At 43.0% G+C, this 54,398-nt stretch overlaps 2 protein-coding genes across 2 annotated transcripts; one reads left to right on the forward strand and one right to left on the reverse strand.

Moving 5' to 3' along the window:
* Positions 1–18,553: 18,553 nt before the first annotated feature.
* On the reverse strand, positions 18,554–32,650 carry UTP25 (UTP25 small subunit processome component). The gene is made up of 12 exons (XM_073553430.1): positions 32,392–32,650; positions 31,948–31,987; positions 29,327–29,576; positions 28,932–29,129; positions 28,229–28,317; positions 26,275–26,676; positions 25,336–25,552; positions 24,878–25,080; positions 21,410–21,592; positions 21,149–21,261; positions 19,796–20,041; positions 18,554–18,893 (listed from the first exon to the last, which is right to left on the reverse strand). Exons 1-12 carry the CDS (start codon positions 32,496–32,498, stop codon positions 18,647–18,649), a joined length of 2,295 nt encoding a protein of 764 aa, XP_073409531.1. The 5' UTR covers positions 32,499–32,650; the 3' UTR covers positions 18,554–18,646.
* A 27-nt stretch (positions 32,651–32,677) lies between these two features.
* Positions 32,678–35,874, forward strand: TBCC (tubulin folding cofactor C). The gene has a single exon (XM_073553431.1). It carries the CDS (start codon positions 32,678–32,680, stop codon positions 33,641–33,643), a length of 966 nt encoding a protein of 321 aa, XP_073409532.1. The 3' UTR covers positions 33,644–35,874.
* The last annotated feature ends 18,524 nt before the right edge of the window (positions 35,875–54,398 follow it).

Raw genomic sequence — 54,398 nt, forward strand, 5'->3', positions numbered from 1 at the left:
ATTGGCTAAACAGACTTAGAAAGCTGCTCATGGGAGGGTTGTTTGGTGTTTGTAGACACACCCACTGGGTCTTTACTCTCACAATACAGTGAGAGTGATATCAGCTGAGCATCGATACTTTATGTTGGGGAAGAGGCTAAAATTATATTGTGACTGATTATACAGCATCTCACAATCTCATACTTGATGGGGGAGTATTCTCATTGTGGCTGTGAATGTAACATATTCAAGACCATTAAATTAAAACTATTCAATGCACGATTTTATTTCTTTATGTGTTAGTTATTCTCCTTTTGAAATCACATACTTGAGAAATAAAGAATTGGATCAAGTATTTGACATTCAGATGCAACATAATTGCCTACACTGGATAACAAAGTGTAAGTCCCGCAGCGATCAGCGACTGTTTTAACAATTGTATGTTGTGTTCCAGGACAAGGATTGTTGTTCTGTTGTATTCACACAATGAAGACTGACAGCGAAAAAAAAAAGAACAATCATTCCATTTTGTTTTCCATGTTTGTTTGACTTTTATATTGTTTTATGCTAACAGTTTTTGCTTTACTTTTTTTTTTTGCAACATTAAGTTCATGTTTTAGTTTATATTTTATAAATCTTACTAGCTCCTCATTAGACTTCAGGACCTGGCAACTACAAAAAATCCACAGTCAGACCAGTGTAAATCAGGGCTGTATTTGCCATTAAGCACAGGAGGTCCAGAGCCTAGGGCGGCAGGTAGTGGGGGGGAGGAAGCACCAGCCAGAGAAAAATGATTCCTATTTTCTTCTTTTAATCTACGTACCCTGCTTCCGTCAGCGGATGTTGATAGGCTGCAGCAATCATGTGACATTAACAATGTCACAAGATCTCTGGGGGATGCAGTGCTCGGAGCTCAGAAATGGTGCCAGTCCAGAAGGTAAGTATTGTTCTGTTATTTTATTCAGCACACTTGTCCACTGACGTGCCTAAGGCAGGATGTACTTCAAAGACCACATTCACATACAGCACCTCCCCCTGATGCATCTTTGCTTAATATCTTGGTGCTAGTGTGTTGGTCACTGTATTTCAGCAAGTGTTACATAGGGTACACAAAGGAGTGGCTGACACAGACAAAAGAATGTCATTATGCAAGTGTAAGGGGGTGGTGCTCTTATGGACAGTAAAGGTACTGTCACACTTAGCGATGCACCAGTGATCCCGACCAGCGATATGACACGGTCAGGTTTGCTGGTGCATCGCTAAGTGGTCGCTAGTGAGCTGCCACACAGGCAGATCTCACCAGCGACATAGCAGCGGTCGGGGGTCGTTACTTACCTGTCAGACGAGGCGATGAAGACGTCCTCCCGCCCGCATCCACGCGTCGCTTGTCGGTGCCACAGGAAGCCAGGCAGGAAGCTGACGACGAGAAATGGTCCAGGACGTTCTCGCGCAATCAGCGATAATCAGTGGGGGAGCCGGTCGGAGGTAAGTATCAGACATAGCGATATCGCTAGCAATATCGCTGCTACGTCACAAAAACCAGTGACGTTATAGCGATATTGCTAGCAATATCGCTTAGTGTGACAAGCCCTTAAGAAACACACTACAACCCCCTTGTCTGGTGTGATGGAATGATCTGCTCCCCCTGTAAAGGACTGTGTTAATAAACTGCCTGAGGCAGAGGAGGGGAGGAGTTGAGCCTGTGAGGGGGTGTGAGCTGGAAGCTACTGCAGAGAGCTGATGTGCATAGAACTGTGTAAAAAGGTCGCACAGTATGAGACTTAGTGGACTTGTAAAATTGAACAGACTCTTCGAGTGTAGCAAAGGTGGCTGTCCTGCGCTATTTTGAGAAGCTATGAAGAGACCGAGAAAGGGATTTCACAGTTTCCAGAAGCACCTCCAGGACCCTGAAGCAAGGAGAAGACTACGTTTCACGGATCTGCCAGACAGACGTGCGTACCACCATTCAAGACTGTTGCGGGCCCCCGGGACTGGACCTAAGTTCCCAACGTTACTGTGAGTTTGTTCCCATTTGTGCACATGTCAGGGCCTGGTGTAGGCTTCAATAGACAGAACACGGCAGCTGTGTGGCCTGTTCAGTAGTTTAGTAGAGGCCAGGGAGGCTATACATAGAGTAGCATCATTCTGTGCTCATTGTTTGGATTTGCCCGTTTGAAATATATTGATCCTGTAATAGTTGCAGCACCGTGCTATTTGACGGCCCATCTTCTGGATGAATAGGAAAAAAAATCTCATGGACACCTCAATAATCTTGGAGAAATTCTTCCAAGAAGAGTGAAAACAGTTAAAGCTGCAAAGAGACCAACTCCATATTAAAGTGAATCTGTCACCCTTTGGGACATATGTGACCCATTAATTTGGGCATACAGGTAATAGAAATGTTCCACTAGTCTTACCTGTATGCTTCATATTAGTGTTCTTATTTTTGAGAAATGTTATATTCTTCATTTATGCTAATGATTTCTTCCAGGCTCCGGGGCATACAATGCCTGGAAGAGATCCCTGCCTCCTGTTTTCAATGCAATACTACTCCCCTCCCATGCATGTCAGTTCTGTCGCCGGAACCCCGCGCCTGCGCCTATGTACACATGGTTCCTAGCAATGACTATGCAGGGATGAAGTGGGGAGAGCACTTTATCATTGCTCACGTTGGAGGTCACTGGTGCAGAAGTCACCGAAGCCTGCGCAGAAGGTCCCTGAATGCAGTGCGTATAGAAGGTAGGAAAAAGTACTGATTGTGGAGGGAGTGCAGGGCGCAGGTGCGTGGACTTATGTGCATGGGAGGGAGGTAGTATTACAATGAAGGCTGGAGGCAGGGATTTATTCCAGCCACCGCACCCCAATAGGTTATATACAACCCGGGGGGGGGGTGACAGATTTCTTTTAATTCCTAAAGAATTAAAATGGGACATCATAAAAGCTCCTGTAGGTGTAATGTGAAGTTGACCCAATATTTTCATCCATATATCATATGTATTGTGCTACAGCAGTTCTCAGTCAAATCATGGGAAAAAATACAATTGCTGGTGTGTGATTATTTTAGAGCTGCCATTTTGCTGTAAAATCAACAGCTCTCGTAGACTTTAATGTAAGTCTTGTGAAAATTGAGACCTAAGAGCCAGTGGGCACAGTGTAATGCTTTCTTTCTCCTGTTGGAGTGCTGCAGTGATATTGAACGCTTACTACTAAGGGTACCGTTACACCTAGCGACTCACCAGCGATCCCGACCAGCGATATGACGCGGTCAGGATCGCTGGTGAATCGCTAGGTGGTCGGTAGTGAGCTGCCACTCAGGCAGATCTCACCAGCGACATCGCTGGGGACGGGGATCGCTACTTACCTGTCAGACGCGGCGATCCTGCGTCCTCCCGCCCGGCTCCACGCGTCGCTCGTCGTCACAGCAGGAAGCGCCGCAGGAAGTGGCCGACGAGGAATGGTCCAGCAGCTTCTCGCGCGATCAGCGATAACCAGCGGGGGAGCCGGTCGGAGGTAAGTATCACATGCAGTGATATCGCTAGTAATATCGCTGTAACGTCACAAAATCGGTGACTTTACAGCGATATTGCTAGCGATATTGCAGTGTGTAACGGGGGCTTAAGTTTCCCTACAGATTAGAGCTGATCATTGGGATCTCAGCATGGGAAGCAAATTGTGATCGACTTATCGTTAAGGGATGCTTGTAATAAGTTACTATGTATTATATCTATTTTATTTATACAAGACAAGAGATAAATCCTTAGTAAGTCGTTTTGGTGCCAGTTTTCAAAGGCGGTAAGTATTTAACCTCTGAACAACAGCATTTTGTTAATATTTGTCATTCCCTGAAGAAGAAGTGTTTTCCACTTCGAAACGCGTTGGGATTAAATGTGAATAAATGATTGATCTCCTAATATAACTGGATTGTGTATTGTGTCAAGCAGCGCACAAAAGTCCAAAAAAATAAAGTTCCATAAGAAGCGATATACTTAGTAAGTCGTATGCACAGCTACCAAACCACACCACTTACTTCTAATCAAATGGCTGAGCCCACAGGCTTTTCTATCTGACACAGACAATTAGGTCATTTTTCATGAGCCGCAGGTAATCTTGCTTAGTCCATGGTCTTAGGTAAGGTGACCTGTTACATACAGTACTTTAAGCTAAGCGGCGGTCGATTCCTCAAAGCTGAAATGTGATCATAGGTAAGCCACCGAGCCGGCCTGGGTGGGAAGACAGAGGCCGTTTGATGAAATTACTCGTCAACAAAAGATACAGAGCAATTGTTCACCTGCCCTCGGATTAACCCAGGGACATTATGAAATGCAATATACCTGTCTGTGCAGGCTATCTCTGGGGAATTTGCTGCAGGCGCACATCAAGGGAAATGAGAACAGCAATGATTATATAAGAAGAGTTCTCTAAAACTCAGCACTTCACCTCTGATAAAGTTAATAAAAATTGAACTTGGACATTACTTTTTGCTATATGGTGATTTTTACTAGAGCTCATAGTTGTGCAGGGAATAAGGGTGAGCCTTGCAGGGGTGGGTTAGAACATGTAGCATGGTGCAGACATTTTTGGGGGGATTGTCCACCTTAGGGGATAATTTTTTGGGGGGGTTAAAAATTATCTTTGTAATAGGTTTAAATTTTGCAGAACTTTCCGTCTTCATTTTCTGTGTTGCACTTTCTAATGCTGGCTGTAAAAAAAAAGAGTTACGTAAGATTGCGCCAGTCAGCTAATTCGAACATTTCTAACTCTCATCTGTCTTTTTTTCTTTTTTTTTTAGCTGCACCCAGCTGATTTATGACCACAGATCACATCAGAGATGAATGTGCCAGGAAGCGAAAGGCCTATAAAAACCCAATAGTTCAAAATGTTTTATAACCAAAGTGCAAAAATGCGCTTTGGGAGCATATGTTAAAGGAGTAGTCTACCCCCAAATATTCATAACCAAACCGCTGAATAGGTGATAAATAGTAAAGGGTTATTCCCATCTTATTAAGTTATCTACTAACTTGCAGCATAGGTGAAAACTTGCCGATTGCTGGGGTTCCACCACTGGGAACAGGGCTCTGACATGCTCCATCAGAATGTAGTGGTAGTCGCGCATGCTTGCACACTGCTCTGTTCCAGTTTGGCACTTCAGAGCCCCATTCTTGCGATCATTGAGTTTTCCAATACAGGATCCCCAGCAATCAGCAGGTTATTCCCTATCCTGAGGATAGCAGATAGCTTGCTAGGATGTGAATAAGGCCGGCGTCACACTAGAGAGGAATACGGACGAGTGAAAGGTGTTAAAAAAATGCATTGCACACGGACCAATGATTCTCTATGGGGCAGCTCCCATCAGCCGTATTTTTCTGGCGTATTTTTTACGGGCCGAGCCAATCGCAGCATACTGCGATTGTCAGCGTACTACGACCGTAGTACGCCAATGCAATTCTATGCGTGTGTAAAAAAAAAACGCATGACACCCGGACCACACGTGTGACTTGCGAGAAATACGCACCGAAATACGCACCCGTTGTCCTTTAGAAAAGCTGGCAATTCTGTGCGAGATACAGTAAATGACAGGTTTAATAAAGAAACAAAAGAATAGATATAGACACATAGAATAGATATATATATATACATAGACTATATATATATATATATATGTGTCTATATCTATTCTTTCGTTTGGGTTTTAACCTGTCATTGGGCTCCATTATATGTCCATTTTGCAAGCCTGCGAGAAATTCTCGGCATACGGATTACATACGGATTACATACGGATGCTTACATGGGAAAAATACGCGGCCACACCGTGACAACGGATGACACGCGGAGCACTATTTAGGGACCATTTATGCGTATTACGGCCGTACAATACGGTCCGTATTTTTCTACGTTGTGTGTGACTCCAGCCTAACCCTTTCAATATGTGGGAGTCCACATCAGTGTCATGAACAAGGCATGGAAAGGTTTGATTGGAGTGGCAGTGGTGCTGTGCTGCTAAGCCATTGAAGCCATGTTCCCGTGTATGGAAATGCTGCAATTAATCCACACATGTCCACATCAAATGTTAGGGCTCATTCCCACTTGCGATGAAATTGGACAAATGCAATCCGAATGAAAATCGCATTGCATTCGGACCAAGGTTATTCTATCATTGTGTGTTTATCTGCATTTTTTTACCAGCTCGGATCGTATCACGATCGAACTGGAAAACAATTGCAGCATGCTGCAATTGTAATCAGAAATCGGATCATATCTGGCAATAGAAGTCAATGGGTGCGAGAAAAAAATCCCACAACACTCGGATCATGCGAGTGCTGTCCGATTTTTACTCACTGATGATGTCCTTCAAAAAGGCGGCAATTCATCTGCCACGTACAGTAAAACCACAGCGTAACAGGTTGGAATAGAATAAATAGAATAGATATATACACATAGAATACATAAATATGTAGATGTTAGTCACATATACAATTAGTACAGTGTGTGTGCAACTTACTGTACATGTACAGTATTTATTAAAAGATTATTTTTCTGAAAAAAATGGCGTGGGCTCCTGCATAACTTTCTTAAACAGCAGAGGGAAAGCTGACGGCAGATGTTTATAGCCTGGGAAGGGGGTAATACCCATGGAGCTTCCCAGGCTATTAATATCAGCTCACAGCTGTATAATTAACCTTTACTGGCTATTAAAGTGGGGGACCCCCCAAAAGAATGACGTAGGGTTCCCCTATAATTAATAACCAGCAAAGGCTAGGCAGACAGCTGCAGGCTGATATTAATAACCTAGGAAGGGGCCATGGATTTTGCCCCCCGGCTAAAAACATCAGCTTTCTGACGCCCAAGAAAAGGCGCATCTCAAGATATGCCAATTCTGGCACTTAGCCTCGCTCTTCCCACTTGCCCTGTAGCGGTGGCAAGTGGGGTAATAGTTGGGGGTGTTGATGTCACCTTTGTATTTCAGGTAACATCAAGCCCAGAGGTTAGTAATGAAGAGGCATCAATAAGACGCCCCCATTACTAACCCCATAGTCATATTGTATAAAAACACACACACCCAGAATAAAGTCCTTCAATTGAAAGAATGACGCAGGCTCCTTTAATTAATCTTAATTAAAACATACGCACATCATCGCCCATTCCATAGATGCTATTGTCTCCTGAAAAAGAATAAAAATAATAAACAACAATATCCCTCACCTGTCCATCGTTCTGTCCCATGCCGCAATCCATGTCTCAGGGATAAATAGTTTCCAACTTGGATGGTACCAACATGCTACCGTCCAGGTTGAGTACCACTGGTGAATGAGCTGCTGCGAGTGCAGCATCAGTGACTAGTGGTGACGTCATTGAGGTTACTGCTGAGGTTACAGCAAATTAACTGCAGTGACCTCAGAAAAAGTATCATGGTGCAGAGGCAAGTTTATTAAAAAAAATCATTTTTACATTTTGCCTTATGTAAAAGTCATTATACAGGAAAGAATAATTCTTAACATTTTTTCATGTAAACTCCAATTTCTTGTTGATTTGGAATTTTATTGTCAGTCCTTACAGTGGAGTAAAAGTGTGACACCATTACTGTATTCTCAGAAGTGATCTGGGAGTCAGAGATGCTTCCAGAGGGCTTCCCCATGCTGTTCTCCTTCCATTCAGCACTTTTCCCATCCATTTTAACATTTTCACTGCCCCCAGACCTCTTTGTAGAGTCTGCCTGAAAAATGCTTGGATTTCCCATTGATTTCCATTTTACTCGTTACTCAAAACGAGCATTTGAACATTAGGAATTGCTCAGTTCGAGTAACAAGCATCCGAGCATTTTAGTGCTCGCTAATGTCTAGAGGGAATTTTCCCTGCATGAGTCATCACTGCAAAAGTCTCTAGCAGGGGGAGGCGGAAGCAGCTGGATCAAAAGTTGAAGAGGGGAATGATAAATGCAGGGACAAGAGACTTCCTGTTTCTACATAAGCACCGAAAAGAGAAGAATTAAATGAGTAGAAGGGCAAAATGAGCAATTGTAAGAACACAGTACAATGTAATATGATGACTGCAATATATTAAGAGGATGAAAACTTTGATGGGAGGAGGAGGTGAAGTGCTTCTTTAGGTGCTTTTCAATGTAGGACAGGAAGAGGTAAAAAAAACACATTATAAAAACATATTGAAACAATAGGTAACTTTCCAAAAAACAGATTTGTTTTACATTGTGCTTAGTGTATCCATGAAGTAATCACCCCTATTTTTTCTAGCATGTCATCAAGCCTTTCTGTCTACGGTACCTGCTTTCCTGCAGATCCCCAACACTATAATCCGGTCTTATGCATTCTTTGCAGCATTTGTATAGACGGAATCAATCAAAAACTTGACAGATGGGACAGATGGAAAATCAATGCCATCAGTGCCTGAGATAGATATTCCCCTTTTATCACTGCAGCATAGGGCAGGTGCAAACGACCTTTTTCACATCTGAGAAAATCGATCCAATTATGCTAATCTCACTTTGACCAGAGTGGGATGCATTTTTTTCAGAAAAAAGAAACAAGTTTCTCCGCTTTCTCTATAGTATCAGTCTGTAAAAATCAGTGCGGCCAATTTTTTCCGTGGACCCATAGAGTTGAATGGGTGAGCGCCATCAGATTCTCGGAGGCAAATCATGCATGCTGCGAGTCGATCCGAGGAAAAAAAACGGACATGTGCACAGCTCCTTAGAATGACATACGGTCGACTGAACGAGCCCATAAAGGCACGTTTTGTTGCAAATGGAAGCCTTACCCTCATAACACCTCCTTATAAAGTCAAATTTCCCCCACAACACATCTTATATCCTTTATTGTCTGCTCTCCACTTTGCTAGCGGGAATTTACAAGCAGCCGCTGTCCCTACATTTCGGCTACTTGCTTGACGTGGAGTTGTTTCTTCCCATATATGGCTCATAAGTTTTGTACAGTTTATGGATAGTTTGCCCCTGGTTTCAGACCGGAGGTGCTCAGTCACCCGCAGAGTAGCTGTGTTCATTCTTGGGCTTGGCGATCTTTACTTGCTGCTTATGAGTCAGGAACTGGTGCAGCCATCGTATCCATCAGGCTGCGACTTACTAATAACTGGACTTGAGGTGTTTCTTTCCCATTTTCTTAAAGGGGTTGCCCGGCCTTAGGCTACAAGTCTGCAGTCACTTGCGTTCACAGCGTGCTGAGGATTCTCCAGCGCCAGGAGCGGCGGGCATCTGACTGCAAGTATTTGATTTGCATACATGCCAACTAGAATGCAACTGTACCACGACTAGTTGGACTGTGGCCTTAAATATGCAGATCACATACATGTGGTCAAAGAGCCGGCATCGAAGGATCCTCACAGCACAAAGTGCATGCGATGTGAGGATTCACAAGTCTGCAGTCATATATAGTGACTGGTAGACCTGTAGAGTAAAGCTGGACAACCCCTTTAATGTCTGTTAGATGAAGCAACTTTGCAATTGGTGCTAAAGGAAATCTTTAAAAGGGTTTTAACCCACAAATCGCCACCAGTATACTAATCTGCTAAAAAAATTAACTATAAAGATGTTGACGGTCTCCGGTGGTGCCATAAAGAATGAATAGAGTGTTAGTGTGCATAACCCTATAATGCCTTTGGTGCCTTACGCCAGTAAAGTCTCTACAGTCAAATAGTTGGAGACCATTGCGACATGCGTCCTGGTGATGTCTGCACCCTAATCCTACACAATCTGGCTTAATTTCTTCGGTCTTCTAGTGACTAACCTAACAAACGTACGTTACCACAGATATATAGAATAAGAATGCGGGATTTCACTAGACGGAATGTTGTGCTGTCTGTTGCTATGGAGACATACAGTTTACATTGGCGCTGTATAAAGAAAATGATAGGACATTTTTAACGGAAACTTTTTGTTATGACGCCTACTTTTTTATTTATTGGATCGAAAAAGAAATGATGACTACAAAGGTGGACACTGCCTAAAGGAGTTGTCCGGTCCTAATTGATAAGTCTGCACTCTGTGTGACTGCAGATTTATGAACCCCCACCAGCGCACAAATTCACCAATTTCTGACCTGGCATTGGAGGTTACATATGTTTTATAAAGTGGGCGTGGCCTCGCTGTCCATACACTTGTATGGCGCAACGCTGCGCCCTATGTTTGGCCACGCCCACTACACAGCCACGTCTCTAGTTGGGGCGCAGCTCAATACAAGTGTATGGAGAGCGAGGCTGCACACTCTGGCCAGGAGTATGTATATCGCATATATACCCTCCAGTTCCGGGTCAGAAACAGGCTAATTCCTGCAGCGCACACTGCGTGCACTGTGGGGATTCATAAGTCTGCAGTCACACAGGCAACCCCTTTAAACTAAGGATATTAAATATACGGCCTCAAGCAATTTCTTATGGCCCACAGCAAGGGACAGGGTTATCACTAAGGCAATGGAGCTAAGGCCCGTAGGGGAAGTGGATGAATTGCAATGAATTAGTGGGGATGGGGTGGAAAAGAGGACATGGAATTGTAATGTATTGGTGGTGTAATAGAGTAATGAATTGGGGGATGGGAAAGAGAAATTAATGTAATAAATTGGAAGGGGATGAGGAACATGTAATTGTATCAAATTAGAGTTGAAGGTTGGAGTGAGGAGATTTAATTACAATGACTTAGGGGGGAGCGGACATGGAATTGCAATGAATCAGGGGGGAGTGGACATGGAATTGCAATGAATGAGGGGGGAGTGGACATGGAATTGCAATGAATGAGGGGGAATGGACATGGGATGCTGGATAAGGACTTGTAATGAACTGGTGGTACAGTGGCCAATTTATATTTTTATTGACCAGTGAAAGTGGCTATTTATAGGTAATCGGGGGCACGGTGCTTGATTATAAGGCTATGTGCACACGGTGCGGATTGTCCTGCAGATTTTTCAGTGCGGATTTTGCTAAATCCGCAGGTAAAATGACCTGCGTTTTACCTGTGGATTTTCTGCAGAATTTCTGTGGATTTCCCTGTGTTTTGACACCTGCAGATTTCTATAATGGAGCAGGTGTCAAACCGCTGCGGATTCCGCGCAAAGAATTGACATGCTGCAGATTTGAATCCGCAGCTAATCCAAGTGGAAAAATCAGCAGCATGTGCGTTTTTCATTTTTCATTGACTATAACGGTACTGTACACCGCAGCAGAATCCGCAATGTGTGCACACACCCCCAATGTGTATTTTGAAAGGTGGGTTGCACATGGTGGCTAATTATATATTAATGGTGTAGTGTACATCTTTATTCAGGGGCGCAATGTGGGAGAATTTGTCTCTTTCATGGACAAAATTACTGTGTAGTCCCAGTCTAAATTTAACAATGAAGAAAAGGAGAAAAAATCCAGCTCCAAGCGAAATTCAAATTTCCAAAATTTATTCCAACATGGACAATAGAAAGATCAGCTCCAGGACTGCATCAGCTCACACAGGAGCGATAAAGCGACGCGTTTCGATCGCTACATGCGATCTTTATCAAAGCTTTGGAAATTTGAATTTCGCTTGGAGCTGGATTTTTTCTCCTTTTCTTCATGGAAATTGACCACTACAGGATGGTGTTCCACGCTCCTATTGAGTCGGTGAGCTGGCTTTATAACTTTATTTAAATTTAACAATGCAGCCTCCACCTAACAGTATTTTCCTAAGTGGCCCCCTTTTCCGATGCCACCGAGGCGAAGTAGTCCCTGCTCGCAGCATAATGGGGCTTTCACATGCCGCTTTCCTCCAAGGCCCTACAGGGCTTGCGTCCAAACCTCCAGCAAAGTGGGATTCGGACGTATGCGCTGGCGGGGCCACAGACTATTAGGCTATGTGCACACGTACCGGAACTCTCGCGGAAATTACCGCGAGAATTCCGGAATTCCATTCCGCGGGAAAATCGCATTTTAAATTCCCGCGATTTTCCCGCGGAAAAACTAGCATTTTGCAAGCGTAATTAGCTTGCAAAATGCTAGCGTTTTCCAAGCGATCTGCAGCATCGCTTGGAGAACTGATTGACGGGTTGGTCACACTCGTCAAACATAGTGTTTGACAAGTGTGACCAACTTTTTACTACTGAGGCCGCCTATGCAGCATCAGTAGTAAAAGATAAAATGTAAAAAAAAATAAAAAATGGTGTTATTCTTACCTTCCGACGTCCCGCGCAGCCGTTCCCAGTAATCCTTTGCGAAAATGCCCGCGATGATGTCCGTTCTCGCGGGATCGCGACGTCTCGCAGTAATTCGCGATGACGTCTCGCGAATGACTTCGCGATCCCGCGAGAACGGACGCCATCGCGGGCATTTTTGCAACGGATTACTGGGAACGAGAGCGTGGAGAGAGGCGGGAAGGCTGCGCAGGACGCCGGAAGGTGAGAATAACAATATTTTTTATTTTAAATTATATTTTTTACAGGGATATGGTACCCACAGCCCGGAGGACAGTCTCCTCTCCTCCGGACCGTGGGTACCATCCGCAAATGTTCTGCTTACTTTCCGCATGGTGTGCACAGCCACATGCGGGAAGTAAGCGGAACAATGCATTCCTATGGGTGCGGGATCGCCGCGATTCCGCAAAATTAATGAGCATGCTGCGGTTTTTACTGCGAAGCGATTCCGCTGCGGTAAAAACCACAGCATTGCGGAATCCCATAGGAATGCATGGAATGCTTATTTTTCTCGTTTTCGTGGCAAAATCGCGCGGATAAAACCACCGCGGAAACGCGAAAAAAATGTAACGTGTGAACTCAGCCTAATGGTGCTGGCAGAGCGAACGTGCGCTCTGACGTACGAAATTTTAGGCGCATGTGCCTACCGGAGGCAGACACTCAGACGTAGTGACATTTGTTTTTTTCACTTGAAAAAAATCGCCGTTATGGCATTGAAACGCGTTGTGAATAAAAAGCCCTTTCATCATCATCTTTTCTGAAGAATTGATTCACTCCAGCAGCGCAGCCCACCTACGTGTTCATCCAACTTGATACAACTCATACATAGCTTATGGGCATGAATGGCGCCAGTGCCACTTCCGGACAGAAAAGAAAAAAAAAAGGAGCTGCAAGTAATAGATTATCAGAAAACCACACGTACAACTTCCTGTATGACTGAACACAGTCACAAACACAAAGCCACTGAGTACTATAGATCTGCAGAGCTGTCAATCATCGCTCGCCGCCTCACGGATGATTGACGTCCTCACATCCCAAGAATGTATGAAGCATGAATCTGAACCGTATTTCCCAGCCTCGACCCGCTCCCGACATCCCTTCGTCTTGGTTGGCAGTGAATGGATGTGATGGGAGAAGGTTATGATTTTGTATTCAGAATAAAATACAATGCAGCCATGATTCATAATTCAGAATATGGGGGAGGGGTGGGACAAGTGTATAGAAGAAAGCCGCGCTTGTACGGAATGTTTACCTCGCATTTGAACATTTCCTTTTAGGACGGGATAGTATAAACCTGGCCTCCAGCTGTTTCTTTCTTTCCCTTTAGTTTCCCCTGCAATCAAATTCAATTAAACAATCCGTACACCCTTCTCAATGGATGACAATAAAGCCAATTACGCCGCAATCACACAGTCTTTTCTGCACTTCCACTGTTCCTGCCTATTGTGCTGGGTATTTTTATTCCATGCTGGAGATTTTAACCTACACCTTCTCTGAGCGGCTCGCCGCGGGCAGTTTCACCATAGCTTAGCAACCAATCACTAACCCACGGCGGACCGCGCAAATGCTGATTCAAAACACTAGTTAGTGCCATCCGGCCCCGGAATTAAATGTTCCTCGCTGCTGCCCATTGTACTTCTCTGCGGGCCGCTGGATTATAATGGCAGGGAAGCTGAACAAAATGAGATCCTTGCATCGGAAGGCTGAATGTGATATCCACGAGGAGGGCGATATGTCTTATTGTGAGCGATTCTTATCCTTAAGAATAGGCGCTGATCCTCAGAGTGCACCAGGGTATTATTAGAGGAATATTAATATGCCATTGAGTGCTCTTAAAGGGAACTGATCAGCAACATTTGTGATAGGATAGGGCCGTGTGCAACAATTGCAATGACACCTTTTTCAATCATGATGCGCGCAAGTGCCCGTTACTCGAGTTTGCCTAGGGTGCTCGAGTATGGCGGGTGCTCGAGACAAGTCACATGTTCGAGTCCCAGCAAATGCATGTAACGCGGCTGTTAGACAGACACAATACATGTGGGGATTGCCTGACAAACATGGGCAAGCCCCACATGTTGGGTGCCTGTAACAGCAGCAAACATGCAGCTGCGGGGACTCGGAACATGTCACTCATCTTGAGCACCCACTGTACTCAGTGCATACTCGAGCACTTGCGCTCATCACGATCCTTTGCAGCAAAATTCATCTTTTTATCCATATGCGCTGGTGGGAGTATCGGTACACGTGCAGGCTATGGCTCCTCTTCTTACTGTCAGCTGCTTGATTGACAGTGGAGAGTTTCACTGGACAAAATCTTGCATGCGCGCCAACCAACCTATTTTTGACCAGTTCCACTAGAATAGCTACAGGGGTTGCAATCACAACCGGACCCTGGAGCCCAGGAAGGGGGACCAAAAGATCCCTTCTGTCCATATGAAAAGACTATTGCTAATAAAGGCCTGCGATAGTTTGGGAAAGTGTTGGAGATCTTGCATTGTGGCATGTGAGCTTTAATTTATGCCACCGAGTACAAGGTTAAGGATTTGGGCGGCACATAGAAGCAATTGCATAGGCTAAAATAAGAACGGCGCATGCACGATTTTGGCAAGGAGCAGAGGTAAGGTAATAGAGCAGAGAGTTTGCCTTCACCGTTAATCAAGCATGAAAAGAGTGGAGAAAAGAGAAGAGGAGCCGTGCCTTGTAACTGTACCTGGTCGTGTGCTCCAATTCACATGCAGAGGAAAAGGAAGACGAATTACGGCGCAACCGATTTTGCCACTGCCTTATCCTGCACTGCCTCTGCTTGTGTCATGGAAATGTTGCTGACAGGTCTTGTTTACAGGAATGCTTGCTGGGCAAACCCCTTTAACGACCTCTTTTTCTTTGATCCTATTTTGTTTCCTTTTACAATTAAAACTTGATAAATCTATAAAGACATCTGTGTCTCAGGAGGTCAGCCATGTCCCACGTCCTCCTCACCTTCCAGCCTCCAGCTGTAGGCTGGGGCTACACGGGGACTCGTGTTACCCGACACATTTGGAATCATTTGAGACTCTGCCGCAGGTTGCAACGTGACAAAATAGGAAATCATTATATTCAATGTTGCAACATGCCGCCAAATCGTTCTAGTTCAAAACAATGAGCTGCAGCAGGAGCCTCCCCCCTCTGCACTAAGGCAAAAGTTGCTAAGTGCTACCCCATAGCTAAGTCGGTGGGTCTGCAGACTGACACCAGGCAAAAGATGAAACTGATCAGCGCATTAACCCCTTTGTAATCTGCATAATTTCAGGATTGTACAGAAAATTCTGCATTTCAAACTTCAATTTTAAGGTTTCGTTAGTAGAAATTTCCAAGTTTAGATTTCGTTTCCTCTCTACATTCAGATGTGGTAGGAAATGTTCACTGCTACATGTGAACATGCGCCTAAAATTAGGCTACAACGTTTTTGTAACGTTAAATGTAAATTTACTAACATATTAAATAAAAAAATAAACTATAATATGTATAGACACACACACAGTATATTTATATATTTTGTGCATTTACAATTTTTATTAGTGGATTACTGCCAAATGTATAGGGCATTTTTGAAGGGAGCCACCAGTACATCTTAGTCTGCCACCTGGTGGCAGGACTTATAAATGACACAGGTATATGATATCAACTAAGTACCGTAATATGTGTATATCTAATATATAAAGCTCAATGTCTGTGTGTATGTGTGTATGTCCGGGATTGGCATCCGCACCGTCGCAGCTACAGCCACAAAATTTGGCACAGTCACACGTCTGGACCCCGAGAGCGCCATAGGCTATGTTGTGAGGCAAAGTTTTAACCCCGCGCCTTCCAATTCACCAAACAATTTTGACCCTATCTACATAATGGGGAAAAAGTGAAAGGAAAAGTGTTGGAGGCAAATTGACAGCTGCCAGATGTGTACAAGGGGGACTTAAAGAATGAGAGCGATGGCGCCAAAGAGTATATACCGTGCAGTTGCTAAGGTGGGGCCCTGACATGGGATACTCACCACACACGGGGATATGAACACACACATAATGCGCCACACACTACCACGTGCTTCCACACATATACCACCCTCAGCACACATTTCACCACACATACACCAACCTCGCCACACAAAAGTCGAAACACAAAAGTCGCCACTCAAAACTCGCCACGCTGTCCCAGAGCTGTTTCAAAGATGAAAAACGAGCTGTGATTGGCTGCTATCAGCAACAGTTTTCTTTGCAGACAGTTGTGGTAACTGAGTCCTATTATTCTTATCATTTCTATGGTGTTATCGTCCTTCTGTAAAGCTGGAAATAACACAATTTATTACTGTGCCAACACAGACCACCCTCTGACACAGACTGCAGGGGGAGCCCAGTATCACACAGGATAGGATTAGATACACTGCTCAGCAGTCAGTATCACACAGGATAGGATTAGATACACAGCTCAGTAGTCAGTATCACACAGGATAGGAATAGATACATGGCTCAGCAGTCAGTATCACATAGGAGAGGATTAGATACACGGCTCAGCAGTCAGTATCACACAGGAGAGGATTAGATACACGGCTCAGCAGTCAGTATCACACAGGATAGGATTAGACACGCAGCTCAGCTGTCAGTATCACACAGGATAGGATTAGATACACAGCTCAGCAGTCAGTATCACACAGGAGAGGATTAGATACACAGCTCAGCAGTCAGTATCACACAGGATAGGATTAGATACACAGCTCAGCAGTCAGTATCACAGGAGAGGATTAGATACCCAGCTCAGCAGTCAGTATCACACAGGATAGGATTAGATACACAGCTCAGCAGTCAGTATCACACAGAATAGTATTAGATACACGGCTCAGCAGACAGTATCACACAGGATAGCATTAGATACACGGCTCAGCAGTCAGTATCACACAGGATAGGATTAGATGCATGGTTTTTATGTGCAATATAATCATTATAATTTGTTATAACTAACCACAGTTGGTTACTATGCCCAGGCAACGCGGGGCTCTTCAGCTAGTACTATATAGAACTCAGTGCCTCAAAAGGGATTTGTGTTGAAAGGAGAACCTGTGCACACATTTTTACAAATGGAAGTACTGGTATGAGTTGTAGGCGCTTGTTCCCCAATAAAAACTATACCTTTTTTTGTAGAGATGTGATGTACCAGTGATGAGAAACCTAGTGCAGAAATATGCAAATTAGGCTTAAAGTGCACTGGGGCGTCAGCAAAAAAAAAAAAAAACTCCAAGTGCACTGACACACCCCAATGCACCTCCGGTCTGATTTGCAAATGGCTTCAATGCTAGATTTCTCACGATTGGCACATCGGATCTCTACAAAAATAAGATATCCTTTTTATTGGGAGACGAGCACCTATAAGTAAGTGGTAACAAAGTTTAATAATTACATGGAAACCTTCAGCTTCTCTACATATAGGAAGTTTGCATACACTGGCGTTATAGAATTTACTGCTTCCAGGATCACAAAATCACAGCAAACCCAAGGCGCAAAATTTCAAAAAAATAACTTGCAAAAAATGGTAACAGCCAATAAAACTATGGCAAAACCCTGAAGTACTATGGAAAAATAAGTTGTATTCAGACATGGTGGATTTGATGCTGAGCAGCCTTCACAATGAAAACTGGCATCAATTTACAGTATACCATCCACGTCTAGCAAGGGAAAGAAAAATCACCAAGAAAATTGGGAAAAGTCACGTTTTTACCATGGATTTCACCCTTCGCATGGTATGGCAAAAAATGTGGGGTGCATTTGTGTGGCCGGAGCAGCTCGGTGCCCCCCTCAGCGTGGCCGGAGCAGCTCGGTACACCTGGTTTTCCCTCCATCTCCATCCTCAGACAAGGAAGAGATACCGTATTTTTCGGTAGGAAAATGGGAGTGTAAAATGCACTGCCGGGACATCCCCTTCCTCCCAGCTCAGGACCTGCTGCATTGCACCATTTCTGCAGCCGTCAGCTTCCTGCAGCAGCGGCGAATGCCTCCTGTGACCCTGCTCCACCACTGTCACCCCCCAGTAAGCAATCCTAAAATCAGGCTACAAGAGGCACCACCATTGTATGTATAAAAAGTTTTTTTTTTAATTTTTCCTCCCCAAAATTTGGGGTGCGTCTTATAGTCCGCAAAATATGGTCATTACATGTTTTGCATCTGTCTGACCTTGACAAAAGTACACCGAACGTCTTTGCTTGGTATGAACAGTCATTTTGTGCTAACAGACTTCCTTTAAATTTGATGAGCGCTTTCATTGGGGTAAATAGCCCCCAAATTATACATGGCATAATTGTTTCATGAGCTCATTATAATTATGGATTGACCTAATTATTACTGTTAATTATAAAAAAAAAACAAAAAAAAAACCACAGAAAATATTATTAATATTATTAACAGGATATAAGACAGTTCTGTACACAGGCTTGAATATCAGTGAAGCTTTTTGGTGGCTGGGGATGGTTGGGATCAGTCATTTTCCCCAGTGACAAAGAGGTGCACGTTCTTCTTGGACTGTAACATCTGGGCAGTCCGCTCCGCGCCCACCACGGCAGCCAGTCTCTGAGCATCGTACTTGGAGTACAGCACGGTGCACGTCCATGTGGCTTCCTCGCCCTTGTTCCATGCGGTCATCATGTTACACACCTCGCTGTAGAAGTGAGCATAAGTCGGCAGCTCGTAGAAGATCAGGTTCCGGACGCCCTTCAGCATGTACCTAAGAACATAAGAATGAGGATTACCAATCAACGTCAACGCCGATCTTTAGATTTTGTGCTGTTGGATTCTATAAAAATCATCCATCTTAAACCCAAACTGCCGGGACCCCCACCGATCCGCAGAAAGAAGGGGGTATACTGCCAGTTAAAGGGGTTTTCTCAACTTTTACCTTCAGAAGCACACAGTTCCTCTGCTTCCAAAAAAAAGGAGTATGCAGCCATTTTAGCGCAAGTTCATCAGCCTCATCAAGTCTATAGAGATCTACTATGTAGTGTATGCAGCTTATGTTTCGGAACCCAGTGACAGATTTACTTAAAAGGGTCAGACATGTTGCAGACTTTCAGAAGTGGAATTGACACTCGTCATCGATGAGCATTGTGTGCCACGAGAGGCATAACCAGCACTGGAAGATCTGGACTGAAAGAGTCAGTGGATGATTGGGCAGTGATCTGCGATGGCAGGACAGTTGAGGGGGAAAGTATGATCATTTACTCTTTTAAACCATTTTGTGTGCCTATAAAGAATCAAGAAAAATGGCGGCTGGTCGCTACTTTGCAAATTGACTCACAAAAAAAAAAAAAAAGTTATTTGAAAAAAAAAAAAAAATTTTTCTGGAAACTTGTGACGAATATCCTTTTGCTGAGAATCGACTGACTCGTCTCAACACTTGGATCCTTGTAAAAATGGCAAAGTGGAGTCATAAATGGTTGTTTTCATCTTTTTGTCCGCATATATATAAGGTATTAGTGTCATTTCTAGAGGGAGTTTCTGCTTCAGGGAGCAAAGGGCGACCAATATGGCATCGTGTGACACCTGGGCTGCGGCAGTAATGACGCGCACTAATGAGCCCTCCGGGGAGACCCCCTCCAAGGCTTCACAAACAAGCTCCAATATCCTCACCTCTTATAGAAGTGGAACCTCTCAGTGACCAGAAGGAACTGTCTCTCTCCTTTCAGGAAGTGCTGCCGTGCCCTGGAGATCCCCGGCTTGTCCGTATACTCGCAGATGTGGGTGAAATTCAGCTCTTCCTTTTTGAAGTAATTTCGGAGCCGCACGTAATCGAAGTAGGAGGGGATGTAGATCAGGGTGTGCGACATGATGGCGTCTCGATATTGAGGCAGGATCTTGTCAGTGAAAAACTTAAATCTAAAAAGGAAAGAAAACGCATTAAAAGAAGCGGTTGGTCTGCGGTCGGACCGTATTTCCCGAACATCTGACGCAGCTCTAATACTATAGCGGTCTCATTACACAAAAAAAGTCTTATTTTCTGTTTCCATATATGAAGCCGCCTCTTCCGCCATCATCTTTAATCACGCAACTAATTTTCATTTTTGCGCTTTTATTGTCTTCCTCTCCCTTCTTGCTAAAGGCATAACTTTTTGCATCCATCTGCCATATGGGAACCTGTTTTTGTTTTTTTGTGCGGGATGGAAATATGGAATTTCAGTTTCCCGTATAACATCGCCATTTACTGATACCCATAAATATTTAAATTTTTCTGTCGCTAAAGATCTCTTATTTTTTTTTGCACCACTTTGGTGTATATCAAAACATTTTTGACCATTTTTGTGGAAAAGTGGGAAAAAATAGCAAAAACTGAAGAAAAAAAAAAAAAAAGGCAATTAATAAGGTCAATTAATACTTGGACAATACTTTCTTACTTGCTATATTCCACCTTTATAAAATGATAGCCTGTGCTAAACTCTGGTGCCAGTGCTGTTCAAGCGACATCGGCGCCTGGTCTCCCGGGGCTCTCGTGACATTATTGTGCTACATGAGCCCTGCAGCCGATCACCAGTCACTTCACTCTCGCCTCCACTCAGAGGAAGAGAGCGGCAGCTCGCACTTCTTCCAGGTGTCCGTTTCGTCCGAAGACTTTATAGGTGTTATTAGTGCGAATATTACTGACTGGCAATCCATTGTGTCCCTGGGGATGGCTGTTCCATCGAAACTGTGCCACTGAATTGCTGCAGTCACACTGACTAGCTAAACAGCAGCGGTCGGAGCCGGTTTCGCTTGCTGCTGTTAGATGCCGGTCACGGCTGTATAACGCAGATGGCGCCTGCCTTGTATGAAGTGGATTCCCCTCCTAAGCCGGCACGCACCCTAGGATGCATCAGAGTGCGCTACGAGTGTCATCCAACTTTCTCATACATGGAAAAAATTAAAATTCCAACTTTTGACTTTCTCCCCATAAAAGTGACTGCATAAGTGTCAGAAAGGAGTCAAATTCATCCAACATCAGTGCCTTACCGGGCATCAATGACAGAAAGCACGTCGTCTGCCTCCAAGCGCTGGAAGACGTGGGGAAGCTGCACCATGACGTGACTTATGGAGCCTGACGTAGCCATGTTTCTCACAGCCACCTGGATAGGAACGAGCAAAAAGCAGAAAGGTGTAAGGTTTCCCCCCATCCTAAGGAATCAGCGAGTTCACACTTTAATCATTTTTATCCATCTACAGATACAAAGTCCACAGTGCGGACATCTGGGGGGTCGTGCTCACTGCACCTACCTGTCCGCTGTAATTACAGCAGTGCTTATTAAACACGGAGTTTATCTGGGGGTCCTGCAAGGCACTAAACAGCAGGGTCTGCCGATAGTACTTGGCCCAGTTACTGAGGTTCCACATACGAACACGAGAGAAGTCCACGCCGTGGGAGTCCGAGGGCTGCAGGTTCAGATGAGACATCAGGTGCTGAAAGGAGAGGAGCAAACATATCACGGTGTATGGAGACCCCGAGAAGATGGTCACACACCTGACATTCTTAAAGGGTACGGACACCTTAGAGGGGCATTCCTTTTTATTTCTTCCTTATACATAACGCCGCATAGTTGAATAAAAATCATTTTTGCAGTTGGGTTTTACTAAAAATTCTGCACTGTTTGCTTTCTATAGCCTCTTGCAGAATGAGTTAACTGAGAATTCATCATTGAGCTTGTTCTGAAGGGACGGTGTAAAACGCTTATCTTACGCTCAGCTGATTTACAGTGGGGAAAAAAAGTATTTAGTCAGTCAGCAATAGTGCAAGTTCCACCACTTAAAAAGATGAGAGGCGTCTGTAATTTACATCATAGGTAGACCTCAACTATGGGAGACAAACTGAGAAAAAAAAATCCAGAAAATCACATTGTCTGTTTTTTTTTTCATTTTATTTGCATATTATGGTGGAAAATAAGTATTTGGTCAGAAACAAGCAATCAAGATTTCTGGCTCTCACAGACCTGTAACTTCTTCTTTAAGAGTCTCCTCTTTCCTCCACTCATTACCTGTAGTAATGGCACCTGTTTAAACTTGTTATCAGTATAAAAAGACACCTGTGCACACCCTCAAACAGTCTGACTCCAAACTCCACTATGGTGAAGACCAAAGAGCTGTCAAAGGACACCAGAAACAAAATTGTAGCCCTGCACCAGGCTGGGAAGACTGAATCTGCAATAGCCAACCAGCTTGGAGTGAAGAAATCAACTGTGGGAGCAATAATTAGAAAATGGAAGACATACAAGACCACTGATAATCTCCCTCGATCTGGTGCTCCACGCAAAAACCCACCCCGTGGGGTCAGAATGATCACAAGAACGGTGAGCAAAAATCCCAGAACCACGCGGGGGGACCTAGTGAATGAACTGCAGAGAGCTGGGACCAATGTAACAAGGCCTACCATAAGTAACACACTACGCCACCATGGACTCAGATCCTGCAGTGCCAGACGTGTCCCACTGCTTAAGCCTGTACATGTCCGGGCTCGTCTGAAGTTTGCTAGAGAGCATTTGGATGATCCAGAAAAGTTTTGGGAGAATGTCCTATGGTCTGATGAAACCAAACTGGAACTGTTTGGTAGAAACACAACTTGTCGTGTTTGGAGGAAAAAGAATACTGAGTTGCATCCATCAAACACCATACCTACTGTAAAGCATGGTGGTGGAAACATCATGCTTTGGGGCTGTTTCTCTGCAAAGGGGCCAGGACGACTGATCCGGGTACATGAAAGAATGAATGGGGCCATGTATCGTGAGATTTTGAGTGCAAACCTCCTTCCATCAGCAAGGGCATTGAAGATGAAACGTGGCTGGGTCTTTCAACATGACAATGATCCAAAGCACAACGCCAGGGCAACGAAGGAGTGGCTTCGTAAGAAGCATTTCAAGGTCCTGGAGTGGCCTAGCCAGTCTCCAGATCTCAACCCTATAGAAAACCTTTGGAGGGAGTTGAAAGTCCGTGTTGCCAAGCGAAAAGCCAAAAACATCACTGCTCTAGAGGAGATCTGCATGGAGGAATGGGCCAACATACCAACAACAGTGTGTGGCAACCTTGTGAAGACTTACAGAAAACGTTTGACCTCTGTCATTGCCAACAAAGGATATATCACAAAGTATTGAGATGAAATTTTGTTTCTGACCAAATACTTATTTTCCACCATAATATGCAAATAAAATGAAAAAAAAAAACAGACAATGTGATTTTCTGGATTTTTTTTTTCTCAGTTTGTCTCCCATAGTTGAGGTCTACCTATGATGTAAATTACAGACGCCTCTCATCTTTTTAAGTGGTGGAACTTGCACTATTGCTGACTGACTAAATACTTTTTTTCCCCACTGTATGTCCATAAATTTCAGCTCCATAAAATCAGCTGAGTGGAGCTCAGAAGAAAAAAGGTAACAGTTATAAAAAGTGAAAAGGAGCTCACCGACAGATACTCTGTTAACTCAGTGGTCCATATCCTTTAAAATGTACCAGTCATTTCACCACATAGGATCATGTTTTACTACAGCATCTGTTTTTTTTAATGCCTTAATTCTAAGATCGGGACGTGTCCCAATTTGCACATTTTGTAATTTGCCATCCACAACAGGAATGCTGTGGATCTCAACAGTTTAACCCTCTAGATTCCACAGTCAATAGCAACAGAATCTCAGCCAATCAGCACTCCATGACGCAAATGTGGCCTGGCGATGAATTACCAGGACCATCAGGTCCGCCTGATTAGATCCGGACAGAGGGTAATACAGTCAAACATTAATGCTTTTACATCAAATGATCGCTGCTCCAGGTCCCTTAGGCTACTTTCACACTAGCGTCGGCCGACGTACGTCGCAATGCGTCGTTTTGGCGAAAAAACGCATCCTGCAAAGTTGCCCGCAGGATGCGTTTTTTCTCCATAGACTTGCATTAGCGTCGCATTGCGACGTATGGCCACACGACGCATCCATCATGCGACGGATGCGTCGTGTTTTGGCGGCCGCGACGCACACAAAAATGCTACATGTAACTTTTTTTGTGCGTCGTGTCCGCCATTTTCGACCGCGCATGTGCGGCCGAAACTCCGCCCCCTGCTCCCCGGACATTACAATGGGGCAGCGGATGCATTGAAAAACTTTCACAACGCGCGACGGTACGTTGGGACGACGCAGTGCGAAAGTAGCCTTAGTGGGACACATATAAAAAAAAAAAAAAAGTAACGACTCTTGAATGTAAGACCAAAAAAAAAAAAAAGAAAAAAAAAAAGGGGGGGGGATAAGTAAATCAATAAAGGAGTTATCCGCCTTTGGAATTTTTTTTTTTTTTTTTTTTTTTTAACTTAAATGCATGTAATTTGAGGCTAAAAATATTTTTTTTTGCAAAATGGATTTCATTAAAGTTGTTCCACCGTTTGAGATTTACAGGCTTTGTTTCAACTTTGATGCGGTTCGAGATCAGGAATGAGTTGAGATGAGCTAAGAAAAAGACAGATAAAAGAGAGTTACAAACTCTCCCGTCATTCAATCTGAATGAGCTCACTGATGGATTCTCAGTTCTACAGAAGAGGCTACAGAAGACTAGAACGGTGATTTTTTTTTTTTTTTTTTTTTTAAATGAAATACATTTAAAATTTTTAAATAAAATCCCCCAAATAATAACTATTATAACAATTAATTGTATTATAATCATCCATCAGGTGTACTCAACTAGAAATTAGGAAAATTGAAAATGTTGCGCACTTACCAGCACGTGCTCCCAGTTTTGCATCAGGTAGATGTCAGTCTGATCCAGGACGAGGATCTCTATAGAAGAGAGAAAATCAAAATCCCTCTTTTTCTCGCCTTCGGTGCCGATGATGGTCCGCAGCCCCAGGGGAGAAGCGATGATGATGTCAGATGAGTAGAATGGAGAATACAGCCTCATGCTCTTCTGCATGACGGACACTCCTGTTGGATGGAAACCATGAGACTTAGTCTTCTGCTGATATTGAGGCAGAGGACGCTGTGATGACATCAGTCCCGGTCCACTGTCAATATCAGAAGAGGGTCTATCACCCTTTAGTGGAACCCCTGCCACCCAATCTTAGGGAGCAGAGGAGTTGTGACGGCAGCATAGGCCCCGATGAAGGCCACCTGTGTTCACCCTCTGGCCCTATAATGGGCACTAGCCCTTGTACCAGCAGTCATTGCCCCCAATCTTACCTATCCTAAAGTGATCATCGATGTTCCCAGCGAACATGGCTTCATAGTCCTCGGGCCTTTTCAGATTGGGAGGTCTATGACCGGGGTCAGAGCCAAACTCTTTCTTGAATCTCTTCTTGCTGCTCACTTCTATCTTTTCGCCGGACCCCTCTAGGAGGCTGATTAACAGCTGCACCACTCGCAGGGCAGATTCACGGAACGGCAAGACTATGAGGACCTGAACAACAGATTAAAGCCGTTGGGTCGGAATAATGACATAAAGCAGCCAATGTGTTATAGGAATCTCCAAGGAAAAAAGGAAGTCCAGCTCAACGAATAAAATCCAAGATATTCTGTATTCATTTCATTAAAATACAAGTATGGCTGCTATGATCGTCATTGCAGTTTTTACCCTGGCATGGGATGATCGCACAGGGAGATGCCCAGGAGGTTCTGAACGCGTTTCGAGCGTTATGCGCTCTTAAACTCCTTGAAACGCGTCCAGAACCTCCTGGGCATCTCCCTGTGCGGTCATCCCATGCCAGGGTAAAAACCGCAATGACGATCATAGCAGCCATACTTGTATTTTAATGAAACGAATAAAGAATATCTTGCATTTCATTCCTTGAGCTGGACTTCCCTTTTTCCTTGGAGTATTTCAAGACGTCTGGGTGGAGACGTGTCCTTGCTCGGATTTTGCTGCATTATCAGTGACCAAAGGGGTGAGCTGAATCTAACCTTTTTTTCCCTTTTGCATTATAGGAATCTATATCCAGGCGTTGAAAATAAGAAACCGAAGCGTCTTATCACCAACGTCGGACATATTAGATGGATGTTCTGCAAGGAAATCAAAAGAACAGCAGGGGGTTCCATAACAGCAATATTGAGACATAAAGAATGATTGGAAAAAAAAAAAAAAAAAAAAGAAAAAAAAAAAAAAAAAAGGAGTATAACTCTCACCTTGGGTCGGGTGAGACCCTGATCTCGGAGATCATCATCGAGTTCTATCTTCGGATCTTTCGTTCTAGAGTTGTTGTTGAGCACTTGAGAGTTGGCTTTTAGCACGTGATTGAGAGAGTGGAGACAGTAGACGTGTCTAACCTCTTCCCCCTGAGCGGTTGCCATTCTGGATGGATAATATAAGTCTTTGTAAGAGTTCATTATGGTAAACAGTTCTCTCTGTAGGGAGTTGAAGAAGCTCCGCTCGCTCTGGCCTGTGAGAGCCGAGTGGTTTGCTATGGGCCATGTGGAGTCCAGCGGCTTGTGGAGATAAAGTTTTGTCAAGTCAGTTTCCTTCTCAGATTTTAATGGATGGACCTTTTTAAAGGACGACGAAAAGACCAATTGACCCAGTGTTGGCCACTGAAAAGAAAAAAAAAAAAAAAATTTTTAAACTTATTTATATTTGTAAAAATAAGGTGAAAATAAAATATATATTTTTTTGCACTTTACTTTTTAGTGCCTTGAACCTGCAATTGTTTGATCACATATACTATATACTGCAGTACCATAATACTGTAGTATATACTGTACATTGTAGTACCCAAAGTGGAATCGCTACTTGCAGCTGGGACAAGGAATAGTTGGGATGTGTATGTCTGACACGTGGCTCAGATATCACATAAATGCAGAAGAAAAAAAAACAACTGAACAAATTGGTAATAGTCATCCTCCCGATCGCTAACATCCAACCTCAGCCAATGAGAGATCCAGAGGAGCAAGTGGTAACCAACACAAAAGGCCCCTTTATCACACCTCAGTTCACCAACATTTTTGCCGAGATCCATCTGATGTGAGATTTACGTGATCACAATGGATTCAGGTTGCACATTCAAGACTAGAATTTAAAACAATGATCAAAAGGAATCTAGTGTGCCAACCAACGCTAGGCATGTTCACACTATTACACAGATCTCTTAGACTTCATGATGCTGCTGTGTTTACAGGGAACGTGTCATCAGAAAATAACCTATTGTTTAAATCAAGTTGGCATTTTTAAAACTTTATAAACTTTTTACATTTTTAAATTTTCCATATTAACCCCCCCCATGCCCACGCACACACAATCGTGCAATTTTCAGAGGTCACACACTTCACTTTCACCACATTTTATAAGTGGTCATAAACTTGTGAATAACTAGTGAAGGAATAAAGTTACTTTAAAACCAAGCACGCCATTGTTTTTCTTGTGAAATTCTCAATAAGTATGATGTGTCACATGACCCTCTTACCATTGAAAAAAATAAAGTTGGATCCAAAATGGCCGCCATGGTCACCACCCATCTTGAAAAGTTGGGTGTATCCATATAAATGGCCCACCCTGTACAGTAAAGGATCCACCATAGGTGATGTCACAGCTCACCTCCTCCCCCTCCTCTACAATGGCTGATAATACCTCTACACAGTGGATAACACAGGATCCAACCATTCACAATAGGTGATATCACAGCTCACCTCCTCCCTTCACAGTGACTTTTGGTCTGATTAGAGCATTTCTAGAAAACTCTCCTACACAAGTCAATAATGTCAGAGCCAGTCTGTTGCTGCCTGTGTCCATGTGGCTGATGTGCAGGCCAGGAAGTAAAAGGCCAATATTAAAATTAGTGGCAAGTATGAAAAGATATAGTAAAAAACAAAAAAAAAAAATTAAATCACCACTACAAAAATGACTCATGATCATCAAAAAATAAAATGGTTTTACACAACACATTCCCTTAAATATCAGCACAAAAAAGTTTGAGAGGATATAAAAGCTATTCTGACATAGTTTTTTAATGTAAGTAAACCAGCCTCAACAGGCCTAAGAAATCTATTTAATAGTATATGCGGTTTGTATTGTGCAATCCGGTGACAGATCCTTTATAGACGGGCTACATGACTCCTGGCTGTGTGAAATAGTAATGTTGGGCTTTACCTTCACGGATGCAGTTGCTTTAGGGTTGCTTGTGATTTGGGTAATGTTGGCTTCTTCCAGTTCTTGGTCAACATGCTTTTTATATGGATCTTAATAAAAAATAATAACACCAGAGGAATATTATATATAGTTATTCTTCACTTATACAACAGTCAACTAAAGGAATATTCTCATCTCAGACATTTCTGGCAGATCCTCAGATCTGCAAGTGTGGCCGCCTCTTCAATCGGCCAGTATGAGGGTCGGGGGGAGATGAGAACCGCATTTATCAGACATTTATGACATATCCTGAGGATGATTTTAACTTTTTATCCCAAAAGTCTAACGTTAAGGGCAGGATTTCCATATTCAGTGCCAGAGTTAAAGGTGGGATTTTGCCATATATCCAGGGCCGACATCACCATCACACAGTGAAACTCTCTCTGGCATCATATAGCTGATAGAAGCGAACATTGCATTTAAAGACAGGTATAATTATATTTTTTTATCTATCATGAAGTGAAATGGAGCTGTGTCAGTGCACTTGGTTTCTTCCCAAACATACGGACACACCCCAGCGACCTTCCAGCCTGATTTGCAAATGGCTGTCACATCAGAGCCGTACAAAAAAAGGTATATTTATTATTTTTATTGGAGAGCAAGTGACTACACATCCATACCGCTACTTCATACTAATACTGGCTCACTTTAGCTATAGAAATACCTTCAGAATCTACGCTGGGCGGTTCTGTAGTCTCAGACTTTTGGCCTTCAGCACCTTCTTCCAAGAAATTAGTCTCTAAACTAAATTTAGACTCGAGTTTACGGTCTGTGAATTCCTCTTTGTCTTGCTGGGCCGGATCTCCGGGCTCAATTGGATCTTCATCTTCACCCTGTTGCTCAGCCTCACTGGTTTCATGCTCTGAAACAGTAGAAAAAAATGTTACTCAGAAGGTAAAAACAAAACACTCACAATATAAATCCTTTTGACTGGAACATCGAGGATTTCTGCTGCTTCAGAAAAGAAAATCCCATTTTTAAGGTCATATCTACTTTTTTTTTTAAAAAAAAGCAAGGGAGATGAAATCGCAGGTCATCATTTGGCATATAATTTGCTACCTTCTTGAGCATCATCCTCCTCTTCAGATTCTTGTTCTTCTTCACTGTCTGCATTAGTGGCCAACTGTTCATTCTCCTGTTCTCCTTCATCATCCTCAACTTCCTCCTCTATTTCATCATCATCTTCGTCTTCCTCATCGTCATCAGAAACGTGCTTTAATGAAGCCAGCAGCCGCTGATACACATTGACATTCTCTGGTTCGCTCTCGGTCTCACTATCCGAATGTGATTCCTCCTCAGAACTATTGGGCTAGAAAATAAATAAATTTGTCAAGTTATCAAATGGCTTCATGTCTGTTGGAGGAAAAGTCCTAAATGTGTATCAGATGCAGTGTAGACCGTCCAGACTGAGATCATGATTCAAGGATGCCTGAATTTCGCTTAACTTGCAAATTTGAGTTTCTTAATGCCCTCTGGCTCATTTCTATAAATTTACATATTTTATTTCCATGTCAGCTTCATTTCCAGTGAAATAAGCTAACCCAATACCTCCCTCCCTTGCTTTAAGGGTTCATTCACAAGACAGTATTTCGAGTATGAGTGCCATCTGTTTTTTTTTTTTCACGGATAGCACTCGTACATGATAGTCTATGAGTTTGCTCATATGTTAGATTTTTTTCCTTGTGCAAAATCACAGAGACATGTACAATATTGATCCAAGTGTTGACAATGCAAGTCTATTAGTTAGGAAGAAAAAAATATATATATATCAATCGGACAATATTCAGATGACATCCAGGTGTGGTCCATTTTTCCCTGACTGGAGACGGTGGGAAAACTTACATTAATTTTTTGTCATTAGGAAAAAAATAAATAAATAAAAACCTAATGAAACTCGGTCCATTTTTCTTGTGCGAGAAAAATTACTGATGTCTGGATGAGGCCTAAAGCAGATAAATTGAAGTTGCATCCCCCTCCCTCCTTCTACTGGTAGTTTACATTTGTAGGGGGTTAGAAAGCAAGAAAAGGTTATTGATGGAGTTTGATGAAGACGTGATCTTTCTCTACTGAGATTCCAATTTAAATAGTCACATGTGTTGCTGGTACATGTACCTGACCTTTAAAATAAGGGTCCAGGCACCCCTGTTCTCAGACCGTAGGGGTCCCACGCTTGTATTGCCACTTCCCAATCACACATTTATTCTATATTTAAAGAAGCTTTTTCTTTTTAGAAATGAAAAGAAGGACTTGGGGATCCTAGTTAATGATAAACTTACCTGGAGCAGCCAGTGCCAGGCAGCGGCTGCCAAGGCAAACAGGATCATGGGGTGCATTAAAAGAGGTCTGGATACACATGATGAGAGCATTATACTGCCTCTGTACAAATCTCTGGTTAGACCACACATGGAGTACTGTGTACAGCTTTGGGCACCGGTGCTCAGGAAGGATATAATGCAATTAGAGCGGGTACAAAGGAGGGCAACAAAATTAGTAAAGGGGATGGGGGAACTACAATACCCAGAGAGATTAGCAAAATTAGGATTATTTAGTCTAGAAAAAAGACGACTGAGGGGCGATCTAATAACCATGTATAAGTATAAAAGGGGACAATACAAATATCTCTCCGAGGATGTTTATACCAAGGACGGTGAAGGTCACAAGGGGGCATTCTCTGCGTCTGGAGGAGAAAAGGTTTTTCCACCAACATAGAAGAGGGTTCTTTACTGTTAGGGCAGTGAGAATCTGGAATTCCCTGCCTGAGGAGGCGGTGATGGCGAACTCAGTCGAAGGGTTCAAGAGAGGCCTGGATGTCTTCCTGGAGAGTAACAATATTGTATCTTTCAGTTATTGTTAGGTTCTTTAGAAGGACGTAGATCTGGGGATTTATTCTGACAGAATTTTATAGGCTGAACAGGATGGACTAAAGTCTTTTTTCGGCCTTACTAACTACAGTATGTTACTATGTATGGAATATTTCTGATGTTTCAGAATCATGGGGGATGCAGCACACATTTTTTTGCCCTCTCCCTTGACCCTGCCACCCAGCCGTACCGAGAAATGCAGGGCAGCACTATTCAAATGAATGGGATCAGTTATTAATTTCCTGCATTTTAGTCCACCCAGCTGTGCAAGAAAAAAAATTAACAGCGGTCATAGCATTACACCAGCACAGTGCCCCCTTCTATTTTTTGGGGATCAGTGGGCATTGCAGAGGTCACACCCCATATGGTGATGGCATACTACAGCAATATGGCATCTTCTTAAAAGATACAGAAACCACTTTAATCATTTGTGTATACACTGACAATCCCCATTACTGCCACAGCAGCCCGCTCTTTCCTACATTAATATCTGCCTTCTGATGAAGCAAACAGATTTATCCGAGAAGACAGTAACAGGGCATGTATCCGCTGCAGCCAATGTATTTGTCCTGCGCTGAAATAAAAGTATAAAAACTTTGCAAATAGTTTTGCTGAAAAAAAACATGACCATTTTGTATCTACAGCTCTCACGCGGACCTATGTCCTTCCATGGTGACAGACTACAAGCAGGCCAAGTGTAGTCTGATCCAGCAGCCATACTCCCTTCCATCAGTCGCTGTTAGTCGGGAGGTGCTTTCTGTAACCTGGGGAGCTCAGAAGCTCTAAATATCATCATAGGAACATGGGACGCTCACTCACCAGCTCCACCACCTGTGTCCTCTCTTCTACACCGGAAACTCTGGAAGAAGAAAACGAGATAAATTACGGATGTTATCCAACTGCTATAAAACAGAATTAACATAAGTGACTTAGATTAGGATTCCAACCTTTCCTCAAGAAAAAAAAAACAGAGAAAAATTGTAAAGTGTCAGATAATTATGTAAAGAGTCAAATAAAACATAAAAAATTAACAACACATTTATTATTTCTAAAAAGTAATAGAACATTTTTATCCCATAAGCTGATGGGATCAGTGATTTCTTTTTAATTATGTTACCCATCATAAAAAAAACAAGATGACTGTATCATCACTCTGTTATTCCTCCTGGAATAATTGGAGCCTAAGGGGTTAATAGCCTTCCAGGGAGCCCCCACCCCCTACTGGTATAGAACCCAGAATATTGGGTCCCAGTCCTCACTCACTGGTCATAGAAAGGGTGCTGCTCCCCGAACTCCTTCAGGTGTTTCTTCTGCTTCTTGGTCAGGGAGCTGACACTCTCATCTCTCCGCTGTTTCCTTTTCTTCCCCATGGCTGTAAGCGCCACGTGGGTCACCGCGCATGCGTTGTAGGTTTCCGTCGCTTGCTTGATGACATCAACGAGTTCCCGGAACGCACGTACGGTCACGTGACAAACGTCAGCCGGAAAAGACCGTCAGGACGTGCTTGCCCGTGCGTCACTAACTTGCGCCCGCCCTCCCTGCTGTCACTATGGAGATGGCTAATTCTGTAGACCGGCCCCGGTTACCCGAGAGGTTACAGCGGAGGGAGGAAGAGAGGCAGCGGGAGGTGGAGAAGAAGCGGCAAGAGAAGGACGAGCAGGCCGTGCAGGAGGAGAAGAGCGGATTCTTTAACTCCAGCTTCGGCCTGGAGAGAGCCGCCATTGAGGAGGTGTTGTCCGGGGAGGATGCCGGTGGCGGAGCTGAGGCTCTGGATGAGGTCTCCGGGCGGCTCCAGCGGCTGCAGAAGCTGCTGAATGACAGCATGATGTTCCTGCCGTCCTATGACATCCGCCAGGCGCAGGAGCACATCACCCGGCTGCAGGGGGCGCTGGAGGCGCGGAGGCAGCAGCTGCAGCCCAAGAAGAAATTCGCATTCAAGTCCCGGAAGAAGGAGGCTCCAGCCCGCCCGGCCGCCGCCCCGGTGATACGGGCCAAGGAGACCCCAGCCGAGCCCGCTGCCCAGTGCGGCCTCCAAGGCCTGAGCGGCCAAGAGCTGTTCATGGAGGCGGAGGAGATCGAGCAGAAGGACGTGCAGCTGAGCCAGCTCCGCGACTGCACCGTTACCCTGCCCGGCAGCCCCGCCACCCTGCACGTACGGGAGCTGAGCGGCTGCAAGGTGCTTTGCGGCCCGGTGGTGACCTCCGTGTTTGTGGATAACTGCACCAACTGCCTCTTCACCTTCCCGTGCCAACAGCTCCGCACCCACAGCACCAGGGACTGCCACTTCTACCTGCACGTTACCAGCCGCGCCATTATCGAGGACTGCAGCGGCCTCCTCTTCGCCCCATTCACTTGGAGTTACCCCAGTATCCAGCAAGACTACGAGCGGGCCGGCCTGGATCAGAACCGCAACAACTGGGACCAGGTGGACGACTTCAACTGGTTGGCGATGGACGTCAGGTCTCCAAACTGGAGTATCATCCCCGAGGAGGAGAGGATCACCCACTGGAACTGAGACCGCAGCACCATGTACTTGTATCACTGAACAGGGCATGTCAAAACGGGACCAACCGTATATATATATATATATATATACACACCTTGAACAGTAACGGTATACATGGAGTCTTATGCTGGCTGACCATATATATGCTTTATATAGTGACTATGCAACAATGGAGACCCACAAATGGGTAATATAGTAACTGCACATTAGGTCGTTTGGGAACCGAACGTGTGTGTATATATATATATATACTGTAACTGTATACATCCAATTAACACCCACAGTATACATGACTTGTATAGTAACTACATCAGGTCATATGGGACTGACCGTATGTACGCCTTGTTTAGCAGCCGTATGTGAACAATGAAGAAATAAATTGTGCAAGCTGCAAAATACAACATTAAAGGGGTTGTCTTATTAAGAATTCTCTTCATTCACGAAAACGGAGTGATTTTTTTATTCTGAAGCATATAGTTTGTTCCCATGGTTACCAGCCATTTCAGATACCTATTTCCTAGCACAGTGCTTAGTGACCCTGCACGCCTCCAGCTAGCAGCATCTGTGAGAGCGCAGCATATGGGCCAGCAGCTCGCTCAGCCAGGCCAGCGGCCCCAACTGTCAATCATCAGGAGCACACTGCCTCCCAACAAGCTGATAGGTAGAGGACCTATGTGTGCCTGAAGATTTAAATTAAGACAACCCTTTTAAGTATACCAACAAGTAGCCCAATAGAAGAAGCAGCTGAGCAAGAAAAATTGAGTTTATTAATATTTCAGCAAAACATAGACATGAAAATGATCAAGTGACTGAAAAGTGTTAAGATTTAATCTTGAATTTTGCAGCAGACACAAATTTCTGTTTCATAGTTCGTATACACTGTTTGGTTGTGAGCGGTTTCATGTACTCTCATAGGAACGGTTCAAACATTTTTTGCTGTTTTTATACAGCAACCATATACATCAAGACAAAGGGAAACTGACCGTGTATAAGTCCCGTGTGATATCTGTATACATCCCTTAGATGGAGACTTCTAGTAAACAGTATATAACAAATGAAGACCACCGTATTTATGCCTTGCATAAAAACCAAATACTTCAGCCCCAGCATATATAAATGGCTTGAATAGTAATTGTATACATGAATAGGATTGTCTCATATTTGCTCTTCAGGAGCGCACTGCCCTACTGCCTCTTGATTTCTTGCTTGCTGGAGGCAGCGCACTCCTAAAGATTGTTGATTTGGGCCAGTGGCATGGCCTAGAACTTCTGACGCAAACTTCGTGCTCTTCCAATGTTGCTAGGAAAAGGCTCTGAGGTTGGTCAGATCCAGCTAGTTCCAGAGCAACACTTACGGACTCTATAGCAAATGGTTTGTAAGTGTTTGCTCCTTGACTAGGACATCGGCCACTGCTGATACACTGTAGAGGTGTCCGGTAACCTAGGCAATGTGCTGTAAACTATCAAAGGAAAAATCACTCTGGTCTTGAGAACTGAGACAATTTTTAATATGAAGTAAATTGCAAAGTTGCTTGTTCTTAAAATCAAATTGCAGTTCTAACCATTTACAATTGAAACAATCCTATCAAGTCAAACGGAGAGCCATCATGTATAGGATTTGTACAGTAGCAATGTATATCCAGTCAGAGGGAGCTCGACCGTATCTATGCCTTGTGTATAAATTCTCTGCTGTGCCTTCAGTGATACTGACTCCATTCAGTCTATTTATTATTCGTTTACTCAACACCTAATATAATATTGTCAATCGATGGTTCTGTTTATTGCAACGTTTGGTATATCTGGCGACATCTACTCCAGTGCCACCTTCAGGTCTCCATCATCGATGCTGCCCAGTGTCACCAGGTCACTTCCCCAACTCACAATACATAGTTTTGATCAATGTGTCTCTTTTTGTAAAGCTGAATAAATGTTGGAAGATAAAATGGCGCTTTGGAAAAATACCACAATTAATGCTGAGTAACGTTACTTTTCCTGTACGGCTTTTCAGTCACATGACATTCAGAAGTGAACTGAGAGATCTTCTGGTTTCTTGTTCGCTGTGGGGTCGCAGGTGCTCACGTTTCTTCAGTGTCTGATTTTACGTCGTGTAATAGGAGATTTAGAGGCTGTATATTGCGCGTTATAGAAAAGACTGCGCCACAATCAAGAAATTAAATGGAAAAAAAAGACAAATATATTTCCTTGTTAAAAATAAAAAAAACAGTGATACTTTCCCATAAAGCTCACATCGTATAATTGTTCTTCAATGTGAAGATTAAACGAAGTTGATGGTTCTACCCTGTATGGGTGCAGATTCCAGTACAAAGGTCTGACCTCCAGACTTTTTACATTGGTTCACCGTTTGCATAAAATGTGATCAATGGGAGCAGATTTCCACAGTCATATAAGGGGAGATGGGATATCTCAATAAGGGCCTCATCCTGACTGATATAACAAGATTTCCCAGAAACCTCTACTGAAAAACATTACATAGGAAAATACAAAGAGGGTATTTTCTGTGTGTGACATAGCTGGGTGCTGTCCAGGATGAGAGCCAAGAGCACGGACTAGAAGAACATTATATTTATACCAATATTTTCTGCAGTATCACAGTTTTCCTTACTATTCATTGAGAGCAGAGCAGATTTCTAGAGTATTATAAAGGGCTAGTCCAGTACTTGGACAACTGCTTCTTAAATAGAAAAAATACCCTATACTCACCTCTAGCACCATGTCTCTCGTAACATTGTTATTCTACATAAGACCTGCAGCCAGTAACCACAAATTTTTTTTTATATAGCGCTAATGTATTCCGCAGCGCTTTACAGTTTGCACACATTATCCTCAATGTCCCAGATGGGGCTCACAATCTAAATTCCCTATCAGTATGTCTTTGGAATGTGGGAGGAAACCGGAGAACCCGGAGGAAACCCACGCAAACATGGGGAGAACAGACAAACTCCTTGCAGATGTTGTCCTTGGTGGGATTTGAACCCAGGACCCCAGCGCTGCAATGCTATCCACTGAACCACTGTGCTGCCGGGCTGCAGCGCTTACGCCCCGGACAGCTAAGGAAGTGAGAACACAGCGGCTCAATAGCAGCCACTGACCGGCTGCAGAGCTTATGACATAATAATGTTACATGAGACCAATATGAGAGGTGAGTACAGGGCATTGGTATGTTACAAGGAGGAATATAGTACTTAAGAAGGATTTGTTTTAGTAACCCTTTAATACTTCGGAAATTAAGACTTGGCCCCCAATTCATCATTGTCGTGTCTCCAGTTTTCTGAAGTAATTTGCTCTTTATTTGCAGATTTAGAGGGAACTTGTCACATGAAAAACGCAATTAACCTGCAAATATGGGGTTAATCTGCAAGTTAACCCCATCCCGACATATAACGTAATGTTACGTCATGTTTTGCGTTGCGTTCCCACAAATGGATGTACTGGTGGTACGTCATGGCAATCGTGCGGGCCCAGTAGCTGTGCCAGCGCGATCACTGCCAGGAGCATGGCTTAAGTGATAGCTGAGACCTAGCTGTCATTGCCAGTCCGGGGCTGTTTAATCCTCTAAATTCTGCTATCAATAGTGATCTCAGAATTTAGAAGGCTCCCTTTCCCGTCCGATTGGCGCCATGGGGGCTAGATGGTTGCCATAACAGCATGAGGTCATATGACAACCTCCTGATCTGTCAGCTACGGAGGCCTGCCCATGCCAGCAGCAAGATGCTTTTGTCAGTGTAAAACTGACAGGTATAAAAGCATTGTAGTGGTGGTGCATTGCAATATATTGGACCAGTGATCAGTTATGAAAGTTGAATTTCCATAGAGGGACTAAGTAAAAAAAAATGTTTAAAATAATTAATTGGGAAAATATTAAAAAAAAATCTAAGATCCAAAAAATGAAATATACTGATGAATATGTATAACTAGCTGAAGAGCCCGGCGCTGCCCGGGCATAGTAACTAACTACGGTTAGTTATAACAAATTATAATGAATTTATATATATAAACCTGAGTGTAGAGCCCCACCCACTCCGCATAGCCACATTCACTATAATATGCCACACAATCCCGTCAGCCAGAGCTACCGGACAACAACTCCTAATATCCCACATCGTCCCGTCAGAGCCACCAGACTACTAATATCCTACATCATCCCTTCAAAGCCACCGGACTACTACCCCTAATATCCCACATCATCCCGTCAGCCAGAGGTACCGGACTACTACCCCTAATATCCCACATCATCCCGTCAGCCATAGCCACTGGACAACTTCCACTAATATCCCACATCATCCCGTCACAGCCGCCGGACTACTACCCCTAATATCCCACATCATCCCGTCAGCCAGAGCCACCGGACTACTACCTCTAATATCCCACATCATCCCGTCAGCCAGAGCCACCGGACTACTACCCCTAATATCCCATATCATCCCGTCAGCCAGGGCCACCAGACTACTCCACCTAATATCCCACATCATCCCATCAGCCAGAGCCACCGGACTACTACCCCTAATCAGTGGCGTAACTACCGGGGTAGCAGCCGAAGCGGTTGCTTTGGGGGCCCGGCCCATATAGGGGCCCGGGTCCCCGGCTCCAATCGGCGCTACCCGGGTAGTGCAATTAACTACAACTCCTCCCCTAGCAATGCATGTCTCTGTCACTTGCAGCCCCCCGCCGGTGCTTATTCCATCTTCAGTTCTCTGGTGTTCTTCCTGCTTTCAGCGTCCGCTCATTACCTATGCGCATAAGTAATGAACGGCTCATTACATAGGCGCATATGTAATGAGCGGCACCACGTGGACACTGAAAGAAGGAAGAACACTGCTAAGATGAGAAGATGGAACAAGCACCGCCCGGGGGCTGCAAGAGAGAGAGGTGACTGAGTATAACGGAGGGAGGCTCAGGGGCAGGCTGTCTGGCCTGGCGGGCTACCGGGTAAATATATACCAAGTGGTGCTGGGTGCTATATACCATGTGGTGCTGGGTGTTATATACCATGTGGTGCTGGGCGCTATATATATACCATGTGGTGCTGGGCGCTATATATACCATGTGGTGCTGGGCGCTATATATATACCATGTGGTGCTGGGTGCTATATACCATGTGGTGCTGGGTGTTATATACCATGTGGTGCTGGGCGCTATATACACCATGTGGTGCTGGGTGCTATATACACCATGTGGTGCTGGGTGTTATATACCATGTGGTGCTGGGCGCTATATATATACCATGTGGTGCTGGGTGCTATATACACCATGTGGTGCTGGGTGTTATATACCATGTGGTGCTGGGCGCTATATATACCATGTGGTGCTGGGCGCTATATACACCATGTGGTGCTGGGCGCTATATATACCATGTGGTGCTGGGTGTTATATACACCATGTGGTGCTGGGCGCTATATACATCATGGGGTGCTGGGTGTTATATACCATGTGGTGCTGGGTGTTATATACCATGTGGTGTTGGGCGCTATATACACCATGTGGTGCTGGGTGCTATATACACCATGTGGTGCTGGGTGTTATATACCATGTGGTGCTGGGCGCTATATATATACCATGTGGTGCTGGGCGCTATATACACCATGTGGTGCTGGGTGCTGTATACCATGTGCTGCTGGGTGTTATATACCATGTGGTGCTGGGCGCTATGTACACCATGTGGTGCTGGGTGCAGTATACCATGTGGTGCTGGGTGTTATATACCATGTGGTGCTGGGCGCTATATACACCATGTGGTGCTGGGTGTTATATGCCATGTGGTGCTGGGCGCTATATGCCAGGTGGTGCTGGGCGCTATATACCATGTCTTTCTGGGTGCTGGGTGCTGTATACCATGTGGTGTTGGGTCAGAAACTTAAAATATAAAATGATCAATGCTTAACTAATTTGATTGTATTGACTGAGTTACAGGATTAGGAATAATTGTGTTACATTATTTCTAATTCTGTTACTTAATGTGACTGTAGTATGCATTATCAGTAAGGGGGTGTGTCTTGAAGGGGGTGTGGTTTTGAGGGGGTGTGTCTTTAAGGGGGCCCCGTTTAAAAGTTTGCTATGGGGCCCAATCAGTTCTAGTTACGCCCCTGCCCCTAATATTCCACATCATCCCTTCAGCCTGGGGTCAGAACCAGAGCGCTGAGTGGAATGGCCCTAACTTTCATACCAGGGATCCCTTTAATAGAACCCTGGGGTGAGAATCAGAGCGCTGAGGGATTTACCCTAACTTCCATACTGGAGATCCCTTTAAGAGGCCCAGGGGTCAGAACCACAGCGCTGAGTGGAACGGTCCTAACTTCCATACCGGGGATCCCTTTAAGAGATATCTGGGGTCAAAACCAAAGCGCTGGATGGATTTGCCCTGATTTCCATACCAATGGTCCCTTTAATAGAGGCCTGGGGTCAGTATCAGAGCATTTGAAGGCAATTGCCCTGACTTCCATACCGGGGATCCCTTTAAGAGAGGCTGGGGTCAGAACCAGAACGCTGAGTGGAATTTCCCTCACGTCCATACCTGGGATCCCTTTAAGAGAGGCCTGGGGTCAGTACCATAGCGCTGGATGGATTTTCCCTGACTTCCATACTAATGATCCCTTTAAGAGAGGCCTGTGGTCAGAATCAGAGCGCTGAGGGATTTGCCCTAACTTCCATACCGGAGATCCCTTTAAGAGAGGCCTGGGGCAGTACTAAAACTCAGAGTGGATTTGCCCTCACTTCTGTACCGGGGATCCTTTTAAGAGAGGCCTGGGGTCAAAACCAAAGCACTGGATGGATTTGCCCTGACTTCCATACCAATGATCCCTTTAATAGAGGCCTGGGGTCAGAACCAGAGCATTTGAAGGCAATTGCCCTGACTTCCATACCGGGGATCCCTTTAAGAGACCCTGGGGTCAGAACCAGAGCGCTGAGTGGAACGGTCCTAACTTCCATACCGGGAATCTCTTTAAGAGAGGCCTGGCATCAAACCAAAGCGCTGGATGGATTTTCCCTGACTTCCATACCAATGATCCCTTTAAGAGGGAAGATGTGCCTATAAGATGGAGGATGTGTGATGGGTATATGGGCACGGGAGGGGGTGATTCATTTCTGTCATGTGCTCTCTGCTCCTTTCTGGGGGGCAGACGATGGCTGGAGCTTATGTTCCCGGGGATGCTAGATTTCTCCCACCATGTCACTGTCTGCTGAGGTGTTGTCATGCAGTGAGAAAACTGTTGGTCATAGCAACAAATCACACCTCAGCTTCTTTTGAACAGCTCTGGTGAAATGAAAGATGCTTTGAGATTGGTTGATGATACACACACACACACACACTCAATTTTATATATAGAGATTATGTAAAAACAAAACCACATCTGGTATCACTAAGTCCGGAACAATCTGATCTATAAAATTGTCACATAGTTAAAGGGGTTGTCCGGCCAAAACCGATAAGTCTGCAGTCACTCTGCGTGACTGCAGATTCGCCAGTTTCAGACCCGTGACCGGAGGGTATGTATGAGTCACACATACCCTCGGCCAGTGGGCACAGTCTCGCAACCTGCCATCTCCAACTACATCTCGATGTTTTACAATAACGCCATTTATTGTTTTAATGTGATCAAATAAAGACTTTATTTTAAGCTTGAAGTGGATTTTTAACCTTTTCAAGTCAGTTATCCTCTAGTCTAGCAGAGACTAAATCAGGTGCTTCGCTGATGGAATCCAATCCATGTTCCTTTCAAGGTTGATCTGAAACCTCTTTAGTTTCTTTAATAACTCATCCATACCCTCCGGTCCCGCGGCTGAAACCGGCAAATCCCCGTAGTGCACAGTGAATGTGCTTGGGGGGGGGGGGTTCATAAGTCTACTGTCACACAGAGTGACGACAGACTTATCGGTTTTGACCGGACAAACCCTTTAATCCACCAAGCGAAAACTGTAAAAAAAAAATAAAGAAATACTTGTCAAAAAACTATGCTTTATCATCAAACAGCTGAAAAAAAGTGGAATAAAAGACTGTGAAAAAGACAAATGGAAATAAAAATGGTATAGCTGAAAACGTCATCTTGTCCCGCAAAAATCAAACCATCATACAGCTCCATCAGTGGAGAGATAAAAAAGTTATAGCTCTCAGAATAAAGCGATGCAAAAATAATTATTTTTTTCTTTATTGTTTTTATTGTATAAAAGCGCCAAAACATACAAAAAATATATAAATGTATCGCTGTAATCATACTGACCCGAAGAATATAGCTGCCTTATCAATTTTATCACACGTGGAATGATATTAAAAAATTGTTTTTGTTCATTCTGCCACCCAAAAATTGGAATAGAAAGCGACCAAAAAATGTCATGTGCCCAAAAATGATACCTCAGCTCATCCCACAAAAAAACAAGTCATCACGTGACTCTGTCAGCCAAAATGTAGGAAAATTTTAACTCAAAATATGGCAATGCAAAAACATTTTTTTTGTTAAAAAAAAAAAGCATAAAGTTGTCTAATCACTTTTACCGCATGAGGAACGGTGTAAAAAATAAATGCATAAAAGTGCCGTCGGCCACAGTTTTGTGCACTTTTGAAAAGAATGAGACCGCTGAACAGAGGACAGATGGACTCCAAAGTACTCTGCTGTCTCATTAGAGTGAATGTATCCCGTGGGGGTTTCATCTGAATTATGTATTTCAGATATTTAGATGTAAACCTTGATGTAAGTGCTCAGCGTAGAGAGCAGGATAAATGTGAACTGATCCAAAATGTTCTCTACCCGAAAATGCCACCAATAAAGGCTTCAACTCAACCCACAATAAAAAAGTTCCAATTGGGACCATCACCTGTTAACAGATATGTAGGGGTTATCTAAGTTACTGGAAGCAGAAAGGCACTGGAAAAGTGACACGTCTCCCACCAAAATATATCTGCACTCCCAAATCCAAATGGCCCCCTCCCTTCTGAACCCCACTGTGTGCCTAAACCGCAGTTAGCACCCACGTGCTGGCCATTAATGTAATGAGGAGAGCCCACTTGATTTATGGGTGCATGGCTCCAGAAGCATGAGCTGGGCACAATGTTTGGGCATTACAATGGCATATTTGCAATTTTCACTTTGCAACTTCCACTGCGTGTTTGTTTCTGGAAAACCCCCATAGAGTCAAAATCGTCACTACACCCATAGATAAATGTCCGGGGGGGGGGGGTAAATTTCAATTAGATCACTTGAGGGAAGTTTCAACTGGCTCATCAGGGGCTCTGCAAATGGAGTACACAAACAAGTCCAGAAAAATCAGCGCTGCAAAAATCAAATAGCGCTCCATCCTTCCCGTGCCCTGCCGTGTGGCCAAACAGTAATGTACAGTTTTATGTAGGGTATTGCAACATTCACAAGAAGTTGTGCAACAAATTATGGGGCTTTTTTACCCATTTCCCACATATAGGATACTGGAAAACTCAGAAAAAATAGGAAACAAATTGTGTTGTCCATTTGGGGTTGAAACGAAATTTTACTGGTAAAAAAAATGTAATTATTTTTTCTTCATCGCCCAATAGTATAAAATGTTGTGGTGTCAAAATGATCACTGCACCCCTACATGAATTAATTGAAGGGTGTAGTTTGTAATGGGGTCACCTTTGAGGGGTATCTGCCAATGTGACATGACGTTCGCAAATCGTCCCAGCAAAATCTCTACTCCAATATGGCGCTCCTTCCCTTCTGAGCTTTGCACTGTGCCTAACAAGTAGTTTCTGACTACATATAGGATATTAGCGTACTCAGGAGAAATTGCACAACAATTTTTGGGGTCCATTTTCTCCTGTTATCCTTGTGAAAATGAACAGTTTAGAACTAAAGCAACATTTTGAGGTAAAAATTGGATTTTTTTTATCTTCACGGCTCACCACACGTCTAAATAAATACCTTGAGGGGTGTAGCTTCCAAAATGTGGTCACTTTTGGGGTGTTTTCACTGTTTAGGCACATCAGGGGCTCTGGAAACACGACAAGGCATCCGCTATCTAATCCAGTCAATTTGGTTTGCCAAAAGTATAATGGCGCTCCTTCCCTTCCAAGCCCTGCAGTGCTCGCAAACAGTAGTTTTCCCCTGCATATGGGGTATCAGTGTGCTCAGGAGAAATTGCACAACAAATTGAACAGTCCATTTTATCATGTTACCCTTGTGAAAATGAAAAATTTGGTCCTAAAGCAGTGATTTTAGCCATAGAAGGATATTGCTGAAGTCCTTGTGTATTCAGTCTCCCGTTCACCCAGCCTGACTGACAGCTGCAGCTTGTACTGAGCAGTGTGAGATCTCAGCAGGGAGGAGGAACACTGAGGAGCTATCAATTAGGCTAGGTGGACAAAGCCTGAGTAGTAGAGCCTTGTTATCAGGATCTTTGGTGTCCCAGCTGTTGGACCCATTCTGTACTGCCAAAAAAGGCAATCAAGGAGTACAGGTTTGCAATCTCTACATGTAACCAAGGGTGTTATTTGTAATATTTTTTAAACACATTATATATATATATATATATATATATATATATATATATATATATATATAAAGAAAAATGAAACTCAGACATGTCTCTGCAATTTCCCACAGACCGCTCAGTCCGCAAAATATGAAAGACGTGAATGGCCCCACAGACTATCACAGGTACGAGTGCAATCTGTAAAAGCCAAGAACATCTGACATCCGAATGAGCCCTTAGACCTATCTAACCAATCCTGTTTTCCCACTCACATTTCAAAACTAGAGTGTGTCGTAAAATGGCAAAAAATCCTATATTTTGTGCTAAAAAATGAAGTGTTGCAATTAGAAAACTGATTGATACATTTCCACTTTAAGTTTTTTAGCAAGCTTTATTGAGATTTTCCTTTTTTTTTTTTTTTTTTTTACTTTGTTACTTAGGCTAATGTGCTAACCAGGCTATTTCCAGCAGATGGCACTATTCAAGTAAATTACATTCGGACCTTATACACTTATCCTGTTTAGCATTTTTCCAGCAGAAAATAAAATAAAATGTTGGGTTTTTTTTAAATCAGCCATGAAAGGAACTAAAAAATTCTTGCAAACTGCATAATGAAAGCAGGAGCCGTGATACCTAACTATACGCCGTGCATTGGGTGTTGCCTCTTTGGCATTAGATTTTTCAGCACAGATGGATACAGTTATTAAAAAGTTTCTTGTAGCAATAAATTGATGAAAAATCCAATCGCTATTAGGTTAGTTTGTCTGATGTATCGGTTACTTATCTGTCTCCACAATGTCCGCACATACTGTAGAATCTACGCCAGGTCACCGGTTTAGCTGAGGTTAGCTTACCGGTGTCCTCACTGCAAGGTTTTCATGGACTTAACGCCTCCACTGTTTGCGTGCAATGTTTGTATCCGCCCCGTTCACTGCAGCCACCATGGTGTCTGTTAGATTTTCTCTTCTGGTCGATAGAGCTGTACGTGGGCGCCTTGAGTTGATATTTTTTATTGATACCATTTTGAGGTAGATACAATACATTGATCTCTTCTTATTGTGAAGTTGCGGAACCCTCCCCCCCAAAAAAAAGCAATATTGACATTTAGATTTTTCTTTTCTCATTATGGCATTTATTGATCAGGTTAATTCATTTTATATTTTGAGAGGTTGGAGCTTTACGGATGTGGAGATACCAAATTTGTGTATTTTTTTAATGTTTTTTTTTTTTATTTCTTTGTTTTTAATGGAGGAAAAGGGTGGCGATTAGTGATGAGCGAGTATACTCGTTGCTCTGGTGTCCTCCAATTATTTTGGCGTGCTCGGAGATTTAGTTTTTGTCGACACAGCTGCATGCTTTGCGGCTGCTGGACAGGCTGAATACATGTGAGGAATGCCTGCTTGTTAGGGAATACCCTCATGTATTCAGGCTGTCCAGCAGCCGCAAATCATTCAGCTGAGACAATGAAAACTAAATCTCCGAGCACGTCAAAATACCTGAAGGATACCCGAGCAACGAGTATACTCGCTCATCACTAGTGGCGATTCGAATTTTTATATATTTAGCATTTTATTTACTTTGTTTTTTAATCCCCTTAGGGGACTTGAACCTTCGATCGTCTGAAAAACCGGAAACGCAAAAACAGAAAATTCAACCTTAATCCGTTAATGATCACCAATATAACTTTTTACTGGCCTGAGAAATAAGAGACTACATCCCTTATGGTTGAAAATGCAGCGAGTGACAGCTATATACTGTAACTGACATCTTACTGCATTGGCCAACGATTGGCATCACTCATGGCCATGTAACCCCCTAAATGCTGCTGTCAATAGTGATAGCAGCATCTAGTTGGTTAACAGCAGGAGTCTCCCTGTTTAACTCACACACTGTGATTGTGATGTGTGATCCCGGTGATTGCCATTGAAATTCAGGGGAATGGAATTCAAGGGGTTGTCCAATTTTTGGGGTTGTCCAACATATAGGCCCCTTAAAGGGAATCTATCACCATGAAAATGCAGACACCATGTCAAAGAGCAGGGGGAAAGAGGTAGCTTGATATAGAGTTTTATGAGAAAAGGTCCAGTATAACTTGAGTTTTTGTCATTTAACCCTCTACTCTTTCTGGGATTTTTGGTCCAGTAGGCGGTCCTATGAGTGATCGACAACTTTCTTTGTATAAGAGTGCATAGAGAGATAGCTGTCAGTCACTGATAGGACCACCCACTGGACCGAAAATGCCAGAAAGAGCGAATGATGTATTTGTGTTATGTCTTGTTTGAAAAAGGCTTCGGAATTGAAGCTGAAACGAGTCATTGTATTGAATGTAATGAATTATCCATGGAATAAACTCCAGAATTGAATGAAATATATGGAGATCGGCTCTCACCTATCTACTCAGCAAAATGAAAACATTTGAAAAATTATGCTGCGTAAAGTAGACACATGGGGAATGTTTTTTATTAACTTTTTCTGTCTACTATAACGATCTAGCTTAAGAATATAAACATTCAAAGTTAATCGCTAATTTGAAAAAAAATTAAATTTCCATTATTTTCATATTTTCTTTTAACAAAAAGTACAATGTGTCACAAAAAAAAGTGCAATCTCGGTATTACTGGAATATGACAAAACATTCCAGAATCCTTACCACATGAAGTGACACAAGTCGGATTTGAAAAGTTTGTCTCGGTCGCTATGAAACTAGGAAATATAAACATTTTCCCCATGCACAAAAGCATGATGTGCCGCAGACACCACCCACACACCTGAGGTAGGAGTAGGAGAGTTGAGAAATAGAGCTATACAGCAATGATGGATTATGCACATGTTAGGGACTTGGTCCACCATTGGAATTTATTGATTTAATTAGTGTTGGGTAGATCACATTATTCATTTTAAATAATATCTAATTAAAAGGAATCTGTTACCAGGTTTTTGCTACAACCTTCTGAAAGTAGCATGAGGTAGAGCCAGAAACCCGGATTCCAGCGATGTATCACTTACTAGTATTTTCTCTGCTGTAGATGTAGCAGTTCTCTGAATGCTGAGCTCTGTATAACCCCGCCCACAGCACTGATTGGCTGCTTACTGTGTACACCGTGCATAAGCAGAAAGCTGCCAATCAGAGATAGGGGCGGTGTTGGACTACATGGCAGCAGGTTCTTTAGTCCTTTAGTGAATAATCTCCTGCTGATAAAAAGTAATTTTATAAGAACTACAAAATGCAGCCCAGTAAGTGACACTTCGGTGGAATCAGCGTCTCTGCTTTTATATTATGCTACTCTAAGATTTGGTAGCAAAAACCAGGTGTCAGATTCCTTTCTCGTGAATGTCTTTCGGTCTTTAGATTCTTTTACGCCTTCCCCTCTCTATAGACTTTTATAGGCAGCAACTGTAACCTGCTCCCTCAGTGAGCTGAAAGTCTGTCTGCATTAGAGACGGGTTTGAGCAGTAAGTTCAGGGGCATTGGGGAATACAACATTTTTGTTTAATAATATACACTATGATAATAAATTTAGAATAAGATATGAGAATAATAATAAAGTTTCTTATACCCACATGTTCTATTGAATAAAAGAAAAAATGTAACTAGGGTTATTTTTTTAATGTTTTAGATGTGGCCCCATTAAGTAGTCGAAAAGAATTTAGTCATTTTTTTGTTAGGTTGGAAGTAAAACCTGCAGCTCATTAGATTCAATGCGATTTATGCTAAAAGGTGGTGAAAATATTGTGATGGCCTAAATTTACGGGAAATTCTTTAACCCCTTAACCCCTGGAGGTATTTTCGTTTTTGCGTTTTCGTTTTTCGCTCCCCTTCTTCCCAGAGCCATAACTTTTTTATTTGTCCGTCAATATAGTTGTATGAGAGCTTGTTTTTTGCAGGACGAGTTGTACTCTTGAAAGACACCATTGGTTTTACCATGTCGTGTACTAGAAAACGGGAAAAAAATTCCAAATGCGGTGAATCCCACACTTATTTTTTGTTTGGCTTTTTTACTAGGTTCACTAAATGCTAAAACTGACCCGCCATTATGATTCTCCAGGTCATTATGCGTTCATAGACACCAAACATGTCTAGGTTCCTTTTTTTTATCCAAGTGGTGAAAAAAAAATTCAAACATTGTTTAAAAAAAAATAAATTTTGCGCCATTTTCCGATACCCGTAGCATCTCTATTTTTCGTGATCTGGGGTTGGGTGAGGGCTTATTTTTTGAGCGCCGAGCTGACGTTTTTAATGATACCATTTGAGGCAGATACGATCTTTTGATCGCCCGTTATTGCATTTTAATGCAATCTCGCGGCACCCAAAAAAAAGTAATTCTTGCTTTTGACTTTGTTTCTCACTACGCCGTTTAGTGAGCAAGTTAATTCTTTTTTTATTGATAGATTGGGCGATTCTGAACGTGGTGATACCAAATATGTGTATGTGTGATTTTATTTTTATTGTTTTATTTTGAATGGGGCAAAAAGTGGGTGATTTGCACTTTTATGGGTTTTTTTACATTTTGAAAAACTTTTTTTTTTCACTTTTGGCATGCTTCAATAGCCTTCATGGGAGACTAGAAGCTTCCGTAGCCCGATCGGCTCTGCTACATAGAGGCGATGATCAGTTTGCCTGTATGTAGTAGAATTACTCACGTGCTATGAGTGCTGACCACCGGGTGGCGCTCACAGCAAGCCGGCACTGACAACCATAGAGGTCTTCAGGAGACCTCCGGTTGTCATGCCAACACATCAATGACCCTTGATCACGTGAGGTGGGTCACCAGTGGGCGGATTTCCAGCACGATTGTCGGAAGCACTTGTTAAATGCCGCTGTCAGCGTTTGACAGAGGCATTTAACAGGTTAATAGCCGCGGGTGGATCGCGATTCACCCCGCGACTATTCCGGGCACATGTCAGCTGTTCAAAACAAATAAGCAACTTTGTAATATATCTTATCAGAGAAATCTGCTTCTTTCTCCTCCTGGACTGAGCTTTCACTCTCACTTCATTGGTAAAATCTGTATTTAGCGTAGACTGAGAACCACATTCCTGAGATAGGAGATGACAGTTGGGGCATTCTGCTGCAAGTTCTCCTGGAAAGTTTTCTTAAGAACTTTATAAGGAACCAACTGTCATCTCCTCCTATCTCAGTAAGGCCAGAGTGACACTATAGTCACACTAGAGAAATAAGGATGAGTGCTATGCGAGAAAAAATCGCATAGCACTCGGACCAATGTTAATCTATGGGGCAGCTCCCAGCTCCGTTTTTTTTCTCGGCCGTATTATACGTGTGGGTGAAATCGTAGCATGCTGTGATTTGCACTCGCCAATGCAAGTCTATGGGTGCGAGAAAAAAACGGATTACACACGGGCCATGCATGTGACTTGCGAGAAATACGCACCGGTGTCCTTTAGAAAAGCCAGCAATTCAGGGGGATGCACAGTAAAATCACACTGACAGGTTAATATAAAATAGATAGAATACATGTATACACATAGTATAGGTATATATATCTATATATATATATAGATAGATATATAAAACAAAAAAAAACAAAAAAAAAAGACGACCAGCACCTCCTAATGTGATGTGAACATGTGCAAGCTGCGAAAACTGCACAATATAGGCAAAAAGAATACAGCAGCACATGTGCATAAATCTAGGCCATGTGAAAACACAAAAACACATTAAAACCATTCAATTTGGATAATAATCCTCAAAATACTTTTTTCAAAAAAAAAATTTTTTTAATCTTACAGTAAGATGAAAATGAAGGTTCTTAGTGCACAAATTGGCTAATTCATGTAAGCCCATCAACCACGGCAAGGTGACCTCCCCCTGATGGGTCCCTGCCTTGCAGGTGGCCAAAATCAGCTCTACCTGCCCATAAATTGTAGGCTTAGCCCGGTAGTGACATGTTTGTCCAAATTTGTAGGCTGGTGGCCCAGAAGTGGCTTATGTACGGTTAAGCAGGGACCCATCAGGGGGAGGTCACCTTGCCATGGTTGATGGGCTTACATGGCCAATTTGTGCACTAAGAACCTTTATTTTCATCTTACTGTAAGTTTAAACAAAAAAAAAATATTTTTGAGGATTATTATCCAAATTGAATGGTTTTAATGTGTTTCATATCAGTTATATTTCTATATGTCAGTCACTAATAATGTTAGTAGTGTCTGTGTGTAAAAGTTTGCAGCTGTATGTGTTTAATAAAAGCATTTTTTCACAGAAAAAAACTGGCGTTTTTCTCCGCCAGAGAGGGAAAGCCAGTGACTGAGGGCAAATATTAATAACCAAGAAAAGGACCATGGTTATTGACCCCCCCGGCTAAAAACATCTGCCCCCAGCCACCCCAGAAAAGGCACATCTGTAAGATGCACCAATTCCAGCACTTAGCCTCTCTCTCTTGCCATTGCCCTGTAGCGGGTGGCATATATGGGGTAATAAGGGGTTAATGTCACCTTTGTATTGTAAGGTGACATTAAGCCCGGTTAATAATAGAGAGGTGTCAATAAGACACCTATCCATTATTAATCCAATAGTATGAAAGGGTTAAAAAAAGCACACACATTATGAATAAAATATTTTAATGAAATAATTAAAACACACAGGTTTTCCATCTTTATTACACTCCTAATCCAAGCGAAGATACGCCTTTTCTGGGACGGCTGGGGACAGATGTTTTTTAGCCGGGGGGGGGCAATAACCATGGTCCCTATCTAGGCTATTAATATCTGCCCTTAGTCACTGGCTTTCCCACTCTGGTGCAGAAAATTGCGCGGGAGCCCACGCCAGTTTTTCCCAGGAATACATTCTTTTAGTAAATACATACAGGTCCCAAATTTTAAACACACATGCTACTAACACTATTAGTCACTTACATATATAAATCTAATTGTTCTGCAATGTTTTACTGTATGTAAACCATATCTCCTATCCTGTCGGGTTCTGTAATGATTTTTCAGAAGCCGACAAATGAATTAACGGTTATTCTGCTATCTAGCTCTTTTTATACGTTATGTGTGACGCCAGCCTAATGGGAAAATCTGGATTTACTGAAGACACATATTACCCGTGTATTGAGAATTTTGAAAATGAATAACTAGTCCCGTAGGAGAAAAAAATAGATGTTTCCAATAAGATATTTTACAAAGTTTCTTAATTCCAGGCGTTCTATTGACTTATGTGAAAAAAAACTTGAAATCTTGATAAATTAGTGCCTACAGAGTATTTTATGCTGGCCAGGATAGACCTTATATTTATGAAAAGAGGAAATCTGTAAACCGGGCGCCTATCGACTCATTTTTCATTGCTTTGAAATTTCTTTAACAATATGGAAGAGGCCAGGAGCCATTTGGTGAGCTGCATTTCTTGCTACATGTTCACAGACTTACCAGTGGAAAAGCCAAACTTCACATGCCACAAATGCAAGCTTGTGTCCCTATTGGAGGAAAAGTTGCAAAATCTCGAAGAGAGGTGAGCTACATTGAAAATCATTAAGGAAGGTGAAGAGTTCTTAGAGCAGAATTATCTCTTCATGTTACAGAAAGAAGAAATTCGAAGTGCACCTAAAGAAACAGAGGAATGGAGACATGTGACCCAGAGAAGCAGGAGGATCAGGAGGCAGTCAGCACCCATACTTCTCAGGAACCAGTACCAGGCTCTCACGCAGGAAAACGATAAAGAAATACATCAGGACTACTTTTCCCACAAATGACAACCTTGTACACCTTCAGAGTCCTCCTGGATGGAGAAAGAAAAATGTTGTGAAGAAGAAACGGAGAGTGGTGGTCATGGGGGATTCCCTGTTGAGAGGAACAGAGGCCGCTATCTGCAGACCGGATATAACTTCAAGAGAAATGTGCTGTCTTCCAGGTGCAAAAATTAAAGATGTGTCTGACAGGATATCAGGACTCTTCAGACCTACAGATGACTACCCATTCCTGCTACTACATGTGGGGACAAATAACACCGCAAGAAACGACCTGGAAACCATCTGCAGTGACTTTGAAATCTTAGGTAAGAAAGTAAAAGAACTGGGAGCGCAGGTGGTCTTCTCTTCCATCCTCCCAGTGGATGGCCATGGACCAAGGAGGTGGAATAAGATTCTGCAGGTGAACAACTGGCTACATCGATGGTGCCGTCAGCAACAATTTGGATTTCTGGATCACGGAATGAATTACCTATATGATGGACAACTTGCTAGAGATGGGGTGCACCTTACGAAGACTGGAAAGCATGTATTTGGAAGTCGCCTTGCTACACTTGTAAGGAGAGCTTTAAACTAGAACAATGTGGGAAGGGAAGCAAAAGGCCAGAAAAAGCCATACACCTGACAAATGCTATTGAGAACTCTGCTATTAGAAACGGGAGGAAAGAACAAAGACAAAAAAATCTAAATAATAAAAATATTGGAGAAAGAGAAACCAATCACAAACTAAAATGTTTCTATACTAATGCACAAAGCATGGGCAACAAACAAGGAGAACTGGAACTACTAACACAGGAGAAGAAATATGATGTCATTGGAATCACTGAAACTTGGTGGGACAATACACATGATTGGAATACAAGACTAGAAGGATACAACTTATTTGCAAGAAACAGACTTGATAAACGAGGAGGAGGTGTCACATTGTATGTTAGAAACGCGTATATCTGCACAGAGATTGAAGCTTCAGAGACTGGGAGTTCTGTGGAAACTGTTTGGGTAAGAATACAAGGACAGAACAATGGAAAGGACACCATTGTAGGCATTTACTACAGGCTGCCTGTGCAAGCTGAAGATATGGATGAACTCTTTATGCATCAAATGGCCAAGTTCTCCAAAAAATATGACATAGTTGTCATGGGAGATTTCAACTATCCAGACATTTGTTGGGAATCTCTCTCAGGCAAAACTAACAGGTCAAGGAAATTCTTATACTCTCTTGCTGACAACTTTATCTTGCAAAAGGTAGGGGAGAAAACAAGGGGAACTGCTACCTTGGATCTAATCCTTATAAACAGGGAGGAAATGATTGAGGAGGTAAAAGTGGCTGGGACCCTAGGAGGTAGCGACCATGCTATTTTAGAATTTTGGATAACTAGAGGAGGAAGACCTGTGAAGACTCAGAAGTCAAGGTTAGATTTCAGAAAGGCAGATTTTAAAGGATTCAGAAAGAGAATTGGAGGGATCCAATGGTTGGATATCCTTAAAGACAAAAATGTCCAGGAAGGATGGGAAATCTTGAAAAATGAAATGCTCAAAGCATAATTGTTAACAATTCCGAAAAAAGGGAAGAATAGGAAGCGTTTAAGGAAACCAGGATGGATGAACACAGAACTGAAGCACATGTTAAAAAGGAAGAAAGAAATGTTTATAAAATGGAAAGAGGGAGGCATATCTAAAGAAGAATATAATGCTGTCTGCAGAACCTGCAGGGCACGAATCAGATTATCTAAAGCTGACAATGAATTGAGGCTTGCAAGAGACGTCAAAAGCAATAATAAAGGATTTTGGGGATATGTCAAAAGTAAAAGAAAAGTCAAAGATGCTATAGGATTTTTACAGGATGAAAATGATGAAATGGTAATTCCTATTTTGCATCTGTTTTCTCTCAGAAAGGAAATGTAACATCAACTATTCTTCACTGTCCTATTAAGGGAATAGAAGAATCCAGGATATCTATAAACAGAAATATAGTGAGGAAACACTTAGCTAACCTAAATGAATTCAAGTCTCCGGGTCCAGATGAATTACACCCCAGAGTACTGAAGGAGATAGCAGAAGAAATTTTTGAACCGCTCTCCATAATCTTTGAAAATTCGTGGAGAACAGGAGAAGTCCCAGAAGACTGGAGAAGAGCAAATGTTGTTCCTATCTTCAAAAAGGGGAAGAAGGTGGACCCAGGCAACTATAGGCCGGTGAGTCTGACTTCTATACCAGGAAAGATCTTTGAACAAATTATTAAACAACATGTGTGTCAGTACCTGGATAAGAATGAAGTGATTAAACAGAGTCAGCATGGGTTTGTAACTAATAAGTCATGTCAGACTAACTTAATTTCCTTCTATAATGGAATCACTGATTGGGAGGATCAGGGAAATGCTGTAGATATAGTATATCTTGACTTCAGCAAAGCATTTGACAAAGTATCTCACACAAGCCTTATTGAAAAAATGACTAAGTATGGAATGGACAAGGCAACTGTTAGGTAGATTCATAACTGGCTTAGTGATTGGACCCAAAGAGTGGTCGTAAATGGCTGCACATCCAGTTGGAAGAATGTCTCAAGTGGGGTACCACAGGGCTCTGTCCTGGGCCCTGTAGTGTTCAACA

Source organism: Dendrobates tinctorius, unplaced genomic scaffold (genome assembly GCF_039654945.1).
Source record: "Dendrobates tinctorius isolate UK_male_01 unplaced genomic scaffold, ASM3965494v1 ptg000201l, whole genome shotgun sequence".
NCBI classification, from domain to species: Eukaryota; Metazoa; Chordata; class Amphibia; order Anura; family Dendrobatidae; genus Dendrobates; species Dendrobates tinctorius.

Bases quoted from the DNA above. Each gene is read 5' to 3' on its own strand.
- UTP25 (XM_073553430.1), bottom strand. From the start codon at position 32,498: ATGGGGAAGAAAAGGAAACAGCGGAGAGATGAGAGTGTCAGCTCCCTG. The intron at 28,318-28,931 runs GTATTTCTATAG...TTTTTTATTAAG, and splicing joins GCCCAGCGTAGATTCTGAAG to ATCCATATAAAAAGCATGTT. The intron at 21,262-21,409 runs GTAGGTGCAGTG...GTTCCTATCCAG, and splicing joins GCTGTAATTACAGCGGACAG to GTGGCTGTGAGAAACATGGC.
- TBCC (XM_073553431.1), top strand. From the start codon at position 32,678: ATGGAGATGGCTAATTCTGTAGACCGGCCCCGGTTACCCGAGAGGTTA.